The sequence below is a fragment of the Lactuca sativa genome, chromosome 4, assembly GCF_002870075.4.
Source record: "Lactuca sativa cultivar Salinas chromosome 4, Lsat_Salinas_v11, whole genome shotgun sequence".
Taxonomy (NCBI): domain Eukaryota; kingdom Viridiplantae; phylum Streptophyta; class Magnoliopsida; order Asterales; family Asteraceae; genus Lactuca; species Lactuca sativa.
The window spans coordinates 387,101,961-387,174,049 of NC_056626.2; the positions used below are offsets into that span (position 1 = coordinate 387,101,961).

At 39.1% G+C, this 72,089-nt stretch overlaps 2 protein-coding genes and 1 long non-coding RNA gene across 4 annotated transcripts; 1 reads left to right on the forward strand and 2 right to left on the reverse strand.

Moving 5' to 3' along the window:
• Positions 1–10,318: 10,318 nt before the first annotated feature.
• LOC111896867 (proline dehydrogenase 2, mitochondrial) lies at positions 10,319–12,612 on the forward strand. The gene is made up of 4 exons (XM_023892836.3): positions 10,319–11,191; positions 11,293–11,938; positions 12,015–12,255; positions 12,342–12,612. The coding sequence occupies exons 1-4, from the start codon at positions 10,628–10,630 to the stop codon at positions 12,424–12,426; spliced, it is 1,536 nt and encodes a 511-aa protein (XP_023748604.1). The 5' UTR covers positions 10,319–10,627; the 3' UTR covers positions 12,427–12,612.
• A 21,517-nt stretch (positions 12,613–34,129) lies between these two features.
• On the reverse strand, positions 34,130–36,462 carry LOC111896887 (ubiquitin-conjugating enzyme E2 22). Of its 2 annotated transcripts, XM_052770680.1 has the most exons (8): positions 36,334–36,390; positions 36,193–36,258; positions 35,552–35,625; positions 35,310–35,454; positions 35,154–35,231; positions 34,946–35,058; positions 34,731–34,834; positions 34,130–34,617 (listed from the first exon to the last, which is right to left on the reverse strand). In XM_052770680.1, exons 3-8 carry the CDS (start codon positions 35,552–35,554, stop codon positions 34,251–34,253), a joined length of 810 nt encoding a protein of 269 aa, XP_052626640.1. In that variant the 5' UTR covers positions 35,555–35,625; positions 36,193–36,258; positions 36,334–36,390; the 3' UTR covers positions 34,130–34,250. The 2 variants fall into 2 exon arrangements, with proteins under 2 accessions (XP_052626640.1, XP_052626639.1); XM_052770679.1 differs by lacking the exon at positions 36,193–36,258 and having other exon boundaries at positions 36,334–36,462.
• A 4,222-nt stretch (positions 36,463–40,684) lies between these two features.
• Positions 40,685–41,417, reverse strand: LOC111896872 (uncharacterized). The gene is made up of 2 exons (XR_002852045.2): positions 41,290–41,417; positions 40,685–41,129 (listed from the first exon to the last, which is right to left on the reverse strand). It is a non-coding gene; the product is annotated as an uncharacterized LOC111896872 (long non-coding RNA).
• Positions 41,418–72,089: the final 30,672 nt, after the last annotated feature.

Genomic DNA, 72,089 nt, shown 5'->3' on the forward strand with positions numbered 1-72,089 from the left:
ATTTGAGTTGTTTTTGTTGATCAAGTGTCGATTGCCCTTACCTAGATTCGAATGCATTGAAATTGAAATATGCACTAGAAATTTAACAAGTATCGATGATGATTTGAGCGTGTTTAGTTTGAATCGATTTTCAATTTGAGTAGATACGGGGTGGAAATCGAGTTCAAAGGAACGAAGGAATTCTGATTTTGATTTTGGAAATTACTTATTTTGGTTCAGTGTCATATTTGGGTTTCGAATTTAAGATGAGATTGAAGAAACAAACTGTGAAAATGTTTTAGTTGCTCTATGTTTATTCGATGGGTTGAAGATGAACAGAATCGACGGAGATGGTTATGAAGAATGAACTGGAATTGAACGATTTTGAAGAATCGATTTGATCGATTTTTGATTATTGGAGCCGATTTTCGAATATGTGAAGACGATTTTGATTTTAATCGATGCTAGTCTAATTTCGCATATGAGGTCATATTGATTGGGGTTAAAGATGCGAAGGCTTTGATTCTATGATGTTGATTGGGTTTGGAATTGAAAGTTTGATCGAACGCTTGTATTGCGAATAATCGATGGGTATAACGAAGATGCGAAGGTGATTAAGGTTGAAATTCAGTTCGCATTTGGTGAGACAATTTGTTTGTTTGTCAAACAAGATTCGCATATGAGTGAATCAAAATTCGGTTCGCATAATGTGCTTTGGCCAATTCGCACGTAAGGTCAAAATCTGGTTCGCATCCATGTTTCACGTGCGAAGAATATGAGATGTGAAGTATTTCACTGTATAACGTGAATTGGGGAAGAAAACAAATAGTTTCGAATTTGGCCCCTTATATTTTCACGAAATGGCAAAATTAGCCCAGTTTTGCAAGTTTGAAGAAAATGTAGAAATTTTCAAAATGAGAACCTGCAGTTTCGGATTTTTGGCAACAAATACCCAACTTCGCATATGGGTAATAAAAGCTGAGAAATTACAGAATTTTCAGTTCTGGTCCCTACAGTTTGTGCGAATTTATGCTTTATGCTCGGTTTCGCAAATGGGCTAGAGTTTCGCATATGTGGCTGTTTTTGGCGCAACGGGTCCTTGAAAGTTTCAGAAAGTGACAATTTCTACCCGGATTTTGAAAAATCTTGCAACTTTCACCCAAAAAGTCAAAAAATTTCATAAATTGGAAATTTTTTGTGGCTTTTTCGTGATTGTTTTTCCGTGCAAGATTTTTGGTGATTCATTTTTGGTACACATCAAGGGGGAGTATTGTGAAGACTATTCCTCGGGCACTTCTCATCCTTAGTGGGTTTTATAATCATTTTTTGATTATAAAAAGGGGGAGAATGATGGGTATTCGAAGCTTCTCGGGTTTCTCGAATATTCATTTATGGATTTGAAGACCGGTGTTACTTCGAGGGGGAGTTTGGTCTTGATCGCGCTAGCTCGTTGGAGATTGAAGTCGGACATCCAATCCTAACTTTGAGGGGGAGAATGTTAGGGTGCAAAGTCATGCTTGGATGTAGTGTTTTAGGCTTTCCTCTTTGTATGTGTAAATGGGTTGAGTCTTTCCTATAAATAGGAAGTGAGTGACTCCCATTATGTAAGTGAATCCATTTGGAGTGTTAGACTAGAGGGAGAAATTGTATACAAACCCATTTGTATAATCTTTCTAGATCTAATAAGAGCTTACAAAGATTTATTTACTCCTTGTGTTCTTGATTTTCCATGATGATTCACTAGATCTTTCTAATTCCGCACATGCCATCATAATCAACACCACTACACCTTTTCTTAGATAGCTCACATGTGTGTCTAAAAAATTTCAAAACTATGAAAAGGGATATCATAATCATAGTCTCAATTGTTTAGACCTTTTCTATTTCTCATAAGTCCATGTTAGTGTGCTCTAGTAACGACTTTGAGAATGCAAAGATTGCTATCTACTTAAAATCTACTTGGTGGAAGTGTTTCCTCACCATCATTTTCATGAATCGGAGAGAAACCTTATGAACCTTAGATTTTATGGTATGTGTGTTCTTATCCACGTGAATTTTTCAAAACCATAATCATAAGACTAGCTTAGTGACAAATCCTAACTCACATGGATCGAACTTGTGCAATCTTAACTTCTTGCCACATGGCAACACAGGGGCCTACCATTGCTTCCAAGTAGTTATGAAAAAAATTGAGAACATGTAGAACTCAAATGTATAGCCAACTTAACTGGAATGGGCACAGAAATGTCAACACGATAGGTTATAAACCTCTAGTCGTGTGCTAATGATGAACTTCAGGTTTTATTCTTGATTAGTTCTTGAGAATTTCAAGATCTTTAAGACTCCCACTGTCATATTGACATATAAGACCTTTTTCCAGATATTCAAGAGATAGTGTGGATTCTAATCAAGACAAGCACTTCACACAATTGGCCTTAGTTGGTCTTTGTTTTGTCCAAAACATCACAACTTACCAATTTCAAATGTACAAGAGTTGAAAACTTTTACTCTTACATTTCACTAGTATTAATAAACCTTCTTTAAGATGTGTCACTCAAGTTACAATCTTGGAGTATAATTCTAAGATTTGTTTTTGGAATGAAGTATGAATCATCTTCTTGATTTAACCACTTCAAGAATTCATAACTCCTCCTCTTAGCTATCAGAATGCACTTAGAGGATGAATTGTGATAAGGTCTCTTAATCTTTAAGATGATCATATATCATGATACTAAAGTACTCTCCCATCTTTTCAGATTTGAGAAACTTTTATCATTCTGCCTAATTTGATTCTTCTTATTCGCTCTGCCATGCATTGGAACTTTTCCAATGTCTCAAAATTATACTTAAGCTTGTAAGTATAACCATATTTACTAAGCCTTTAGTAAATTATGACGAATAGTCTTATCGATCTTTTGTGGTGGACTTGACCAGTGCACAAGAATGTGCACTCGATCCCTTAGTCCTTTACTTGACTCACTTAAACATGTGAACAATGAATTAGTCTTAATTTTCGAAAGATGAAAATTCTCATTCATCATACAACTTGCATGATTCCAAGTTTCTATCCAACTGAAACTTAGGTGATGAGAATCTTTCCTTATTTGGTAAATTTAGACACTACCACAAATGAAATAATCAAATCCATATTTCCAATATTGCTATCAATGGAATCATAGAAGCAACAAAGTTTTTCACAAATGCCATTGTAAGGATATTTTAAAATAAATAAAATCAAAATTTTTCCTTTTATTTTAAAAACTTTGCGGAAAAATTATCCTTACAGTGCAAAGCACATGAAAACTTTGTTGTTATCTATTCCTAAGCAATATATTATAACTCCTAAGAAGTAGCTCAAGAATCCGATCTTCAAACTATGCGATAGAAATCCATCTACGCGATCAGATTCATCATATTCTTTCTTTAAGTTTCTTCACTTTTCTTTGATTCTTAAAACATCAACATGTGACCCAGTCACATCATGTATCAAGAATCTCAGAATAGAAACGTAACAAAGTTAGATAGTGGACTTTATCTGAAGTAGAGTCAAACTTATTGACTTTAACATTCTTAGGTAAAAATTGGCAGCTTTGCAATTAATGTCCCTTCCTTTGGCAATTTAACATATGGACTCTATGGTAATGGTACATGGGACTATCACAGACTTAGCATTTCTCTTTACCATTTGGTTAACTGAGTTGACTATGGTCGATCCCTTTCCATTGGGAAGAGAATGTTTTTTTTCTGGATTTCCAATGTTATCATTGTCAATGCCCATAAAATTTTGGTAAGTTGATCTTAGCAAATATATAAGATCATTAAGGGTTTTGTCATAGTCTGTTTCATAGGAGTCCCAAAGGAACTCACTATGTGACTTAGAAAGTGATTGGACATCCAACTTTCTCAAGAATTTGATACCCAACTCTCCTGGCTTGTCAATATGTGACTTCATCTCCAAGATGTGTGCACACATAGACCTTGCTTGCCAATAGGGCTAGAGAGACCTTGAACTTGTGGGATAAGGAGAATAATTGGAGGAGGCGGAGGAAGTGAAGTTCCAAGAGATTTGGGAGGATCATAGATGTCTGAACTAGACATCTTTTGGGAGATATTCAAGATAGTTGATCTAAGTCTTTAATATAACACCCAATATGAAATATTAAGGCCAGGACCCTACAAACTATTTTATAACTTGGAAGAGGGATGCCGTAATCCAAGCTATAAAATATTGAAGGTAGGTGAATGACGATTCACCAATTTCCACCAAGATAAACGAAATGTATTATTAGGTTTTAATTGGTTTTTGAAACTCCTAGATTATTTTGAGATTCATTGAACTTTTCAAAGGCATGTTTCAATCTCGAGTGTGCCCTTCAGGTTTTGTGATTGGGATGCCGAGGATCACAAAAAAAGGTGTGAAGTAACCATGCAAATATACTCAGTACCCTTAATATTTACCCCTCAATTGATGTGCCGGTTAACCACACACACTCCACCGATACTATGATAAATATTACGTTACCATTTGCCTACCTTGTTAAATCCAAGTTAGTGTGCCGGTTAGCCACACACGCTCCACTAACAGCTTAAACAAAGTGCAAAGTGTAATTTCATGGATTAGCACCTTATTTACATGTTCCTAAGTAACTAATATTGGGTATTAATAAGAGTTTAGTTATTTAGTATTTATCATTAATACTTTTAATGAAGAGAGAATTCTAGTCCTTGTCCTGCCCGTTCGACTAACGATCATCCACCGGTCAAGGAAGCGGTGGGTGAGAGTGGACACCCATTAAACTGTCATTTTATAGGCAGTAACCTTATACCCCCCCCCCCCTTATAGATTGACTTCATGAATGAGGCCTACTAATGGTAAGACGCCTTTACTCTTATATATATAAATATTATTAACTTATAATATTATAAAGTATAAGAGTTGAATTTTAACTTTTAAAATTCTAAGGGATTAACTTGGAATTAAAGTATTCATGAAAGAAAACTTTTCAAATTCCAAAACTTGAGGGCAAGTTTTGAAACTATTCAAAACTATTTAATTCCACAACTTATGAGTTTGAAGTAGTTTTAATTAAAAAAAACTCTTCAAGTTCCATAACTTGAGGACAAGTTATGGAAGACTTTAAACTATTAAAGAAAGTAACTCTTCTTCTTTTGTAACTTACGGAACTAATTAAAGCTACACATTTTATTTTATTTTTTATTTATTTTTAATGAAGAGACTCTTGAACCTCCATAACTTGAGGACAAGTTATGGAGTCATAAAGCCATTTAATGAGGACAAGACTCTTTATTTTGTAACCTTTGCCAACTTTTATGAGTTTTAAGAAACTTAAATGTGACTTTTCATGTAACTTGAGGACAAGTTACACAAACACATTTTAGAATCATCTCTTAGATTAAAATGGATTGAAAACACATAATCAATTAACTTATCTATTAATCTAAGCAACTCATATGAACAAATATAATTCACATCAAACTTTTTCATGTAATTAGCATAACTTATAAACTAATACAAAACATGAATCTACTGACAATTATCTTTGAAATTGGATTAGCATGAACATTACCACATCAAAAACAAGTTTATAAGTCCAAAAACATCTTAGGGTAATGTTCCTAGTCCAATTCCAGCCAAAACAGTCGAATATATGATGTCAAGGGGTCCAACTTGTCGAGTGCACGAACCAACTCGGCGAGCTGGATGCTTTTTGTCTTGGACTCGGCGAGTCTATCAGTGGAATCGGCGAGTCTGCTGTGCAAACAGCACCAAAATTCGATTTTTAAGCAGTTTAAGCAAGTATAACAAGAAAACAAGCCTAGGCTCTGATACCACTGTTGGGTTATGAGCATTCTAACACTCTTAAGTGTACATGCAACCCTAAGTACCTTGGATCTATGTTTTCTCTATTATACATGCAAATATGAATATTCCAAGGTATTACCCTATCTAGCATACAATCTATTATACTTGGGTAATAAAACAAGTTAGAATACATACCTTGTTGTTGTAACTTGTCTTCATGAAGCTTGAGTGCCTAGTGCCCCAAGTGTGATACCTCAAATAGTTCACACAACACCATGAACACTTGGAATGACCTTGAGAATAAGGATACTTGGTTCTCTCTAGTGAAATCGGCTAGCCCTCTTAGTGTACCTACACTAGTGCCCATTTCACCAACCAAGGACCTCTTTATATAGTGTAGAGATTAGGGTTAAACCCTAATACCCATGACCTTTCATTTCTTATGATCCATGGGTTAAACACTCCATGGACTATCCACGAAAGCTTAGCCTAACTTAAATGAACTTGGCCCATCACACATATATATATGTCTAAGAGTCCATATTTAATTAGTTCCTTTTGATCAATTAATTAATTATAAATTAATTCTTGATCAATACTAATTAAATAATATGATTATATATTGATATATTAGAGCTTATCATATATTAATATAAATCACTAGTATCCTTTTTCCTCATCTTGTCTATCCAATTGTCCTGATGCCATGCAACCCAAATAGACCATGCCGGGTCGGTTCAAGTCTTACCAATTATAGTTATGGACTTAGACATTAATCCAACAATAAGTTGACAAACATGATAAGGATAAAAAAACACAAATGAAACTCGAAGGCTACTCCATAACGAAGGTCTTGGTTAGATTCTCATTGAAGAAGGCATTCTTGATGCTCAAATGATAAAAGATGACATTTGTTAAGAATAACAAGAGGGTGAGAAAGAAAGAAAGAGAGGGAGGGGGTGATTTATACCATGGAGGCGTCTACAAATGAATCAAAGGTAAGTGAATAATACACACCTAGAATTTGAGTAAAACCTTGTGCAACAACACGAGCCCTGAGTGGATCGACACTGTTGTTTGAGAGAATTTTTTTTCCAAAATATCCATTTAAAGCCAACAATATTTGATGATTGGGTGGGGCAAATGAACCTAATTTTTGTTGGCATGTAAAGCTTAGTTGATGCCCATTCTTTATTTTTAGTGGCATTTTTTTTAACATATTTAGGTTTCTTATCTAAAAAAAGAGTATGACGGAGACCATTACTTTTGATCTGAACAAGATCACAAAAATGACATTGTTTAGAAATTCCCAAGAATGCTCGGGTGGCCATTGGATGGATCGAAGCTCTGATAGGAGCTTTTTGTGGTGGAGACAAAACAAAAGGTTTTATCTATGGTATCGTTAGAGCGATTAAAGGAGATGTAGTGGTTGTAACGAGCATCAAATCGGAGGGTATAGTAAGAAAGGGTTAGACTTCAGTGTGGTTTAGGTCGAGGAAAGTAATGCAAAGCTAACATTGGTTTTGGGTCGAAGTTGATAGGCCGTGTGGAATATTACGAGTGTTGTTGCGACTTGATTATGAGGTGGTGGAGGATCTGGATTTTAAGACTCACAAAAGTTGGAGAAGAAGAAGGTTGCCAAGTCAACATTTAGCATATTTCCGATAAATGAAAAATATTTTTCATCAAGCTGTGCACAGACAATAGAGATATGAAAAGTGGTCAAGTCAAGACGACATAGTGGGCGTTGTAGTCAATAAATATGCAATAAATTATTCATGGTGTCACTTTCATGCGAAAGAGGTCATAATTTGGTGCATATAAAAAAGTACTTTAAACGGACTTTCGTGATCGATGACTTTTTATGGCATATAACAATCTGCAGTTTCCTTTCATATCATTTGGAGTTTCCCTTTCTTTGAATGAAAAAATATGAATGTAATTATAGATAACATGGTTATATACGAATGTACAAATCCATAATTCACATTTTGTACATTAACAACCTATACATTCATCGATGGTTGACCTTCTACGATTTCGCTCATCACTTTTTTTTCCGAAAACTAACAAAAGCGACACTGTTAGACGATTATGTAATACCACATAAGAACGAAACCACAAAAAACGATACAAAATCGAAAAAAGAACGAAACTGCGGATGATTATGCCATATGTAGTATTACTAGTCGTTATGCACATAACATGCATATTCAGTTGCGTTTTCGTTGTTTTCTTTTTTAAATTTTCATACAATAAACATACTAAATACTACCAGATTTCAACTTATATAATAAAAAACAAATAAAAAATTGTTAATAGGAGCCTCCATCATAAAGAAATTAAGTAGCTTTGAATCCCAAAAGTTTTTTTAGGGTTTAAATATAATGGACTAATGAGCTACAAAACCCACATGGATCACTAAACCACAACCAATTTGACGAAATCGTAGACGAGTTACCGAGTCAAACGACGAAACCACATACGAGTGACGAAACCGTAGACAAGTTAACTCATCTGCAGTTTCGTTGGCTATATATATATATATATATATATATATATATATATATATATATATATATATATATATATATATATATATATATATATATATATATATATATATATATATAAGAACTTTGAATTTATAAGAAAATAAAAAAATATTGAATTATTATAATGAAAATATTTTTTATCATTTAAATTTAAACAAATAATCTAAATAAATAAAAGAAACTAATAAGCTTTAATTTTATGAATTTTGAAATTAAAATATAAGTTTATTAATTAAATTGATATCCATTTATTACTATATTTATCGTAATTATTATATTAAAATATTATGTGGAATTTAATAAAATAGAAAACTCATAAAATGACATGTGAGAAAAAAAATTCAAAATAACCACAGAATGTCATTTGACAAATTAAATGAGAGTGTGACAAGTGACAAAAAAATATTTATTTATTAGAAATGATATATGCTAATTTATGGCTATTTTTAACTAAAATGTTAAATTTTTTGGCTATGTTAATAAATTTCTCTTTATTTATTTATTTATTTATTTATTTATTTATTTATCTGTGATTAGCCTTTATCTTAAGATTATTTCAAAGTTTGTGAAACTTTTTTCAGTGTTCGATAAATGTAGGATGCACGGTTATACTTACCTTTTCTTTTTCCATATACAACTATCTTATATCTTTTAGTAGCATACGTAACAAATTAAGTTTAGATATAGAACTAAATCTATTTTCTAAACAACAAATGAATATAATTTCCGCTTCTTCATTCCATTTTTCCACATTTATAACATGCATTTGAACTTGATAAAATACCGAACGAGTTTTTAGACTTGGGGGTGTGGTGCGGTAGAAGGAATGCGGTTTCGCCACCTAGGCACGAACACTGTCCCCTAGGTGCGGTTTAGACCGCATTGTGGTAAAAAATGACCGCGTTTTGTGATTGTATGAGAGAATTTAACTTTTTGTGATTAGGTGGGGAGAAAATTAAAGTTTTTATTTAAATTAATTTTTTTTAGATAAAGTATGTCACCACTTCTTGGGTGTGGCAAGAAACCACACTTTTGTGGTAAAAAATGATATGACACTTAGATGATAATAAAAAAAAGTACGGTTTCAGTGGCATCACTCCCTCCGACCTTACATATTAAGACCTACTAGCTAGTCTAATAAATAGAATCCCAAAATGTTAATTAGTTAAGAGGATCTAACCAAGGCAGACTCTTTAAGACGAGGAAAAAACATAAAAGAAACAAAAAAAATCAAAGATTTCTAAATACCATATCAAACAATTTAAATATGGCCGAATTAAGCTTAATCTATCTAAAAGACATTTCAAATAACCCCTAAAAACCACTCAATTCACAAAAGAGTAAATTATACGAATGGTCCCTATGGTTTGGAGTAATTTGCGAGGTTGGTCCCTAACTTATTTTTTTAATTCGGAAAGTCCTTAATATTTGTTTTTGTTACGCGTTTGGTTCCTAATGTTTGTTTTTGTTATGCAATTGGTCCATGTCTTACCTAAAATGACTATTATTTAAATAGAAAAAAATTATGGGATAGGTAAGGTAAGGTGAAGGGGTTGAGTTTGGAGTGTGTTTATTTAAATATTTTAAAAAATCAAGGGCAAAATAGTTTTTTTAGGTAAGACAGGGACCAAGCGTGTAACAAAAACAAACAATAAGAATCTTCCGAGTTAAAAAAATAAGTTAGGGACCAAACACATAAATTACCCTAAACCATAGGAACCATTGTAATTTACTCTTCACAAAATTATGGAAACTAATGCATGGAATTTCCACAAAATTAGTTATTGGATTATAAAGTTGATTCACAATAGAAAAATCCCATAATATTTAGAAATTCCGGTTTTTTATATTAATTTAATACATTCCATAATATCCATTAGTTTTTATTTATGGAAACTTTCCAAAATTGGAAACTTTTTATTAACCTTAGAGATACAACGGGCAACTTTAGTGTTTCTCACGAATTCATTAACCATTTCACCTCACAAATTTCCTACACAACACGAATCTCACGCGGGTCGGGTCATCATATCATCTTCTTTACCCGATAATTTGACCACTATAAATACCTCCAACAACACCTCAATAAAAATCATCGAATAAAACACACACACAGTGGGTTAATAAATCCATATCATTTCTTTCCACAGTGCTTACATAGCTATTTAGCGATCTTGCTTTAGATCTTCTTCAGACCTGAGGCAAGATCACTTCATAGTTATTAAGCGACCTCCGCCGTCCGCTAACTACCACCACCACCTTCGCCACCATGGCGATGATAAAAAAAGATGTCTCCTTCAAATTACTCCGATCTGCTGTCCACCGTGTTAATGCCGCTTCACCTTCAAGATGCCATCAAGCTCAAAGAGCTACAACCAACGCCACCACCACCATTGTTTCACAAGCCCCACAACATCTTACCGCCGCTGTCGCCGGAAAAGATGGTGACAACATATTCAACTTTGACGACACGAAAACTTTGTTTGCCTCGGTTCCAACAGGGAAACTGTTGCATTCTGCGGCGACGTTGAACGTCGCGGCGGTGGAACCCATGGTGGATTTGAGTCTCTGGGTTATGAATTCAAAGTTGATGGATGTTCCATTGTTTAAAAAAGTTGTGATGGGGACGATTAAGTATACGGCGTATGATCATTTCGTGGCCGGCGGCGATACGGTTGAAACCGGTAAGACTGTTCGGAGGTTGTGGAATTCCGGTGTGAGAGGAATGTTGGATTATGGGGTTGAACATGCGGTTGATAACGAATCTTGTGATAAAGCTGCTCAACACTTAATCAAAACCGCTGAATCCACCCAATCTCTTCCTCCTTCGTCTGTAAGTTTCTTTTTGATTCAAAAAGACGAAACTTTTGTCCGATTTTGATATTTTTCTCAAGAACCCAAAATGGATATGAACTAAATTTGGACAAAAAACAGGTTGGATTTGTGGCAGTGAAGGTTACAGCACTCTGCCCAGTGTATCTGCTCAAGAGATTGAGCGATCTTCTTCGATGGGAGCACAAGAACTCATCGTTCAAGCTTCCATGGAAGCAACAAACTTTACCGATATTCTCTGAAACAAGCCCCTTCTACCACACATTACAACAACCAGCGCCATTGAATGGTGAAGAAGAAGATGACCTCGAATTAGCTCAAAAACGATTAATGAGGGTTTGTGAGAAAGCTTTTGAAGGGAACGTTCGCATTGTAATCGACGCTGAAGACACTGCAATTCAGCCTGCAATTGATTACTTAACATACTGGGCTGCGATTAAATACAACGAATCACAACGACCAATGGTTTATGGCACCATTCAAGCTTTCATGAAGGACGCCGGCGAGAGGATCACGATGACGAAGATCGCCGCCGATAAAATGAACTTACCTGCCGGATTTAAGATTGTTCGTGGAGCATATATGTCGAGTGAAAGAGAGTTGGCTAACTCGTTGGGTGTTGAGTCTCCGATTCATGACACCATTGAAAACACACACGAATGTTACAATCGTTGTGCTGCGTTTATGCTTGATCAGATTTCAAAGCGTCCCGGAGGACTCATTCTCGCCACCCATAATCTCAATTCAGGTAAAGATTTCATTTCCCATTTGTGAAAATCATGAAACTAAACGAGATTCTGAACAAAATCGATGAACAATAACAGCAAGTTTAGCTGCAAAAAAGGCTCGTGAATATGCGATCGGAAAAGACAGCGGGAAGCTTGAGTTTGCTTCGTTGTATGGAATGGCGGATGCGATGACTTTTGCTTTGAGGAACGCCGGATTCCCTGTGAGCAAGTATTTGCCGTTCGGACCTGTTGATCAAATCATGCCGTATCTTCTCCGGCGAGCGGAGGAGAACAAAGGGATGTTGTCTTCCTCGGCTCTTGACAGAAAACTCATGATGTAAGAATAAGAAATCATGTATCGGTTTAAAAAGTTGTGTTTTGAATGATTTGATTTTGATGATGATTTGATCGTTGTGTTTACAGGAAGGAGTTGAAGAGGAGGATGAAAGCTTATTTCACCGAAAAAGAGACACAATACAAAGCTCGCGCAAACTCCATGGCTAACTAAAGAAGAATTCGGAAGTTCTTGGATTGATGAAGCCCCTTTTGGCTTATAACAACTCACAAATGTAACTAAGAATGTATAGTTGAAAAAAATGTATAGAGGGTGAATTTATTTTATTTGTTTGCAATTTCTATTTGATGTATATTTACATTTATTTTGTATTTGGAGAAATATATACACATTTATATATATTTAAAATCAAATAATATTGAGAATTTATTTATTAATAATTGGTTTTTTTTATTGAAGCATAAAGTTATAATATATAAATTGCTCTTGTAGTATAAATATGAAATCAAGGGTTGTTTGAATTATTTATTATTGATATATAAGTAAATTAAAATTAATGAATGAGTGCTCAAAAAATGTATTTTATGAAAATAATCTTTGATCAAAATTTGAATGTTAAATAAATATATTTCTTATTCCTATAAAATATATTTTACATGTTAAAAGGAGAGAGAAAATGTCATTGTTGTCTAACGAACTTAAGGGAATGTGTGCGTGTAATGTCTTTCTTTTTCATATGTACCCATAAAGATTTGAACCAAATCGAAGATACGTCTCTCGGTGTGTACACCTAAGTGCCAATGGTGGTGTTTGGGAATGGAAATCTGACTGAACAACCTCAAGAATGTTATCATTATGTGAGGGTGCTAATGGTGCGTACCCTAATCCTATGTGGTACCCTTGTTAAGGAATGTACCTCAATCCTCTATCGGGGAAAATCACCATATACACTTGCTAGGATGTATACCTATGATAGGGGTCTACAAGTATCCCTAACATTGTTGGGGGAATCAAAGGGTTATGGTGGAGGATTCATGATGGATCGCATAAGCTCGTTTTCCGGACTGATATTATGCTCAGGTTGCAAGAAATCCAATATAGAATAATCTAAAAGGACACGTGTGAATCTAAACACATAAATACAAGCCAATTTGCCAGAAGAGTTCTAAGTTTGTTATAGAAGATAGAGAGAGCTCATAAGAGGATCATATAGCTCAAAAGATGAGTCGTGTATATACTTGACAAATTAGGGTTTTCATCTTCTAAATTAATTAATTGTATCACGAATTTAATGGCATAATTAATGATTTCCAAAACTGGTGAGATTCGTCAATCTTACCATAAGCACCTATTCTTCGAACATAATTCGATGCATGCACTCCGCATTCTCCGAGCATATAATACAGACTACAAATAATAAGCTCCTTAGCTCACATATTAGTTTCAATTACATAAAATGTCTGGTGACACTAAAATCACCAACAAACACAACCACAATACGAGACATATGTTTATGTTGTAGTTATGCAATATTATGAACGAATAACAAATGCATCTAACATTTATGAAGTCCCATCTGACACTCCAATATGATTTTTTTCATTGTCTACTTTCTCTTTTGAGTGCAGTAAAGAATATGACGGTCCAGTTTTGTGGTAGTGACCATTAAACCCTTTCTCCACCAAGTATTGTAGACACACTCGGACATTATTCTCATCCGATAAATCATTTAAAGAATTAAATGCGTTATTTATATGTTCCAACTTAACCGGATCATTTGGACAACCATATGAAACAATCGCAATTGAAAGTCGTAACTGGGATTCGTAGCGTCGAAAAAAAACACCAACATGAAACTAGTAATAAGATAAAATTTCTTCCCCCCAAAGGTGAATTTTTACTCAGTGATCTAAGAAACACATTTTGTTTACTACGTTTCGTGGGTTTTTAACAACTTATTTGCAAAACATATAATGCATAAACAAAGGTTTCCCTTCCACGCCTGTAGGAGTATTGTAACACCCAAAATCAGGAAGGCCAAGAAAAGAAAGGAAACCCTAAGTTAAAGGGCCGATTCGTCGAGTCCAAGGAGGAACTCGGCGATTCGGCTAAGGGGACTCGGCAAGTCGGCTAAGGGGACTCGGGGAGTCTGGTCTGAACAAGGAAAACCCTAAACCCGGGAGTTGTATCCTATATAAAGGGTGTTATGTCCCTTCCTCAGCTTCCATATCATCCTAGAGAGCCTGTAAACCCTAGATTCCGTGTGAGCTTCCATCATTTGAGAGAAATAGCTTTGGAGGAAGGAAACTTTGAAGGGAACTTAAAGATCAAGAAGGTTGCTTCAAAGGAGAGGTGTAGATCCGAGATCTACTTCAGTTAGTGTTCATCTTTGAGGTAATAAGCTGCTATCTTCCCTCCTTTGAATCTAGATCTATTTTTGTTATGAGATTTGGGGGTTTTATGGTTGCTTGAGACCCAATTCGGGTTTGGGGCTTAGATATGTGGTTGCCACTTCAAATATAGTGTTGGGATGGTCCAATATGTCGTAAAGCATCAGATATTGAGTAGTTGGTGAAGCCCTTTTGTCCTAAAACCTAGCCCTAGTGTGTTTTGAGCCTAGATCTCTTTAGTTATACATAAAGTTTGCAACTTTACGTAAGGATTGAGCTTTGGAAGTATGGATCTACAGTTTGGAGCCCCTGCATGGCTCGAAAAGCCACTGAATGGATTCAGAACAGGAACGACTCGGCGAGTCACATGGGTGGACTCGGCGAGTTGGTTGAAGTTGGGCAGGAACTCGACAAGTTGGAAGAACAACTCGGTGAGTCTGTTGAAGATTGCCTTGGACTCAGCGAGTCTGCTCTTGGACTCGGCGAGTCAAGTCGCGAAACCCCGAACCCTTCGAGTTAAGACTCGGATCGGTGAGTTGGGTGGGGACTCAGTGAGTTGGACAGGTCAGGACTCGGAAATCGGTAGACTCGGCGAGTCAGGGGCTGACTCGACGAGTCGAGTCACGAATGAAAGGACTCTGAGCGTGTGAACTCGGCGAGTCAGTAGGCAGACTCGGCGAGTAGGGTTGACCTGGAAGGATGACCTTGACCAGGACTTTGACTTTGACCTGAGTTGACTTAGTTGACTTTCGGAGGACATGTAGACTAAGTGTTGCATTGATATTGGTAGCTCGGGGAGCTAGTGGAGCAGGAGTTCAAAGAGTTGTTGGGCAGCAGCTAGAGGGGTTATCAGCAAGATCAGCAAGTGCAGGTGAGTTTCCCTTTGTGTGAATGGGTCTAAGGCCACAATGCCGGCCCATGTAGTTATGAGTAGAAGACCCGAGGGTTAGCCCTAGGCACAGTATGCTAGTATGATATTCAGGACGAGGTCCAATGATAGCGGGCGGGTGCCCATGGAATGGTTTATATGATAGTTATACTTGTTGCCTGTGTGATACATGTATGTGCCTGGTAGGGAGGTGAGAGTGGGCGAGGTCCCGTATCTCACCGATAGCAGAGTGTGGATGGTGTTCCACATCTCATTACCTGCAGATCAGGGGCGAGGCCCAAGTTAGGGAAAGAGTGAGTGTGGGATGGGCCCGTATCTCACTATCAGTAGGAGCGTGGACGGGGTTCCATGACTCATTAGTAAAGGACAAGGGCGAGGCCCAAGATAGGCGAGGCATTAGGGCAGGATCCATTAGTATATGTTTAGCTTATATGTTGTGATATGTTTATGTGCTATTATATGTTAGTGGGCGAGGCCCAGTGATAGGCGAGGCCTAAGTGAAACAGATCTGTATCCGAGCGGGGCTCGAAGCCAGGCGACGCCTGGAGCGGCGAGGCCGTTGTAGCGGGCGAGGCCCGAGGTAGGGGCGAGGCCTAGAATAGCGGGCGTGGCCCAGTATGTGCAGTATGTGATTATGCATGGTATGTGGTAGGTTGGGGAACTCACTAAGCTTCATGCTTACGGTTTTTAGTTTTGGTTTCAAGTACTTCCGGTAGCGGAGGGAAGAGCTTGGGGTGATCGCACGGCACACACCATAGATTAGACAGTTTGGGAATGTTTTACTCTGATAATGAACATATGTCTTGGAAGTTAATACTCTGATTATGTCATGGATTGATAATTATGTTTTAAGTAATGTTTTATAAAAGAAATTTTTAGTCTTGTAATTTTGGGACGTTACAAATATTGAGTGTGACATCCCAAAAATCATAGGTAATAATTTCATTTTTAGGTCAACCAAAAACCATCAAGTATTCATATAAAACCATTCATAAGTATGTCAATATGAAAATATTTACCAGAGTACAATTCCAAAAATCATAAAAATGTTGAACACGGGTGGATGCGCTGCAATCAAGTCAGGCCTTTCCCCTTCAAACCGGAAGTACCTGAAACATAAACTTAAACCGTAAGCACATAGCTCAGTGAAATTCTCCAAAACACCAAATACCCTACATATAATGGGTCTCCCCCGACATCCATCGAGTCTCGCCTGACATTGGGCCCCGCCTAGTACAAATCTTTAAATAACATGAGATGAGCCCCACCCAACCCACTCATCAGGCCTCGCCTGGCATCGAGCCCTGCCCAGTATACATACAAACACATACAATACATGTAAGAGTCACGTAGACATCTACCATCCTAATAACAATAATCAATGGTCCGACATTGGTTCCTTCGACCCGCCAAATACTGTGAGAAGACTCACCTTAATATGATGATAAGCAATCACACGCAAGTTGCTGCTACAATTTCTCCTCACACTAAACACATTTAAACCAACCCTAATCACTATTTAGGCTAATAATCCACAATAAAAAAATCCAAATCATAATCCTTCTCACAAATGGTAAAATACCATTTACCCTTCCTACACTAGGCCCAACAAGCAATGGCCCAAACTAACCCTAATGCCCAATATGGCCCAAACTAACCCCAATGCCCAAAATGGCGCCAATGTATTTCAGGTGAGTATGCCATGCATACCACCTTTACGCCCAGTGTACTAGACTACGTTCGAGAGGGAAATCAGGCCAAGCCTATTACGCCCTGCGTACCTGGAAGGTACACTCGACATACGCCTCAAAAGCCTAAATCGACTTTTAAGCACTTAATCCTTTAAGACCAAATGTCCAACTCATATATCTTGTTCTTAGGAATGTCTTAAATGATAAAGTTGTCAGCTTTATGCCTTTACATGGCTCAAAGAGGCCCAAAACCAATTTCTAACCTTCTAGCACCATATTATGAACATCAACTCTTGCATGGTTGAGTTAAAGCCATCAAGATGCTATTTTTATTCATTAAGGACCTCAAAAATATCAAGATGTAGTATTCTAAGCTTCTGGAGTAACTTATACTCACATGAATCAACTCAAGGGACGAAAATATGCAAAAAAACCTAACAAACTAGATCTAAGAGATGAATCAACAAGGTTGAGACTTTATACCCCCAAGAGGATAATTAATGTGAGCAAGATCTGGATCTATAAGCTTTAAACCACTCAATGCTTCTCCAAAGAGTTCTTCTTCCTTCAAAATGAACCAAACACACACTAACTCACTCAAAAGGCTTAATGCTATTACAAAAGGGGGTAAGGTTTCTAAGGAAACTTCTTAGAGGATGGAGGTTGAGGATAAGGCCAACCTCGAGGGAGTTACTTAGGTTTTACAGGGTCGAAAACCCAAAAATTAGGGTATTCCCCTGAATCGAGTACGCCCTGCGTACTCTAGGTACGCCCAACGTACTAAGTGGAAAACCCTATGTCCAAGTCTTGACATGGTACGCCCCACATACCTTAATTACGCCTAACGTAATGGCCACATATGCCAAAATAATTAATATAACACCCGAATTCCTAGAAGTATTTAAATTAAATGTATTTTGGATTTTGGACGGATCATGTCGTGGTGAAGGCATACCACAACGTGGAGATGGTCATTGTATCGTGGGTTTTAAATGACCACCTCGACGTGGCGTCCTATAGCCACAACGTGGTGGCGGTTTAATGAGAAACCCTAGTCTTTGGGGTTTGCGCCCATATTTAAGAGAATGTGATGGCCAGGGTTACTCACCCTCAACCTCCATCACACTCTCTCAGCCTCTAAGCAAACCCTAACCTGAAAATTGCTTTCTAAGCCTTTAGTGTTGATTTTTGGATATTAGAAGAAGAAGAAGGTGACATTTTGGCTGGGGGCCTGAGCAGTAGATTGTATTTGAGAACTTGAGGCAGAAGTTATGTGAGGCCACAGTGTTGATCCTCCCTGAGGGTGTTGAGGATTTTGTGGTATTTTGTGATGCATCCATCACCGGTATGGGGCGGTTCTTATGCAGCGAGGGAAGGTTATTTCTTATGCTTCATGGCAGATGAAGCCGCATGAGGTCTATTATCCGACTCATGATTTGGAGTTGGGAGCAGTGGTGTTTGCCCTCAAGATTTGATTGCATTATTTGTATGCGGTCCGGTGTACCATCTACACAAATCACAAGAGTTTGAGGTACCTCACAGATCAGCTGAATCTAAACATGAGGCAACATAGGTGGATTGACGTGGTCAAGGAAGGAAAATAAAATGTGGTCGCGGATGCTTTAAGACGCAAGACGGTTAGTTATGTTGGTGGGAACCTATGTATGAGGATTTCGATTGAATCACGATTATTGGGTATGATTAGGGAGGCTCGGGCTGAGGGAGTCAAGGAAGAGAACTGGAAGCAAGAGTGACTCATAAGCGAGATCAACCGATTTTCTACCGACACGTGGATTATTGACCCTATATGGTCGTGTATGGGTACCGGATTTTGGTGGAGTAAGACAGGTTGTGTTGGAGGAGGGACACAAGTCCAGATTTTCAATACACCCTAGAGCCAGCAAGATGTATCGGCATTTGAGACTTAGTTTCTGGTGGTGGTTCACGAAGAGAGATATAACATGATATGTCGAGAGATGCTTCGCATGTCGGATGACCAAGGCCAAGCACTAAAGGCCACATGGCAAGCTGTAGCCATTTGAGGTTCGTATGTGGAAATGGTAACATATTTCGATGAATTTCATCACCAAGTTACCTCGTTCGGCTAAGGGATTCGATGCGATTTGGGTTATAGTGGACCGGCTAATCAAGAGCGCCGACTTTCTAGCCATTTGAGAGGCTTCTTCGGAAGAGATATTGGCCGATTTATATGTGTGCGGGATTTTTTCTCAGCATGGTATTCTGGTCTCCATTGTATCTGATCGGGATGCTCGGTTCATATCTTGTTTTTGGCAGAAGTTCCACGAGGAATTGGGTACGAGATTGCATCTCAACACTGCTTATCATCCACAGATGGATGGTTAGAGCAAGCGGACCATTTAGACGATAGAGGATATGTTGCGAGCCTATGTGATTTATTTCGGTGGGAGTTAGGACTCCTACCTTCCCCTAGCTGAGTTTTCATATAACAACAACTACCACTCGAGTATCGGTGCACCGCCATTTGAGCTCCTTTATAGTAGGGGGTGTCATACTCTAGTTTTTTGGGGAAAGATTGGTCATAGAGTCATGAGAAGAACTGAGGTAGTCCTTCAGACGACATAACTTATACATTAGATTAGACAGAGGCTAAAGACAGCTTAGAGTCGGCAGAAGAGTTACGCCGACAAGCGTCGATCTGAGCTGGAGTTCCTGGTTGGCGACATGGTTTTGCTGAAGGTATCACCCTGGAAGGGTGTAATATGCTTCAAGAAGAGGGGTAAGTTGGGGCCCTGATATATTTAGCCATTTCAATTGATTGAAAAGGTTGGCAAGGTGGCTTTCATTTTGGATTTGCCTGAGGAGCTCAATCAGATTCGTAATACTTTCCATGTTCTCAGCTTTGGAAGTGTATGGCCGATGATTTGGAGGTGGTTCCCTTGGAGGATATTCAGGTTGATGATTGCCTGAATTATATGTAGAGGGCAATTACAATTTTGGATTGGAAGATGAAGGCCTTGCACAACAAGATGGTGTCTTTAGTCAAGGTTCAGTGGAAACATTGAAAGGGTTCAGATGGACTTGGGAACCCGAGGCAGAGATACGAGAGCATTACCCTGAGTTGTTTTCGTCTACGGACTTTGAGAACGAAGTCTAATTCAAGCGGGGGAGAATTGTAACATCTAGATACCTGGAGGTATTTAAATTAAATGTATTTTGGATTTTGGATGAACCACGTCGTGGTGAAGGCATCCCACGACATGACGATGGTCGTTGTATCGTCGTTTTTAAACGACCACCATGACGAGGCAACCTATATCCACGATGTGGTGGCAGTTTAATGAAAAACCCTAGTCTCCGGGGTTTTTGTCCCTATTTAAGGGAATGTGATGGCTATGGTTGCTCACCCTCCGCCTCCATCACACTCTCTCAGGCTCCAAGCAAACCCTAACCTCCAACATGCTTTATAAGCCTTTCGTGTTGACTTTTTAGATATTAGAATAAGAAGAAGTTGACATTTCGGCTTGGATTCAGCAAGAAACTCTTCTCATCTTCTTGTTATGCATCTTATGTACTTTTATAAGTCCTCAAGTTCCATGCTTTTTTAGTTTATTGTGCATAAATCTAGGTTTCTATGCCTTTTTATTCATGTCAGAATATATTGGAGTGTTGGGATTCCATAAAGTTGTCAACTTTATGGATCCCTAGAATCCCTTTGGGGTTAGGAGTGTTGGATATGAAATTTATTAGAGTTTTGGTGTAACACCCAAAATTTTCAAATAATTTTTCACATTTTAAAAACACACTTCCATTCATAATTGTTATAAAAATATCATTGTATCACATAATAATCCATAACATCACATCCCAAGATCAAAATATATAAAAACTCCTCGTGTGTGTACTGATCAAGCCGGCGCCTTCCCGCGATCCTCACTGGTACCTGAAACACATAACACAACACTGTAAGCATAAATTCTTAGTGAGTTCCCCAAAATACCCCACTCAACACATACCAGCCACTCGAGGCTATAACTTTGTTTGACCCTCTGGTCAATGTGTCTCAGTGGGACCCTCCAGTCCCATAACTCTGTGGGCCCTCTGGCCCTAACTCTATGGACCTTTCGGTCCTAACTCTGTAAACTCTGTAACATACATAGCATAAATCACATAGAAATCACATCATGCAAAAGCATACAAAATACTCTGTCACATAACTCTAATTACCACTCTAGGTAAAGTATAGTGAGAAGACTCACCTCGGGTAACTCGGTAATCTCGAACTCTGTAAATAATCTGATCTAGCCTCCGCCTAACCATACGAAATAAACACTCTTAATTAATACATCTCTCAAGGCTAGACTATCCCCTCTCTTAGCACTCTTAGAAGGGTAAAAGACCATTTTACCCTTCTCATGGCTCAAAGACCCTAAAGTTGACCAAACCCTAAAAGTCAACAAAAGTCAACTTTTCGGGCTATGCTGCGCGTACCAAACATGTACGTTGGGCGTACCCGGCGTCCTCACAGAAACGGGGTGCGCGACCCCTTACGCCGCGCGTACTGGGATTACGCCCCGCGTAACTCCTAGTTCCAGACTCTAAGCTCTTGAGGTCTTAAAAAGTTAAGACCCACGTCCAACTTCTTGATCTGACCATTTCTAAGCCTCTTAATCCATAAAGTTGGTGACTTTAAGCCTTTGCATGGCTGGACAAGTCACTAACACCCATAACATCCATTTCCCAACTCTAGAAAGCTCATAACTCCAGCATGACCTCATAACAACGACCAAGATGGAAACTTTATGGATCTATAACACAAATATCACTGACTATCTGGTCTTGCCTCCGCCTAACCATACGAAATAAACACTCTTAATTAATACATCTCTCAAGGCTAGACTATCCCCTCTCTTAGCACTCTCAGTAGGGTAAAAGACCATTTTACCCTTCTCATGGCTCAAAGACCCTAAAGTTGACCAAACCCTAAAAGTCAACAAAAGTTAACTCTCCGGGCTACATTGGGCGTACCCGACATCCTCATAGAAACGGGGTGCGCGACCCCTTACGCCGCGCGTACTGGGATTACGCCCCGCATAACTCCCAGTTCCAGACTCTAAGCTCTTGAGGTCTTAAACAGTTAAGACCCACATCCAACTTCTAGATCTAACCATTTCTAAGCCTCTTAATCCATAAAGTTGGTGACTTTAAGCCTTTGCATGGCTGGACAATTCACTAACACCCATAACATTCCATTTCCCAACTCTAGAAACCTCATAACTCAAGCATGACCTCATAACAACGACCAAGATGGAAACTTTATGGATCGATAACACAAATATCATTGAAATGGGACAGATCTAGGTCCATGTAGTACATTACACTCATAAAGTATCAACCTTTGGGACTTTTAACCCTAGAAATGGTCCATGCACTCTTCAAAACAAATAAAGAGGAAAGTTTTGAACTTTATACCTCTAGATGAAGCTCCTTTCTCTGTAGATCTCATATCTAAACTTGCAATTCAAACCCTAGCCTCCACAAGCTCTTCTCCTTCTTCTTCACTTACACACCAAAACACTTTTAGCTCCAAACACACACACTCAAGCTAATGACGATGGAAGGCTCTCTTATAGGGTTTCACTTACTGATATGGAGGCTGGGAAATGAGCCTTAGCATCCTTTAAATAGTGCACAACCCAAACATTTAGGGTTTGCATCTGGACCCGTTACGCCCAGCATAACCCTGGGTACGCAGGAGAGTCCGCGTCCAAATTAAGCGCATGAGTACGCGCAGCGTACTCCCCAGTACGCCCAACGTACTCATTTGCTTACAAGAACTCTCTTAAGGGACTACTCTTGACAACTTGACAAAATGGAAGGGTTAAATAGCTTACCTGAATTTCGGGATGTTACAATTCTCCCCCACTAGAACCAGACTTCGCCCTTGAAGTCTCATGCCGAAAACAACTCCGGATGTTGCTCCCGCATCTCCGACTCCGGCTCCTAAGTCAACTCGGATCCCCTCCGATGCTGCCACTGGACCTGAACCAGAGGCACCTCCTTGTTCCTCAGAACCTTGACCTTCCGGTCCAAGATCACAATCGGTCTCTTAACATAGTTCAGACTTGCGTCCACCTGGATATCTTCCAATGGTACCACTGTCGACTCGTCGGCTACACACTTCCTCAACTGAGACACATGGAAGGTATCATGGATCTGGATCAACTCCGCTGGTAGCTCCAATCGATATGCTACCTTGTGCACCCTCATGATCACCCTGAACGGTCTAATGTACCGGGGCCCCAACTTGCCCCTTTTCCTGAATCGGATCACTCCTTTCTAAGGAGACACTTTCAGGAGTACAAAATCTCCAGCCTGAAACTCGAGCTCGGATCGACGCCTATCCGTGTAACTCTTCTGGCGACTCTGGGCCGTCAGCAACCTCTGTCTAACCTGATGTATCTGCTCTGTCGTTTGAAGCACTATCTATGTGTTGCCCATCACTCACTGCCCTACCTCTCCCCAACAGATGGGAGTCCGACACCTCCTCCCATACAACAACTCAAAGGAAGGCATACCAATGCTCGAATGGTGGCTGTTGTTATAGGAAAACTCAGCCAAAGGCAGATATGTGTCCCAACTCCCTCCGAAGTCCAACACACATGCCCGAAGCATGTCCTCGAGCGTCTGAATCGTCCGATCACTCTGTCCGTCCGTCTGTGGGTGGTAAGCGGTACTAAAATGCAGCCTAGTACCCAACTCCTCATGGAACTTCTTCCAGAACCTGGAAGTGAAATGCACATCTAGATCTGACACAATCGAGATCGGTACACCATGCCGCAATACCACCTCTCTCACATACACCTTTGCCAGCCTCTCTGCGGAAGAGCTCTCACTGATAACAAGAAAATGAGCGCTCTTAGTCAGTCGGTCGACGATCACCCAAATTGCATCGACGCCTCTCGCTCCTCGGCAATTTGGTGATAAAATCCATAGAAATCTGTTCCTACTTCCACTTGGGAACCTCCAGCGGCTGCAACTTGGTATGTGGACGTTGGTTCTCGGCCTTCACTCTGCGACAGGTCAAGCACCTCTCTACGAACCACGCAACATCCCTCTTCATACAGTGCCACCAATAGTCTCTTTTCAGGTCCAAATACATCTTAGTGGCCTCGGGATGGATCGAAAACTTCGACCGGTGCGCCTCCTCCATCAAAATGACGCGTTTCCTCTGATGCATGTTCAAGTTGGGCTGATCCATCAGATACTTCAAGCTCTTGTGGTCCGTGTATATGGTACACCGAACCCCATACAAATAGTGACGCCAGATCTTGAGGGCGAACACCACAGCCCCCAATTCTAGATCGTAAGTAGGGTACCTCGTCTCATGAGGCTTCAGCTGCCTCGATACGTATGCTATCACATGACCCCTCTGCATCAACACTGCACCCAGTCCCGATATCAACACATCACAGTATACCACAAAATCCTCCATTCCCTTCGGAAGGGCTAACACTGGTGCTTCACGCAATCTATGGCGAAGTGTCTCGAATGAGGCTTGCTACTCCGGACCCCAATTGAAAGCCATGCCCTTCCGGGTCAGCTTGGTAAGAGGAACAACAATCCTGGAGAAATCCTGGATGAATCTCTGATAATAACCGGCCAACCCCAGGAAACTCCTGGTCTCCGAAGGGGATCTCGGCACCTCCCAACTCATCACCGCCTCAATCTTGGCCAAATCGACCAATATCCCATTTTGATTGACGAGGTGTCCTAGAAACTGGACCTCTCGCAACCAGAAATCGCACTTGGAGAATTTGGCGTAAAGCCTCTCCGATCTCAGAACTCCGAGGATCTCCCTCAAATGCTCCTCATGTTGCTCCCTGGACCTCGAATACAACAAAATGTCATCAATGAACACGATCACCGAGGGCGTGGAGGATTTTGTGGTATATTGTGATGCGTCGATCTCAGGCTTAGGCGCGATATTGATGCAGAGGGGGCATGTCATTGCTTACGCCTCGAGGTAGCTGAAGCCTCATGAAGCGAACTAGCCGACGTATGATTTAGAGTTGGGAGCGGTAGTGTTCGCCCTCAAGATTTGGCAGCATTACCTTTACGAGGTTCGTTATACCATTTACACGGACCACAAGAGTTTGAGGTACCTCATGGATCAGCCGAATCTGAACATGAGGAAGCGTCGATGGTTGGACGTGGTGAAGGATTATGATTGCGAGATCCTTTACCACCCGGGAAAGACCAACGTGGTGGCCGATGCGCTTAGCCGTAAGGCGGCACCGATCAGGGATGTGTGTATGAGGATGACGGTGGTGACACCACTGTTAGAGCAGATCCGGGAAGCCCAGCAGGAGGCTATGAAGGAGGAACATCGGAAGAGCGAGCGAATTGTGGGTCAAGTCACCTCCTTTGATTATGATAGCCGAGGATTATTGACACTACACCGTAGGGTGTGGGTGCCGTATCACGGAGGCGTGCACCAGATATTGGTGGCCCTGCATGAAGCGGGATGTGGCATGGTATGTCGAGCGGTGCTTGACCTGCAGGAAGGTCAAGGTCGAGCATCAGAGACCGCACGGCAAGATGCAGCCGTTGGATATCCCGTTATGGAAATGGGAGGATATTACGATGGATTTTATCACAAAGCTTCCACGGACGGTGCGAGGAGTAGATTCGATTTGGGTCATCGTGGATCGATTGACCAAGAGCGCCCATTTTATTCCGATTCAGGAGAGTATCTCGGCCGAAAAGTTGGCCGATATCTATATCAGGGAGATAGTGGTGCGGCACGGGGTGCCAGTGTCAGTGATATCAGATCGAGATATGCGGTTCACTTCTAGGTTTTGGAAGAGGTTTCATGATGATTTGGCACTCGTCTGCATTTTAGCACCACCTTTCACCCGCAGACGGATGGTTAGAGTGAGCGGACCATCCAGACCTTGGAGGATATGTTGCGGGCATGCGTGCTAGACTTCGGTGGTAGTTGGGATAGCTATCTTCCCTTGGCTGAGTTCTCGTACAACAACAGCTACCACGCGAGTATTGACCGTCCCCCATTCGAGATGTTGTATGGACGGAGGTGCAGGACCCCGATATGTTGGGGTGAAGTTGGCCAGAGGGTCATGGGGAGCACCGAGGTGGTGCTCAAGACGACCGAGAGGATCCAGCAGGTTCGAAGCAGGCTTCAGACTGCGCATAGTCGGCAGAAAAGTTACGCCGACAAGCTTCGATCAGACCTGGAATTCCAGGTTGGGGATATGGTTCTCCTGAAAGTGTCGCCTTGGAAAGGCGTCATTCAATTTAGGAAGTGGGGAAAGTTGGGCCCGAGATACATTGGTCCGTTCAAGGTTGTAGCTCGGGTGGGCAAGGTGGCATATAGGCTGGATCTGCCAGCCAAGCTCAATCAGATCCACAACACCTTCCATGTTTCCCAGCTGCGGAAGTGCCTCGTGGATGATTCAGCGGTGGTGCCGTTAGAGGATATACAGGTTGATGACAGCCTGAACTACATTGAGCGCCCAGTCGCGATCCTCGACCGGAAGTCGAAGGATCTAAGGAACAAGAGGGTGGAATTAGTGAAGGTGCAATGGCAGCACCGAAAGGGTTCGGAATAGACTTAGGAGCCGGTGGAAGAAATGATGGAGCATTACCCCGAGCTGTTTCAGGACTGAGCGGCAGACTTCGAAGACGAAGTCTAAAATAAGTAGGGGAGATTTGTAGCACCTGATTCCTGGTACGTAAAATTTATCTTAGTGTTTTTCATTTTTAGCCTTGGACTCGGCGAGTTGTAGGTCCGACTCGCCGAGTAGAGACGGGATCCGGAACACGTTTAAGTTGGCGACTCGGCGAGTCCATATTCTGGACTCAGCGAGTCCCCGCTGTCTGATGAAACCCTAAATTTCAAGGTTTTGCACCCTACTTAAACCCTCTTATCCGCCCCCAAGCTCGCCCCCTTCACCCTCAGAGCTCTATACTTCGTTCAAGCCTTGTTCCTTGTGAGATTGAAGCATTTTGGTGTGTTTTCTTGAAGATTTGAGGAGGGAAGGAGAGTAGATCAAGAAGAGAAGAAGGAGGCCAGGCATATTTGGGTTATCTCAGTGATTTCCTTGAGCCGGAGGACTTCCGGGTCAGCAGCAGCAGCAGAAGATCGTCAGTTCCCACGCAGATCAGCAGTTACTTTGAGGTGAGTTACCTTCCAGTAGCGGTGGGTCTAAGGCCACAATGCCGGCCCACCAGTAGGAGACGTATGATAGATGATTGTCTCTGTGATATCATCTAGGTTTTCTACTACCTGATATGTTATATGCTAGCATGATATGTATATGTGATAGTAGTAGAGTTCGGTTGTTAGGACCGAAGGGTAGGTCAGACACCCCAAATATGTCTGACAGTATGCGATGATATGTTTATATGCTGGCATGATATGTTATATGTGATAGTGGTAGTAGGAGGGGAATGGTCCCCAAGTTCGGTCGTTAGGACCTAAGGGTAGATCGGACACCCCAGATATGTCTGATAATATATTATGTTATGATATATGTGATATTAGCAGTAGGGGTGAAATAGTCCCCGATGATCGGTTGTTAGGACCGATGGGTAGTCAGCACCCCAGAATGGCTTGACATGGGTAGTCAGCACCCCAGAACGGCTTGACACGGGTAAGTCGGCACCCCAGAATGGTCGTACCGGGTAGGTCGGGCACCCCATAATTGTCCGGCAGTATGTATGATATGTGATTGTATGGTATGTGGTAAGATGGGGGAACTCACTAAGCTTCGTGCTTACAGTTTTCAGTTTTGATTTCAGGTACCTCTTCTTCGAAGGGGAAGGAGCTGGCGCGGTAGCGGTACATCACACACATGCTTTATATTCCGCATTATGATATCACCTGGGGATTTGTACTCTGACACTGTTATGTTTTATATTCCGCATTATGATATCACCTTGGCGATAGGCGCTGCCCCCGAAACCAAATCGATACAGAACTCCACCTACCTCTCAGGAGGCACACCCGGCAACTCCTCGGGGAAAACATCTGGGAACCCACGCACTATCAGGACCTCAATTGACCGACCTCGGTCTCTATGCACCTACCCTCGTATCCACCACATAAGCCACAAACCCACTACAGCCCTGCTGTAGACTCTGCCTTGCTCTCGCGGCTGAACAAAATTCCGACCCAAAACGGGTACCCTCGGCATAAACCGTAAGAACTCCCCCACTAGGGTCTCGTATGGTAACCAGCTTCCGCTCGCAGTCGATAACCGCTCCAAATCTACTTAACCAGTCCATGCCCACAATGACACAGACATCTCCCATGGCAATCGGGACCAAATCAATCGGAAACTCAACGCCAAAGATCTCGAGTACACATCCTCGAATCACTTCAGTGGCATGCACCGCTCTCTCATCAGCTATGGAAACTCGCAAAGGTCGACTCAACACCTCTCGACGAATATTGATGTGCTGACTAAAGGCTAACGACACAAAAGACCGACTCGCAACCGAGTCAAATAACACCAAAGCAGGTACAAAACTCATAAGAAATGTACCTACGCATATCATAATATAAGCATAACACCACAAACTCAAAATAAACAGATGAAAGAATACATACCAGCCACAATATCGGGTGCTGAGCGGACCTCCTCCGCTGTCAACTGGAAGGCTCTCCCGCGATCCTTCAGCGCCTCGGCCTTCACCGTCCGACTCTCCGTAGCTCGTACAGCAGCAGGGACAGATCCCTGAGAAGCTCCCTGAGCTGACCCTCGTAACTGCGGACACTTGGCCTTCCGGTGTTCGATCTGGTTGCAGTGATCAACTGGAAGGCTCTCCCGCGATCCTTCAGCCCCTCCTTTCCACACTTGTAGCAAGACCCTGCTCTGCACACCCCTTCATGACTCTTGCCGCACTTGCCACAAGTGCGTCCCTTCTGGTTCCCTGGTCTCGAATCGGCGGGCTTGGCCCGCTTGGCATCTGGCTAGGATTGTGCCGGTCGTCGATCCCTCCCCTGAGACTCCGCCTCCTCCCTGTCCTGAGTCTTTAGCTCAATCTCCCTCTTCTGGGCATTTTCCTGAAGCTCGGCGAATGTCCGGTATGTCGAGTTCACCATGAACTTGCGGATGTCTCTCCTCAAAATACTCAAATACCGACTCATACGTGCCTGCTCGGAAGACACGTGCTCAGGGCAGAACATCGCCCTCTCATGAAACATCTTGGTAATCACAGTAACAGACTCAATACCCTGCTTGAGGGTCAAGAACTCCTAGGCCAAACACTCCCTTTCCACCGGGGGAACGTACTCATCACGAAACATAGCGGTGAACCTCTCCCAGGTCACCGCAGCAAGCTCTGCAGAAGAATAGTGCGCTGTCACAAACTTCCACCAGTCCTTCGCCCCCAAGCGAAGCTGGTTCAGCGCGAACCGAACTCTCAGATGCTCCGTACATGAACATGTGTAGAAGCACCCCTCAATGTTAGAGATCCACCTCATTACGGCTATCGGATCCTGAGTCCCATCAAACTCTGGTGGCTTCGTGTTGCTGAACTCCCGGTACAGCAACGCGTCACCCCCTTGCGGCCTGGCAGCAACAGCGGCTGCAGTGGCTACAGCAACAACAACATCAATAAGAGAAGCATACCGCTCGTCAAAAGTCTCAATCAGTGTGGTCTTGATAGACCCGAACATCTCTGGAATCTCAGTGCGGATGGCCGCAACCACCTCATCATGAATCATCTGGCGGAGCTCCTCATCGCTCACACCCCCTCGCTAGTCCCTGGCCTGTGGCGTGTCCCAACCATGATTTCTCTCTGAAATACAATACAAGATATCAGAGACTCGCTCGAGTTTACACACTCAATATCTCATTCCTACTTGATCCCTGGTACCCTAAGGATTTTTACTTGGGCTGCGCATTGATCCGGTGTCTTCGGTAGTACGGGCCCAATACTACCGTCAAAATTGCATCAATATTCACCTCAACTCCTCCTCCTAGGATCCTAAGTCCCAAGTACACTACTCTCTCTATGCATAGTCTACTCTCTAGCATATCTCTCATAAGCTCCTTGCTGCTATCTATTCACTCTCAAGCATCTCCTAGCAGCAAAACCCCTAGGCTAAGGCATCACAAATCAGGCTACTCTACTCCTAATAAGCATACCTAGCCTACTCTAGCATGCATAACATATCTCTTAACTCATAATGTAAGGGTATTTTAGGAAATCACCGTTCGGGCGCTGGCTGATCGTACACACTGCTCTGATCTGCTCTTTCAAAAACTCTTTACTCTTGAGAAAAATTTGTGAATTTTATTTTAAAAATCTCTCAAATCCTTAGTTTTAGTTCAGATACGCTCGTAGGTGCACCTGAATCCCTCAAACCAAGGCTCTGATACCAACTTGTAACACCCAAAATTTTCAAATAATTTTTCACATTTCAAAAACACACTTCCATTCATAATTGTTATAAAAATATCATTGTATCACATAATAATCCATAACATCACATCCCAAGATCAAAATATATAAAAACTCCACGTGTGTGTAATGATCAAGCCAACGTCGTTCCGTGATCCTCATTGGTACCTGAAACACATAACACAACACTGTAAGCATAAGTGTTTAGTGAGTTCCCCAAAATACCACACTCAACACATATCATCCACTCGAGGCTATAACTTTGTTTGACCCTCTGGTCAATGTGTCTCAGTGGGACCCTCCAATCCCATAACTCTGTGGGCCCTCTGGCCCTAACTCTGTGGACCTTCTGGTCCTAACTCTGTAAACTCTGTAACATACATAGCATAAAATCACATCATGCAAAAGCATACAAAATACTCTGTCACATAACTCTAATTACCACTCTAGGTAAAGTATAGTGAGAAGACTCACCTCGGGTAACTCGGTAATCTCGAACTCTGTAAATAATTTGATCTAGCCTCCGCCTAACCATACGAAATAAACACTCTTAATTAATACATCTCTCAAGGCTAGACTATCTCCTCTCTTAGCACTCTTAGAAGGGTAAAAGACCATTTTACCCTTCTCATGGCTCAAAGACCCTAAAGTTGACCAAACCCTAAAAGTCAACAAAAGTCAACTTTTCGGGCTATGCTGCGCGTACCAAACATGTACGTTGGGCGTACCCGGCGTCCTCACAGAAACGGGGTGCGCGACCCCTTACGCCGCGCGTACTGGGATTACGCCCCGCGTAACTCCTAGTTCCAGACTCTAAGCTCTTGAGGTCTTAAAAAGTTAAGACCCACGTCCAACTTCTTGATCTGACCATTTCTAAGCCTCTTAATCCATAAAGTTGGTGACTTTAAGCCTTTGCATGGCTGGACAAGTCACTAACACCCATAACATTCCATTTCCCAACTCTAGAAAGCTCATAACTCCAGCATGACCTCATAACAACGACCAAGATGGAAACTTTATGGATCTATAACACAAATATCACTGAAATGGGACAGATCTAGCTCTATGGAGTACATTACACTCTTAAAGTCTCCACCTTTGGGACTTTTAACCCTAGAAATGGTTCATGCACTCTTCAAACCAGATAAAGAGGAAAGTTTTGAACTTTATACCTGTAGAAATGGTCCTTCTTCTTCACTAACACACCAAAAAACTTTTAGCTCCAAACACACACACACACACTCAAGCTAATAATGATGGAAGGCTCTCTCTTAGGGTTTCAATCACTGATATGGAGGCTGGGAAATGAGCCTTAGCATCCTTTAAATAGTGCACAAGCCAAACATTTAGGGTTTACATCTGGACCCGTTATCCCCAGCGTAACCCCAGCGTACCCAGGCGAGTCCACGTCCAAATTAAGCGCATGAGTACGCGCAGCGTACTCCCCAGTACGCCCAGCATACTCATTTGCTTACAAGAACTCTCTCAAGGGACTACTCTTGACAACTTGACAAAATGGAAGGGTTAAATAGCTTACCTGAATTTCGAGATGTTACATTTGAACTCTTGCATGTGATCTTGGCCCTTTTTACTCTATTTTGACCTAGTTTGAATTCAAGATGTGGATTTGACATGCATGTCTATAAAGCAATGATTTGTATGGTTCATTAGATAAGAGAATGCCTTATGGTATGTTTGAGTGGTTGGTTTGATGGATTAAGAGCTTATTAGATTAAGCTGGTAACAGTCACCACAACGTGGTGAATGGATCACCGCGACGTGGTGTATGGCTGCCATGTGACTATTTTGTCCTATAGTCCCTACGACGTGGCTAGAGCTAGCCATGACGTGGCAACTGACTGAGTTGACTTGTTGACTTTTACCTTTGCCTAGGGTTTTGACCAAGTTCAACCTGAGGGTATTTTGGGTATTTTAGGAAATATTTTGAGATAATGTCACTATTTGTTGTATAGGTGACCCGTAGAGTTGGTATGCGGAGTTCCGGTGTGATAAGCTATCTTTTCAGATTGAGAGGTGAGTTTTCCTCACCATACTCGTGGGTCGAAGACATCAATTCAGACCCTCTAGATTGTGTATCCTGGTTTATATGATGTTTTTATGATGTAGTGATTTGTTAGATCTCTATCCTGGTATATAGGATGTTGCTATGCGGTAGTGATCTGTAGGTTTGCCTATGTGTATGTTGAACTTGTTATATGTATATATGTTGCTAGTTATTTATGTTATTGGTTATGTATATGTCGACATGACATGGTGGGGTTGAGACTGTGCTACTTTGTGTTGCCAGTCAACGACTCAACAAACTGGGGCATTCCAACCGAATGGTTGCGGGCCGTGGGTAATCCAACCAAGGGGTTGTGGACTCAATATGTATTGGCAATCCAACCAAAAGGTTGTGGGCTGGAGCATTCCAACCGAAAGGTTGTGGGCTGGGGGTAATCCAACCGAAAAGTTGTGGACCTGATATCTGTCTGGTTATATGTTTGTGTGGTGGTACTTTGGGTGAACTCACTAAGCTTTGACTTACAGTTTCAATTTATTGTTTCAGGTACTTCAGATGACTGTGACAAGACGAATGCGTGATCATGCACATCCTTGAAATTTATGTTATTTGGATATCTGGAACACTCTGATTATTGAATAACACTTTTGAAACAATGGTTTTGTAAACATTTATGGTTATTAGGATGTTTTGAAAAATTTAAATTTACTCTAATTTTCTGAACGTTACCTAGGAACCAAGCATTTCATTGAGCTTCCTACCAAAACATGAATGTTGGAAAAGAGTATTTCATGTCGTTCGATGTTGTAGTTTACCAAGAATATCGACACCAATGACAAGTTTGCATGACATAGTGAGAGTCGTGTCTAATCCCGAATATCCAGCCAAGTTAGTAAAAAAAAAACAGAGTTTGTTCCGGATTATTACGGGCATTTTTGGACTATTGTTCTTTGCAATCCATATTGTTTTCGGCTTTACTAAATATAGCAGTTCATTTTAAAGCAGTCGAAAGACTAGCTAAAGGCAATGAACAAGACGCTATAGTAGTTTTTAAGTTATAAGAGTGTCAACGGGTGAAAAATAAGTAGCTTTGTAACGTTTTGGATACGAAATAAAATTCCATTACAAACATGTTCTTCGCATTCTGGACACAAATGAAAACATTTCAGACTATTTTTTTTAATTTGTTACTCCATAAAAAAACGCACAAATAATAATAAGTAAAGGAAGCATTAAGTATGGGTCCACTGACTCCATGACCCATTTCTTAATGGGCCGGGCCAAACTCAAATGCAGAATGACACATTCCGAAATAGTTGATTCTTTTGCCAATTTACCAAAAAAACGAATTAATTACATTTCACTTAAACGGGTTTGCATCTTATATTATGTAAAAACAATTTTGTAATAATCAGAAGGTGATAAAATGATAACTTTTTAGATAGCAAAACTTAAGTACGTTGATATTATTATGTGTAAAAAAAAGTACATTCCTATCTTTGGTAAAAAGTAAAAAAGTAAAAACCCAATTCAGAATCACTAAGTCACATTGTTAGATAAGACATTCCAACAACACTAAAGGAAATAAAACCACATTACTATCATATAAACTTGCTTTAAAGTTTAAACAATTACAATCTTTTCAAGCTTTTCTTCCTAGCATCAATCTTTTTTTTATCAGTTTGCACTTTCACCATTTCCTTCTTTAGTGTCGCCAATCCCGGTGGCGGCAGTGCACCAGATCCGCTACTAACTCCGATCTCCACCACCGGATTCACGGCGGCACTTGGCGGCACCTCCTGACCTCCTCCTCCCCCTTTCATTGTATTCGAAGACAGACCCAACGGAGTTGCGACCACCACACCTGATCCCATGTTTTTCTGGTCAACATTTTGACCAGGTGTTGACTGGTCAACCTTTTGACCAGGAGTTGACTCGGACACCACCACTGTCTTCAACTTTGGCTTTGGCTTCAACGCATGGATTCCAGTATACAGCCTTTAAAAAATTTATTCAAAAAAATTATTTTCTTAAATCTTAAAAATAAATTTTTAAAAATAAAAGTTCATTGCTATAATAGGAAGAAACAATGGTGATGCTAAGTTGCTGACCTGGCATGTCTAGCGTACTCTTGGTAATCTTCTAGAAGCATTTTCCCAGCCTGTTCATTTAATGCTGATTCTGGAAATGGCTCAATGAGTAAACATCGAACTACCTATAACAATATAAAAACATAATTATTATTTGTGTAAAAATATAATTATTATTTATGTGTAAAAAGATAAAATAAAAATGCTATAATTAGTAAAGAAATGTGAGTACTTACAACTAAAACATGGCGTAAGCCAAGACTTGGGTTCCAATCCTTTTTCAATGTGTTTACACAGATCTCACCATTTGATGAAATATTCGGATGAAAAATTTTGGTCAAGAAATAACCTAAAAATATAACACAATATATATATTTTTTAATATTTTAATTAAAAGTTATATGTATAATTGTATATAGTAAAACTCGAGTAGAATTGACAAACCTTTAGGAGGTGAATGAGGGAAGTCGCGAGAAAGTATCAACTTCATGCGAAAAACGCCACTTTCATATGGAGTCCCAGCTGTATATGACGAGGAAGGGTATTTTAGTCAATTCAAAGAGATAAAACACAAAATAAGAATCATGTATATATATATACCTGGGCCTTCGATATCTGCATATATTGTTGAAAAATCATCATCATTTACACCAACTTTAATTCCTTCGGGTGGTGTTTCATCAAGATTTCTCAATTCTCTAGCTAATTGTTTTATTACATTTGGAGGTAGATTCTCATTGGTAGCCTGTAAAATGTAAAAAGTGAGTTAAATTTATTGAAAGAAAATGGATGAGGTGTGTGTGTGTAGGGGGTGGGGTGGGGGGGGGGGGGGGGGGGGTTACCATTGGCTACAGAAGAGATGTAGGATTAGAACACAATCTTGGATCTAATGCTAATGGCTACAAGTCAACTCTTCCTGCAATAAAAAGATGGGACACATCAATTATTAAGTATATGTGTTGAATTATTAATATTTATTAATTCTTGATTATTTACATGTTGGTGTTTGCAGTTGAAGATGCTTCTTTTTGTGATTTTTATATGCTAGAAATGGTAGGTGAAGACATACCTAATCGGATTTTTGTAATAAAAAAGAGAGGTAAAATATGGAGTGAATCATCTTTTTAACATTCTGGTTTCTTTTCAGAATTATTATGCATGATTATCAGTTTTAAATATATATGTATGAATCCTAAAGTTCATGATAACTAGAGAAAGCATGAACAATAAGGTTGGCATATTAACAAACACTTGGTGGGCATATGTACAAAAGTTCAGGTTAGTGTTTCCAATATCGGAAAACCTAATTTGAAGCAAATATGGCAAGAATGATGATTTCACCTGATCTGATCTTTTATGGACTAAAAGGGATACAATAACTTTATACGAAGAGGGGAAAAGGTTATTCCGTTTCAATCAAGACAAATGACACCAAAAGAGGAACCCTAATTGAATCATCAAATACCCAACACAGATTAATTACCTCTTGAATTCGCAAACAACAATGCTTCGAGTTCACAAAAGAAACAGCAATCTCATCAAAAATTAACTGATAATCACGAAAGATCATAAAAATTCTACTTGCGAAATCACATTAATTCATGAAATTCATGACGCAAATTACCTGAAAATGAGAGCCGTTAGTGGGTCTGTACACTGTGGAAACAGAATCAGTCGTATACTTCTGACGAAAATTTATGTTGTGTTGACGTGTATGTTGGGTACATGGGCTGGATCCAGATAGATATACCACAATCTTCTGAAGATTGGACCGTTGAGGGTTCATACATGGCTTTCTGGAGTTTAATGTAGACCCCTTATACTATGGACTATATGCATATATTACCCCTTCATCTAGGATATGGTTGAATTATGTAACTATCTATAATATGGGGTAGTTTCTGCAATTTAATTCAAATTAGGGGCTCAAATTTAGATTTTTTTTTTCATGCCACTTTTATCTTAAAGTGGCAAGGACACGATCATCCAATCAATGGATATCAAAAGGTTGGGTGAAAATAAAAAGAACACGAACCAACTCTTAAACACCATAAAAATCAATAGTAGTTGTCTAATGGCTACCAAAATATTGAGCATTTTCAAACTCAGAGCTCAATTGAGTTGGACGCTTGAGTACAAAAACAAACTCAAAAGATATGAGTAGGAGTTCAATTTTACAAGAACTTGACTAGAACACCTATAAAGCTTTTCAATCTATATGTATGTATAATAGTAATATTCTTGGGTTGAACTCAATAAGATAAGGTAACGGAACATTGTTTTTATATATATTTTCGAACTACATGAGCTTTCAACTTGAGCTTTGACTTTATTGAATGTAAGAAATCGATGACACACTTTTCTTGTTCTTAATCACATATTCTTACTAAGTGTAACTATTAATCTCACCGATGATTTAAAATATATGAAAAAGTTCGATTGTTTTCCTAACGCAGTTATTACATATATGTTTTGTTGACTATTTAAGTAACAGTGACGTTTGTAGAAAAAAATTTCTTAAAACAAAAGTTGTTAAAGTCCTACTTACGCAAACTCTTAGGTCTTGTAGACCACCTGCCTCAACCAACATACCACTCCACCGTGACCTTAGCCCTTAGGACTAGGCTATAAAATCCATGTGGCAGTTCTCCTTTTCAAGTTGATTTGTTTTGAAAATTTTGGCTAAGGCACCCTCATTTTTTGCTATATATTGGGAACTAACACAAAGGATCAGAAACATGAATTTTAGAATAAAGGAGACTTACATAGGTTTTTATTAAAAAGAAAACAACGAAACATAATGCAACATACTTTTTCTCAGAATATTCTAACCATAAAAAATTCCTAAACGAAGTTTGATGAAAAGTACGCATACAACCGTCAGGACTCATATAACTGAAATTATACTTTGAATTATGAAGTTGATATGGTCTACATTTAATATAAAATCGTCTAATTTCATCATATTGGTTATCGGATAGCTTAAAATCGATGGTTGCAGTCTAGGATCATGAATCAATGAATCTAGATTTACCTCTTTTAAAGTTGACATACAAGTTTTTAAAGTTCAAAGTTAATTGGCTCTTTGATAACTATTCGTTTCATATATGGGATTGTATTATGGAGCATTTCCCTAATAGGATGCAATTGTTAGTCATGAACATATTCTTTTTGTTTAAAAAAAATCGATGGTTTTTCTTTTTATTATTTACCGTATGATTTAAGAAGCAAATCTCAATATTAATTAAAAATTATGCTCTTAAAACCATGTTAAATATAAATTACAGGAAAATTACAAATATGAACTACACAAAAGTTAATATAAATTTATTAATGTGTAATGTTTTGTTGTGTAATTATCGTTTACCATTAAATGGAATGCCAATTAAAAGATATCGGCCTTGTGGGCGTGGGCTATAGATGGATTACCAATTGAGTCAAAAACTTGAACATGGATTAGTGGACTTTTAGATCATTAGATGTCTGTGTTTGTAAAACGGACTATTTGTATCTATATGCATGTGGTCATGTGGATTCCGATTCATTGATTTTTTTGGTTCAAGAAAAAAAAAAGGATCAAACCATTTGTTCTGATTTTTTTTTTCAAATTCAATTAAATGTTGGTTCGATCATATATTTTATTAGTATTCTATTATTCAGAGCATCCTTTCCTATTTGAGTACTTTGAATTCGATATTCGAAGCTGTGATCATATTTTTAGTCTTCATTGTGTGCTTAATTTATGTACTATACTTTTACTTGGAGTTTTGATTCATATTTCGGTTTCTCCAAATAATAATATCTTGCTCTCTCATTAAATCACTTATACCGGAGTAACGTTAAGTTATTGGTGTTCTATTTGGCAATTGATAGATTATGTTATCGATCAAACTTGTTTATTTTCTATATACATCATTACATTGTTGGTTTGTTATATATATTATCTCAAGAATTCTATTAGCCTTATCCCTAAACAATAAGTCCAAGAATCAAATAGATTAGAGAAACGTCATCCGACATGAATTGGTTGTCTTCTTCCAATCATAGAGTTACAGTGTCACACTATGATTAAAATTGGGCCCATCGATCCATGGGCTCGAACAAGAAAACACGGATTCTTCATTTCAGCTGATCTTGTCGTGGGCCACCATACCTGTTTTTTTATTTTGGAAAAATGGATTCATGATTTTGAAATTAGGTCCATTAAATAGGGTAAATAACTTTACTATTATTTATATAACTATATTCGAAAATTTGAACCAAACATTTTTTTTAAATCAATATGACCTATAACAAAATTAGCAATAGAAAACAAGGTTTGAATAAGGATTTTTTTTTTCCAATTGTTTGTTAATTTGTTTACGCTATCTATTTAATTAATCTAATACTCATTCAGTTATTTGTAAAAATAGAAGTTAATATATAATAATGGGTATTCTTTATATGATAGGAAAAAAATTTAATGACACAAATCCATGAAGCAAAAATTAGAAAAAAAAATAAACTAAATTAGTCACGAACTACGAGGATAGTAATAGATTACTAGTTGTGAGACCCATGTATTACATGAGTTAATTAATTTTAACAAAAAGAAACTAAATATAAATCTCAAAATATTTAAAAGCTTTGAATTTATAAGAAAATAAAAAAATAATGAATTATTATAATGGAAATATTTTTTTTATCTTTTAAATTTAAACAAATAATTTAAATAAATAAAAGAAACTAATGAGCATTAATTTTGGGAATTTTGAAATTAAAAAGTAAATTAATTAATTAAATTGATATCCATTTATTATCATATTTATTATAATAATTATATTAAAATATTATGTGGAATTTGATAAAATAGAAAAACTATTAAAATGACATGTGCAAAAAAAATAATTCAAAATAACCACAAAATGATATTTGACAAATTAAAAGAGAGTGTAACAAGTGACAAAAAAACCCTTCATTTATTAGAAATGATAGTCTATAGATGTGGCCATCTTTTTAGTTCTAGAAGGTTATTTATTGGAGTTCTCCAAATGTTTCATGGAGACTATCAAAGTAAAAATGATTAGGAAGATCATACAATTTTTGAATTAATGTCACCAAAAATATAAAATAACCATTACACTTTTTTTTTTCATACAATTAAAAATGATAAATAAAATAATATAACGTTGATTTTTTTTTTTATTATTCTTATTTGCAACACTTTGACAACTTAAATTGGTTTTAAAACTTTGGAAGAAAACAAGTAATCAACAACTCACATGCCCTAACAGCCATACCCACCCTTAACCCTAACCTATGGTTCTTTTTCTACAACCAAACAACCATCTTTTTTTCTTTCTGGTCGAATCCTCCCTAATAAATAAAAAACATTTTGCTACATGTCTTCTTCTCCTTCATTTGGACACATGACATTTTCTACAAATTTTGAATTTTTTTATTTTCCACTCGTCATTCTATTGTATTTTTTATTTTTATTAAATTATAATTCCACATTTAATATGTAAGGTAATATATATATATATATATATATATAATATTTATTAGAAAATATGTATATATGTAATGTATTCAATATATTAAAGTCTCATTAATTTTACGAATTCAAAATTTTTCTCATTTTTTTTTATAAATTCAAACTCATCAAATTGTTAAAATTTTATATATATTTTTTTAAATAAACCCATATAATATATGAGTCTCACACCTAGTTGATAATATATATTACGAAACACTTTCATTTTTTGATATATTTTTTTTACTACATCGATTTTTAATTTCAATGCACATGTAGAAGAGATAATACACGTGATTTGCACAAAACAAACTCTTTTTATGGTCTGCTTTAGCCTTTATGCTCACCACACATTCCTGATAAAAGAGAGGAAATATTCTGACCACATGTGGCGTCACTAAAAGTTGAAAAGCAGTCACTAACTCAATCATAACGACAGTAACTAATTAACTACCAAAAATAACACACTATAAATCTCCCATGATTTATAAAATAATCATGACATCTGACATATTTAACATGAAAAATCCACATGCAAATCACACAAAACGAACTTTAGTTTATTTTAAAGGTTGGTGTTTGGTTCAAGAACTCGATAACACCTCCAGTAACTAAACATCTATACAGAAACACAAGTATGGAATAATTGAAATTATTGTTACTTCTAATATTAATTACTACTAATAGTTTAGAAAGAGTAGGCTTTAGTACACTTGGGAGAATCAGCGACTCTAAGAGTTTCTTCAATAAGTTTACGTGCTTTCCTGCTTCGTATCTCAACCCTCATGCTATCACTCTTTTCAATCTTGTTGTATGAATCATCATTCGGTTTCCATATCTTCAGAGACCTAAATCTTATCTTCAGTGACACCTTCAATCTCTCGAAAACCATCTTTGTTGTAAACCTAAAAGAAGACAAACAAGAACAAAACAATCAGAATTACACATCTACTTATATTTCAGATGTGCATATGTGTACTAGAATCATGCTATCTCTTATGTATCTAATGTAATAAAAGTTATATTTTTAACTAGAGAGAAAAGAAAGAGAGAAGAGATACGTACCTAAAAAGTAGGTTAGATTGTTCAAATGGTGGAGGGGGAGGGAGAGAGGGAGCGAAGAGACAGCCTTTTATATTTGTATCTCATCTTCTATTTGTCTGTTTTTATCATTCATTTTGTTCCTATTTAATACTGTATTGATATTATATACTATTATTTTATTTTATATTTTATATAAGATTTAAAGGTACTTGTTTTGACTAAATGGACCCGTAAAACACTAAAAAACATAATTTCTATATATTTTATATACTAGCTAGAAAAATAATGGTATGACAACATAGTTTGCACTCAACCAATCCAATTCATCATATTTTTTCTACTCTAATTTTAAAAAATAAGAGGATCATACAACCTTGTAAAAAATATCAGGCTTTCTAGACTTAGTCGTTGCAGAGACAACATTGTTTCAATAAATCTATATGACCCAAACAAAAACAACAATGACCGCATCAAAAACTTTCCTTTGAAAAACATTAAGCTTAATTATTTTCAGCCATAAGATCACCTCCACCAACGAAGTAAACATAGGTAGGGGTGACAATTGTTGACACGACACGATAAAAATACACGACACGAAACGAAATTGGAACGAAAATAAAATTCGAATTCGTGTTCGTGTTAAATGTAAAAAACACGATGTCATGTCGTGTCGTGTTCGTGTTTAAAATTCGACACGAAATTGACACGATTTAGCATTTATTTGTCGTATTTTTCGTGTTTGTCGTGTTATGTATGATTAAATATTAATTAAATAAACTATTTTTTTTATTATGTTATCTTTGTCGTGTCGTGTCGTGTTTGTCATTTTTAATCGGTTCGTTTTTGTGTTAGTTAAAAAAAAACACGACATCGTGTCGTGTCGTGTTCGTGTTACATAAAACCTTGTCGTGTCGTGTCGTGTCAGACAAAAACACGACACGATGACCCGATTCGCCACCCCTAAACATAGGCAATCAAAGTCCCACCATTTGGCGACCATGTGCCAAAATGACTTTGCAAAATCACAAGTTGTAAAAATATGGTCACCATCTTGATAACCAAATCGCAAACAAGACAAAGTGTAGACTCAACATCAATACCTTTGTTAGCCAAATTAACTCGCGGTTGCACTCGATTTAACCTTAACCTCCGAAGAAGAACACTAAGCGTAATAGGGATTAATGAATTCCATTTCGTCAGATTAGAAATCGCTCCCAAGAAACCAAAGGCGGATCTTTATTAAGGCGAAAGGGGGGGGGGGGGGGGGGGTTTGTGGTCCCACCTAATTTTTTTGTTAAAAGTAGCCTCTATACTTTAATTATATATATATATATATATATATATATATATATATATATATATATATATATATATATATATATATATATGTTTGGCCTAAAAATGTAGAATTTTAGTTGTGGCCCTCATGCTCATCGATTTTTATACATATTATATCCCCCCCCCCCCCCCACCACCACCACCAAAAAAAAGTCAGTTTTCAAAGCTCCACCCCTGCAAGAAGCTATTGTCTAACAATCATTTAGCAGAAGCTATTAATATCCTTATATTTATATATTAATTTCAAGTGATATCTTTGTATTTAGAGATCTAATGGCATATTTTGTATCCTAGATGGCTGCAAAAATTAATGTGATCAAGATATGGTTTTTGAGTAAAACCATATGACACAATGTGGTAAATGGATGACCATGATGTGGCATGACATGTAATGGGAGCTTGTTTGGATGGACACCACAATGTGGCATGAAGGATGTCATGACGTGGTGGCTGTTGCTGCCCAAACCTATGATTTTTAGAGTTTCTCCCATATTTAAACACCTTAATTCCTGGATTGGGTCACCTCGACCAGCCTCTATCTCTTCATTTCGAAACCCTAGCTTCTCTTCCGTGTTTATGAGCTTGGTGGCTTGATCTTGAAGTTGTTTCCTTGATTTGGTGAAGCTTGTGAATAAAGGAACTCTTTCTTGTTGCAAGGAAGCAAAGAGCAAGTCTAGATCCATTTTCTTCTTCAAGTTTTTGAGACTTTGGAGGTATAAATCTTGCACCTTAACCTTGTTCTTTTGAGATTCATGTTTATGATCCTTGTTGGTTGGTTTTGGTCCCATTTTTGGATGCTCTTGGAGTTTGAGGAACTCCAGAGCTTGATATGACATTCTTATGGTATTAGACTTCTGTTAAGTGAGAAAAATGTCTTACTTTGAGTGTTCTTGATCTCAAGCCCAAGTTTTGGATATATTAAGGACTTAATGGACTTAGGGTTGTAGACCTTGCTTTGGGTAAGGTCCTCATGGATAAAGTTGGAAACTTTATCTATTAAGTCAATGAGAAGGATTAGATCTGAAGTTTTGAACCTTGATCTATAAGGATTACTCTCTTAATGAAGAATTTAGGGATTTACCAGTAGCCACGACGTGGCCAAGGAATGACATGATGTAGTAGATTCCAACTTCACGATTGTTTTGTCCCGTCATGCCCACGACATTGCGAAAGAGGGTCAACGACGTGGTGATGCACTACATGTCGACTATCTTGTCTGAACACGTCCACGACGTTGTCAAGAGGTCACCATGTCGTGGTGGCTGTTGACATAGTTGACCGTTGACCATTGACTTTTGACCGCTTGACCTTGGGTCAAACTTGGATGTTGTGGATTGTAGATTAAGGATTTATCTTCATTTGGTCTTATTCGGTTTGCAGGATTGATCAGTGCAAGAAGTGAGAGTGTGGTTGTGCTTCTCCGATCCTTTAGTTCAGGTGAGTCTTCTTACTATGTCGTATATCCCATTATATATCCTTTGTATGTTAGGATAGTGGTACTGTTAGTCTACAAGTATGATAGTTGACTAGGATCACTACTTGCTATGAATATATGATAAGGGACACTTGATGTCATGGTATGTTAGACAGGTAAGGTCTTGCATGTTGACTGTATGATACTGTTAGGAGTTAATTTTGGTTAGGGTAACTGGGGAAGGCCAGTTATCAGGATTATGTATGATTGACCAGCGAAGGACTTAATTGAGAAATGGTGTAACTAGGGAAGGCTAATCACCAAGGGTATGTAATATGGCAGGCTATGTTATGAGTAAGTTATATGATTGTTTGATAAGGATATTATGTAAGTACAAGATTCAGTGCGCGAACAAGGTTTGAAAACTCAAACCTTGAATTAACTTTTAAGATCAATGCCCGCTGCTACATATTGGTCCAGTCAAGTCTGGTAAACCAGTCAAGACTTAAAGATGATATCCAGCAAAGTGTTCAACAAAATATTTAAGAGAGTAAAATGAGTATGAGGAAAGTAAAGCTAATTTAAGAACAAGTAGAATAATAGTGAAAGATATTTGACTTGCAAGAGAATTTGTAATTGATGTGAAGAGAATAATTCTATTTCTTACTTGCAATCCATGAAGCATTATCTCCTTAAATAGTAAAGAAGAGACATAGTACAAATCGATAACATTCTATGGACTAGGTAAAACTAAGTGTTTGGCAAATCGAACATATAAAAGATTTACTTGATTTGTTCCTAAGAACCGTTCAATAAAAAAAAGACAAAAAGCATTTAATGCTTGTATAGACTCTATCATATCAAAAGATTAACTTTGTATATGTCGTCATCTTAGAAAAAGACCGACTTCTAAACTCTTTATATCTCGGAATGAGGTTGAATTCAGATCTGGTTTGGCTCAGATTGCTAGAGGTTCACTTTTTATGCATCAACAATCTCCCACTAAGTGAACTTAGCAATCAATCAACTCAGTGGGCTTCATCAGACACAAAAAGATATGCACTTTGTAGCCAACTTCGGATTTCCAAGTACCATTTCACGTGTTCAATGAACTTCTTTTTCACATGCTCAGGAGCTTCACTTTTAGCAGCCTTTGAGATGAACTTATGAAGGATCTTTGAAGGAACTAAGTGTTTGTCAAGAAATCTAAAAAATCCTTTTCGATTAGTCTTCTTTTTGAGATAGACGTATCTGAGTTCCGGTTCTTCAATAGGTCCTTCTGCCAAGATTTGAGCTTCAAGTAGTAATACATTTTTGTTATCAGCAAGAAAGACACCTCCATCCCCATCTAGATTCTCTCGTTCTAACTCTTCTCGTCATTCTACTCCCACTCATTCATCTCGCTCTAACGCTAATCCTACTTTTCCTCAAAAACCTTATTCGTCAGCTGAACAGAAGGGAAAGCAAAAGGTCGATGAATCCAAGCCTGAGCCCAAAGGAAACCAACCTAATCTTAACAAAATAAAAGTATTCACCATTAAAAAGAAAGATGAAACAACTTTAATTAAAAGAACATATCTTGTTGATATCTCTCTAACTATTCCTGTTCCCATGAAATCCTCACATGGACCCAAGAAACTTTGGGTTCCTAAATCTGCTTAATCTTTGCAGGTTATAAGTGACGAGCAGTTTGACGAAGAATGGTACATTGACAGTGGCTGCTCGCGTCACATGACAGGGAGGAAGGAGGAACTCAGGGAATACAGATCTCTTGCAAATGGTGGCAACGTTAAGTTTGGAAATAACTCTTTCGGCACCATAAAAGGATATGGGATGATAACGAATGGTGATTTTACCATAAGAAAAGTGGCTTATGTGGAAGGACTTCAGCACAACCTCATCAGTGTATCTCAGCTTGTTGGAGGTACAGGTCTCAAAGTTTCATTCGATGATGAAGGTTCTGAAATCATAGAGAAAACAACAAAGAAAGTGATTCTGAAGTCAGATCGAAAGGGTGAAATGTTTCCTTTAAACATGAAACCCATCAAAGGAAACCCAGCTATATGTCTGCTATCAAAAGCTCAATCCGACGAAAGCTGGTTGTGGCACAGAAGACTCTCTCATCTCAATTTCAAAGATATCAACCGACTTGTCACTGGAGGTCATGTTAGGGGTCTTCCATTGCTCAAGTTCGACAGAGAACATTTATGTGCTGCATGCGAAATGGGAAAGCAGAGTCGTCAAAGTCACCCATCTATAATCAACACAAAAGTTGTTGAACCACTCGAATTGCTTCATATCGATTTGTGTGGTCCTTCATCTATAGAAAGCATCGGTGGTAGCAAGTATATTCTTGTTATCGTTGATGACTTTTCACGATTTACATGGGTGTTCTTTCTAAAGCTCAAATCTGAAGCGACTCAAAAGCTGAAAGTATTTATCAAGCAAATTGAAGTCCAGCTCAAGAAGGTCGTTCGGAACATCAGAAGCGATAATGGTCTCGAATTCAAGAACAAGGAGTTTGAAGAGTTTCTTGCAGAAAAGGGAATAAGTCATAATTTCTCAGCTCCCTATACACCACAGCAGAACGGAATAGTCGAAAGACGAAACCGATCTCTGTGTGAAGCTGCCCGAACTATGTTAAGTTTCGCTTCCTTACCTCTTTATTTTTGGGCTGACGCTATTTCTACTGCTTGTTATACACAGAACAGATCCTATCTCAATAAGCGATTCGAGCTCACACCATATGAGATAATAAATAACAGAAAACCCAACGTGAAATTTTTCCATGTGTTTGGCTCAAGGTGTTTCATCTTTAATTCTAAAGAACACCGCAACAAGTTTGATGTCAAAGCTGACGAGGGAATCTTTCTGGGTTACTCACTCACATCCAAGGCGTACAGGGTCCTGAACAAACGCTCAAGAAGGATTGAAGAGACATACTATGTGACCTTCGACGATAACTATGTCAAGAAGATACAGGCCATAGATGACACTTCCGTGGAAATATTTCCTCAAACTGGCCAAGTCACAGTCTCCATCGCCAATTTGTACGAGAATTTTCTGGAACTCTTTGATGAACCGGAAAAAGCTTCTCTCTCAGAAGCAGGGGCAGCCGACAACAAAATAGATCATATGAAGCAGATTGTCGAAGATGCTGCAAGAAGAATGCATGAAGGAGAATCTCCAACCAACAATGCTTCAGTCGAGGGGGAGCCAAATTCTCTTGTCGAGGGGGAGCCTAGCTCACAAGTCCAGGGGGAGCCAAGCTCTACTACTTCAACCGAAGGTGCCCCTCCAAACGAAGGTGCTTCAATACCTGAAAGTCCAGCACCGCAAGAAACCCCTGAACCTCATGTTTCTCAAGACTCATCAATTGAGGGGGAGCATGATGATATGACGCTTGATTTTGATAGCCAATCTGAACCTGAAGAGATGATCAACGCTGAACTAGATCCATCCTTTGATCCAAATTACCCTCCTCTTACAAAATGGACCAGAGATCATCCTATCTCTCAAGTAGTTGGTGATGTATCTGAAAAGGTTTTGACCCGATCTCAACTGAAGGCAAAACAGACATCCCTATTCTCAAAAGTTGAGTTCTGTATGTTTAACTCATTTGTATCAAAAGTTGAACCGAAGACAGTGAACACTGCCCTCGATCACTCTGATTGGGTTCAAGCGATGCAAGACGAACTGAATGAGTTTGAAAGGAACAAAGTCTGGCGCCTCATTCCAACTCCTCCAGATGCTTCGGTTGTTGGTCTTAAATGGGTCTTCAGAAACAAAATGGACAAGGAAGGTAATGTCGTAAGGAACAAGGCTCGCCTGGTTGTCAAGGGATACTGTCAGGAGGAAGGGATAGATTACGAAGAGACGTTCGCTCCAGTAGCTAGGCTAGAATCGGTTAGAATATTTCTGGCCTATGCTGCTCACAAAAACTTTGAGGTCTTCCAAATGGACGTCAAGTGCGCATTTCTCAATGGAGAACTTGAAGAAACGGTGTATGTGGAGCAACCTCCTGGGTTCGTGAATGAAAAATATCCAAATCATTGCTACATTCTGGATAAAGCTGTGTACGGCCTCAAACAAGCTCCGAGAGCCTGGTATGAAACGCTTACAAAATTTTTAAAGATGTCCAAATTCAAACAAGGTTCGGTTGACCCAACCTTCTTTCGCAAAAAGGAAGGTAACCACCTTATGATCGTTCAAATTTATGTCGATGACATCATCTTTGGATCTACGAATCCCAGCTTAACAGCTGAATTCAGAAAGTTGATGGAGACTAAGTTTGAAATGAGCTCAATGGGTCCTATTAATTTTTTCCTTGGTTTAAATATAAGACAGGGACCCGAAGGCATTTTTATCAATCAGGAAGCTTACACGAAGACTCTCCTAGCAAAGTTTGGCATGATGGGAGACTCCAAAGTCAAAGTCCCTATGGCATTCGGCACCAAACTTACCCCTTCACTGGATAAACCGGCTGTCGACATCACGCTCTATCGTCAAATGATAGGCTCACTGATGTATCTAACTGCTAGCAGGCCTGATATCATGTTTTCAGTATGTTATTGTGCTCGATTTCAGGCTAACCCACGCGAACCTCACATGCTGGCAGTGAAGAACATCCTACGCTATCTCAAGCGAACCGCCTCCTTGGGTCTATGGTATCCATCCAACTCTGGCTTCTTCGTTCAAGCCTATTCTGATGCAGACCTTGGAGGATGTGGACTCGACCGCAAAAGTACAACCGGTGGCTGTCAATTTCTTGATGGGAAGTTGGTCAGTTGGCAATCCAAGAAACAAACATGTGTGTCGCTGTCTACTGCTGAAGCGGAATACATTGCCGCTGCATCCTGCACATCACAAGTGATTTGGATCCAGAGTCAACTTCGAGACTATGGACTCAATATGAAGAAGATCCCTCTATATTGCGACTCTGAAAGTGCAATTAGGATCTGTCATAACCCGGTGCAACACTCTAAAACCAAACACATAGCACTGAGGTATCACTTCATCAAAGATCATGTGGAAGATGGAAATGTTGAAGTTCACTTCGTAAGAACCACTGATCAACTGGCTGACGTCTTCACCAAAGCTCTTCCAGAAGCCTCATTCAATAAAATCTTGCAAGGACTAGGTATGATGGAATCAGAGTCAGTACCTCACACTACCTCTCAATCTCAAACGTAAGAAGCGAAACCAACCGAACGTTTGGGTTCGGTTCAACCATTTCACTCGCTCATTAATTCAAAGGTAGTTTTTCTAAGTTGTAAATTTCTTGTGCAAAATTTGTTTTCTTAAATTTTTTTTTTTCCCAAAACCGAAACCTCCAGAAGGTTCGGGTTCGGTTTTTCAAAATTTTCAAGAACCGAAACCAACCGAAGGTTCGGGTTCGGTTTTTCAAAATTTTCAAGAACCGAAACCAACAGAAGGTTCGGGTTCGGTTTTTCAAAATTTTCAAGAACCGAAACCAACCGAAGGTTCGGGTTCGGTTTTTCAAAATTTTCAAGAACCGAAGCCAACCGAAGGTTCGGGTTCGGTTTTTCAAAATTTTCAAGAACCGAAACCAAACGAAGGTTCGGGTTCGGTTTTTCAAAATTTTCAAGAACCGAAACCAAACGAAGGTTCGGGTTCGGTTTTCTTATCAAAAGTTTTTTTTAGTTTTTTTTTCTTGTCTTATTTTAAATCTTTTCTATTTTATTTTCTTATATAAATTTCAAACACTCCAAAAATATGTTTTTTTATTTCGTTTACTTATGGGGATATATTTGCTGAATTACTTAAGTGTCCCTAGAAGCATGCTGCTGTATGTGTCCCAAGCCTCATAAGATTTTGAATAATTGCCTTCACGACTTGGTATACACAAACCCTGTCTTCCCAATAAGGCTAACTTATTTATTCTAATCGTGAGCTACCTCACACTCTTCTCACATGAGTTAAGAGTCTCCTGCTTGGTCCTTTCTTTCACAGCAGAGGTACTATGTCTTCTTTCACCATCCCCATTACTCTTCTACATAACATTCGTTTCAACACTGTAACCCTAGAGACTCTCAGAAACTACCACTGAGGTTTATGGTTACGCAACCTCTGTGTTTATGATCTTAGTTTCGTGCCACTACGAGCTGAGTGAAACCCCAAATTCAATACCAAAGAATTGACGGTGACAAATTAATTTGGTCAAGCTTTTACCAATGAATTGACGAATGTACCTTCATGAAATCTCAGTTTCTTTTCTTTTTTACGTGGTTCCAATGAAATTGTTACACACCATAACATTTCTTCCCAAGGGATCCAATTTTTAATTGTTTATCTGAGATTTTATACTTATCCAAGTCACTTAATAATCAATTCCAACCTACTTGTTCAGCAGGCTACACTGGTCTCACAAGTACTTTGTTCCCATTCGTTCTTATATCAAGAATTGAATTGTTGACTCAAAGCGAAACCACCCTTATTTTATCTTATTAAAAGAAGCCTTTCAACATTTATTAATAAATGTTTGATCGTAATTCAACGGGATTCCACACTAACACTTTAAGGTCTCTCTTGATCTTGAAGGAAGAGATTCGTGCCCGGGATCATCAGTTTCGTGTCATAATTGACATCACAGACTATTCCAAAAAGAGTTGCTTTATTTCCTTATCTTTTACACTCTTAGCACGAAAATCCTTGATTTTCAAAAATTCCGTTACTAATCCTTTTACAGGCTGGATACATAATGGATGGTTCATAATGATGTTGTGGTTACCAATAATCCACGTGGGCGTTCTATTCAAATGACAGCAGGTTAAAAAGGGGAAAAGACAAAAGATGCTGACGCGGCGGAAGTTCAAAGGATAGAAATTCAAACGACGGTAAAAAGGCGGGCGCGTGAATTTGAAGAGGCCGCGCTTTTTTCTGACACTATTGGACGCGTGTACAATACTGAAGCGTCATCCATCAAGCATTAATGGCGCGTGTGGAAATGGAAACGGTTCATCTCTCTAAACCGGCGCTTATTGGGTGGCGTGATCCTAGGAAACTGACACTCTCTCTCCTACGTGATCATCGCACGTCCCAACTGTCACTAATCAGTCACTCAAATACCCGTCCATATTCCCATAAAAGATTTGAATCGATCTTTCTCTCTCCTATCACCTACTATAAAAACCCATCCAGACCACCTTTTACCTCTTTACTGCCCCCATAATTTCCAAAGCAAAAAAAAAAAAAAAAAACATTCCAATCTCTCTCCCGGTCATCTTCTTCTCCACACCTGCAACAATGGCTGAATCCTCTTCCGTCCATGCTACTTCTCAGATTCTCCCCATCAGACCTCAACAATGCCTTGTCATTGATCTGAACCCACAAGCCTATGATCCCTACATGTCGCCGATTATTGAATGCCTCAAGTACTCCCAACTTGCTCCGGCATTGTCCAAGATTGAAACGGTGCCAATGGTGGCTCTTTCTCAGGTCTATGCCACGGCCTACTACGACAAGGGCGTCGACAGGATCTTTTTCGAAGTGGCGGAACACAAGACGTCAATTTCTCGTTCCCGATTCTGCAACATGCTTGGGTTTGCTGCTGACCCATCGCGTGTTCACCCGGAAACAATTCCGGTTGGTATGCTCTACAGCATGTTCTACAACATGGGCTACACGGAAGTTCTCACCTCCGTTGCCAGATTCAAGAAGTCAGGCCTACCGCCCCAATGGAATGGATTATTCACAGTTCTCTTCAAGGGACTGTCAGAACGAAGCTCAGGATCAGACGGGGCCAGTCGTCTTTTCCTGTCAATCATGTATGGGGTCTACAACGGAATCAACCTCGACTATGGGTTTGTCCTTTGGCAACAGCTGATTCAGAGCCTCTCTTCCACTTCTCGACACTCTGAAGTGTCGCTGGCCCGGTTCTGGATCTTGATCACAAGATGGGCCATGGACAGGTTTGACGTCCAAACTGCTGACGGTGCACCGATGTCTTCGGTTGGTACGTTCCACACCACCAAGATCATCGTATCTGCTGCATCAAAATTCTCCTTCATTGGCTCTATCCCGGAGTCGATGTATGGTAGTGTGCCATCAGAGAGCAGTTTCATCAAGGAAATCAAGGAGTTAGGGCCATCTGGTCCGAGGGAACTGACACCGGACATGCTGCGATCAATTCATGATGCTGACAAACCGGTGGCAAGGGGAAAGAAAGCAGACACGGGGAAGAAACCATCAAAAGCCCCAAAACCCACTCCCAAGAAACGCAAACAACCGAAGGCTGCTTCCTCTCCAAAACCGAAAAGGAGGAAAACCCAACCGAAACGGAAGCTCGTCGTTTCGTCATCATCAAGTGAATCCGAAGGTGGGAGTTCGGGCTCTGAGGAGTCACAAGGAGACGAATCTCCACAACGAGGCAACACACCTCCTCGTTCCCCAACCCCGGAGATGGAACTTCACCAATCCCCAGTTCCTTCCCCTCCACCCACAATTCCTATTTCCATTCCCACCATAACCCCTACTATACCACCAACCTCCTTCCCTATACCACCACCCATATTCACCACCTCAACCGAAACACCTCCTGTAACCGAAACCCCTCCCGTAACCGAACCTCCACAAACCGAAACCCATACACAACCACCACCCGAAACTAACCCCCCACCTACTCAACCTGAACCAACCAAACCCGTAACACCCCCATTTTCACCACCACCTCCATCTCCAGAAGCCGCCTCCGATGGCGATGATCAATATCTTGGTGGTGACCACCTGAACTTTGATTCGGTCTACTATAGTCCGTTTCAAGTTCAAAGTGACGAGGAGGATGATGCCCCAGTAACCATAAAGCATCTCCGCGAGCTGAACGAGAAGGTTGATCAACTTCTCGCCTCCTCTTCCAATCAGCAGTCATCCTTATCTGAAGCTGCCCTTCAAAGGATAGTTGATGCCTTCTCTAGGGCTCAACATGACTCAGTGGCCTCTGCTACTGCTGCAATAGACGCCTCGACCCGAGCTTGTGAGGCAGCGACCGAAAAAGTCGATAAACTATTCCATGACGCTACTATCCTGCTGCAGTCCATGCAGGAAAGCGCCAACGCCACCAAAACAACACTGGAACCACTTGTTAATCAATTGGCCCAGTTTGTGAAGACGGAGTTATCCTCGTTCGCTACCCTCAGACAAAACATTAGCGACGACAACTCGGCACTCCGTGCCTCCATTGAAGCCCGCTTGGCAAAGCTACAAGAGGATCTTGCGGCTGAAAATAAATTGATGGACGTCCTGGCGAGTAAGACTACTGCCCTCAAGGTCAAGAGCACCCAACTTTCCAACTCCGAACAACAATTGGAGGCTCTTCGATCCGAAAGGGAAATAATCAAGACATGTGTTTCGGATGTCCACGCTGCTCTGTCAAACATCCTGGAAGCACATGATCCCATTCTGAACCACTCGGTAAGACGTACCCTTGCTGAGAAACTCTCTCCAGCTATGGCTCTATTGAGTAAAATTGAAGGCCTACCCAGTTTCGTGTCCATTCCGAAACAAGGGGGAGATGAGAAGAAAGGATCGAAACCACCTCCTTCCTCAAATGCAACTCACACAACCGAACCAACCCCAACTGGTCATGCCTCGGGTTCGGGTGTGAAGGACAAGGGCAAAAATATTGCAGAGGGAGGAGATGAAGATGAAGATGAAGACAAGGAGACTATTGCGGACATGTTGAAAAGAAAGAACAGTCGCAATACTCATGACGATGTCAATCGTGTGGCACGTGAAGCTGAAGAAGCCGAACGTAAACAGAAAGAAGCCAACGATCTCCTTGAGAGCCGAAAGCTGCTCTTCCCTTCCTGGACCAGGGATCGACTGATAAAGGAGGCCATAGAGACCCCAAGTATACTATGGCTCGAGCCGGTGATATCATTCGACTGCATCAACTCGGTCGATTCGCAATTTGATATGCCGCTGACTCGAAAGGCGTTCATCTTCCACGCCTTCTCCAACATTTACGAAGTCCCGCATCCAAACGATGAGCTTGACAGGGAGCTCATTGACTTTTATCTGGAGGCCGCTCGCCCTCAATTCCTTACATGGAGCGCCCAGAAGATTGTCAGTGTTCGGGTGATGAAGCCGTATGCTGTGGGGAGATTCACCAATGTCAAGTTCAAGCTTATCCGAGGATCTGCAAGAACTACTCACATGATCTCTCTGGCGGATCTGCCCAATCTGAACCCTCACGATTGGATAGTCTTGTACAACATCCTGCTGACAAACGAAGCTGAATACAGTCCAATCTTGGACCATGTCAAAAGGATGCTGGCATGCTATATCATGGAGGTGGCCCTAATGGATCAGGAGGTTGCCACAGTGTTTAAGAAGAAACCGAAAGTCAAGCCTGTGGGATCGGCAAGTGATCTAAACACGATGAAAATGGGCAAGATAGATTCGAGGCGAAACTCTGTGATGTTCACCAGAGCCGAAGGACAGAAATGTCTGTTCGCGTTAGCAGACAAGCACCTCTACACCACTCCCTGCTTGGAACACGTTCTATCTATCATCAAGCGGTGTAAGGACAATTCGGCCGATGACATCAAATATTTTGAAGACATGATCAATTGGTACATCCGGTTTAGACAGACCATCCTTTCAATAACCAAGTGTCTGTTTAGTACCGTGAAGAAGAAGGTACCAGCTTCAGCTGCCGGCCCAAGTACGAAGTAATGGTCTCACTCCAAATTGACGCAAAGGGGGAGATTGTTGGGCTGAAGTTCTATTTTGTATTGCGTCTTTTGGGCTCGCAGATTAGCCTTGTATTCTCCGGTTTGGGCCTGTCCAACCGAGAGCCTTTTATGTACAGTATATATGTTATCGCTTGCATGCATATTAGGTTAAGATTTCAGATTCAAGATTTCTGTTTGAGCGTTTCAGAGTTAACGATTTTGTTCTCTTGTAATCTTCCAATCCTTTACAGTTGATGTTCTTAATCGAGCTCTTCTAAGGATTTTGTTTAATCATTCAACTCGTTTGATTCAAGCTGTTTGTTCGTTTTATTGTGTTCTGCATTGTTATTTATATTGTGTTCTTGCAGTTTTATATTCATATACCTGTTCACGATCTAATCGATCTTTATAGATTAAAAGTTAGCATTTTAAAATTCAACATTTTCGGTTAGTTATATGAGGTTGAGAGACGTACCAAAATCTACCGGATTCCTTGATGCTTCTTCCTAGGCATTAGAGTTAGGCCCCTCCTGCGCCCTTGTCGTTTCTTCTGCAACAATGATCCTTAGTATCTTCCCGTCTACGCCGAAGTTCTTTATTATTGGACAGTCCCTTTCGAGGTGTCCTATTTCACGGCACTGATGACATGACTGGTTCGTACTAGCATTGGTGGTGGGAGTGAGGTGCTTAGTCAGAGTTACGTGAACACGGGTGCCCTCCTCGTTCCTCCACTTTGAAAATTTCCCTTTAAAGAGTCCGAATTTATCACCACCTTTGTGTGTAGGGTTGGTCCCGATGCCAGGGACTTGTGAAATGGGTCGTGCTGGCGCTGGAGGGGTGGGGGTTGCCGCTTGCTGCTGCTGTGCGGCAAGTCTGTGGAGTCGTTGGCGCTCCTTTCGAGCTTGACGATTTCGTTTCCTTCTCTCTATTTTACAACTTTGCATGTCCGTGATTGTCGCCATTCGTTGGCTTCCTAGGTATGGTCTTGTAGGTATCCGGATGGAAGGGTTGGCGGGGGTACTGACTGTCTCAGCTCATTGCCCTTCAGAAGGTCCTTGAGCCGAGGTGCTTCCTTCCTCGTTCTGGAACTTTCTCTTCGGTGGAGTTGGTTGAGGTTCTTGGGTGGCTGGGTATGCAGGATTTGGTTGTTGCCGTCCATTGCTAGAATCGAGAATCCCGATAGGGCTCTTGCTAACATTGGCGTTGTTAGCATTCAGTTGAGCCATGACAGCTGCTACGGATGCTGAGACTGCAGCTTGGAACGTAGCTTCATCGAATGGGGGAGTAGGTTTCTTGCCAGTGGATTGGTTACGCTTCTTCGGAGGCATGGTTTTCCTATACGGAAAGGGACACAAGCTGATGAGAGACGATGATTAACTCTAGACGTATCTATCCTTACTATATTAGGCATAAATTTTTCCCATGCCTCGGATATTGGTTGTCTGAGTGTCGACCTACATCCCTATGATGTAGTCCGGGTATTCAAAGTAGGAGTAAGGGTATCGGAAAGCCATAAAATGGGAATCGTTCCTACTAAGTTATCTTTATGCTGGAAAGGTTCACTCTCTGGCTTTGGAAAGATTTGAGGGAAGTTCGGAACGAAATCACAGAAGAAAAGGCTCATGAAGGCTTATGGCTAAACATTCTCAATCGAGGTTTTGAGATCCGATCTAATTGTATTACTTGCGACGGGAAAAGGCGATTTACCTAACACATAATGTGAGTAGTGTAATCACTAACTCACTAAATTGTATTATTTTATGGGTGTATTAACGCGACAATAACGAGGAAAAGACACATCTCAGGTTCCATGTACTAGCTCCCTCTGTCTACCTCATATCCTTGACTGGGATCGGCGTTGGTTTTCTTCGGGTAGTTACCTAGGGTTCTTCTCTCATATAGACGTATTGAATTTCTACTCCGTCTTACTTCCGATTCTGACTCTGGGTGTCATCACTTCATGATGGATGACTGGAAATCTTGGGTGTTCATGCAGATTTCAAACCAATGTCCCTAAAAGGTGTAGGCACTTGGTGGTTTCAATAATCTCGTCCTAGTTCATTTATTTCCGAATTGGAAATCTTCTCAATGAACCTCTTCTGAGTCTGAATCAACTCTTTGGTCGAACACTGAAGCGGATAAGGTTTTCTACAGGGCTCGTGTGAGAATGGAAATGTCTAAAGAATCCTAAGAGATTATTAACATTTCACTGGGTGATCCACATTGAGTCCTGCTACAATTACATAGGGTACACAAATTATATATAGCTTAAATCCGATAGGCCTTCGAATATGTGATACTACTCTATATCCACATCCCAACGGAGAAAAGGAAGTAGAGTGCATGAACCTACTCGGTGAGTAGGATGATTTTACTCATGGACTCGACGAGTTCATCAATGGACTCGGCGAGTCCAGTGCCCAGAAAGCCAGAAAATCGAGTTTTTCAGCATTTTTCAGTAATTTACATCAAGTATAATAGAAAACAAGCCTAGGCTCTAATACCACTGTTGGGTTATGAGCATTCTAACACTCCTAAGTGTACATGCAACCCTAAATACCTTGGATCTATGTTTTCTCTATTATACATGCAAATATGAACATCCAAGGTATTATCCTAATCTAGCATATAAAACTATCGATATAACAAGATAAAATACATACCTCTTTGATGTAGAAAGTCTTCATGAAGCTTGAGTGCCTAGTGCCCCAAGTGTGACACCTCAAATGGTTCACACAACACCAAATACACCTGGAATAACTTGAGAGAATTCTACACTTCATGAAAATCGGCTAGCCCTCTTTAGATGATACTAGTGGCCAATTTTGTCAAGAATAAGATCTTTATATAGTGTTACAATTAGGGTAAACCCTAATTATCATGAATTTCCATTTCCTTGGATCCATGGGTTCAAATATACCATGGAGCATCCATGGACCATCCTATGGGTTTTAGCCCAACTTGATTATCCATGGAGCATTAGCCCACTATACATGTATGGATGATTTACACAATCAACCCATATATTTAATTAGTCTTCTTTTGATCACTTAATTAATCCTAGATTAATTCTTGATCAATACTAATTAAATAATCTTATTATTCTTATTATTAATATACTAGAACTTATAATATATTAATAACCATAAGTGTCTTATTTCTCTCATTATAGTCTATCCAAATGCATGATGCCATGCAACCCAAATGGACCATGTCGGGTCGGGTCAAGTCTTACCAATTATAGTTATGGACTTAGACATTAATCCAATAGTCTCCCACTTGGATAAGTCTAAAACTAATATTGCGTATGACTTCAGGAACCAACTGGCAATCGTAGCTCTCAAAAGCTTCTTTCGAACGCTGACCTTGTCGATGAACTCTGACCTTTGTCAATGACTTGTCCATTAGATAAGGGATCATATATTCCTCCATTCTAGATATCATATGGACTGAGACATGGATTATAATCATTCTCTCTATCCATTTGTTGTTTCCCGATTTCCAATTTATGATGACTGACTAATTGAACAAATCAAATCAGTCCTGGCCCGGCCGAGCACTTCCATTTGTCATCATCAAATCATCGAAGGGCCCACAGATATCGCTTTTATCCCAAAGGTAAAAGGAATGGATAAACTTCGACTCATATGGCTTGTTCTACTACTTGTTGAATCATACACAAAGGCACGTTTTATAGCACCGAGTTACCAAATGCGTTTTCGTGCAATCAATGTACAACCAACTCATAGTAACTACTCATATCTCTAGGTTTGAAGAATATAAGATATTATCTTCTCATGATCACTCATGATAAAATCCATGAAGTGATTCCAATGAGCGCGGGTTGAATCCAATACTCAGAACTTATGAGCACTCATGAGTGTTGTAGCCCTTTGTCCAACACCTTAGACCTCTACAAGCCAACCCATGACAGTCTTAATTCATATCTACTTCCAACATATGACCGACTGTGGATGGTTTGAATAACTTAGTCATTCTGGAAGAATAACCTAGTGTATTCTGGAAGTCAAAACATGCAAAATGAAACACAATAATAATTGAATCCAATATGGTATCAAAACCTATGAACATAAATAAAACACCTTTTATTTATCACCACATGATTACATATTATTCATTGTATACTGTTTCAGCTATCAAGTTTATTCTTGAATTTAAAACAATAGTTGTCCCATGCTCCAAGCATGTACACTATGTTTTCTAAATACTAGTCATGCCATACACCAAGTATGCATACTATGTTTGTCTATGATCTTTACTTTGTGAACTAGATCCATTAAACATAACTTCAATGATTCTCTTTTCACACTCCCAAATCCTTACTGCAAGTACAAGAATTCCAAATTCATGTCATTTACTGAAATCTGTTAGATTCTAAACTTATATGCATTGATCCTCTTGTAATGATTATGCACAAAATCAGAAAGACTTGACAACAATCATTACAGAGTATTTCAAAGGAGATCAGCTCCTTGGAAACATCCTTCTTGCATTAAGTTTCCTAATCTTACATAGATTGAATAATTTCTAACTTTGAATCATTTCCATATTCGATTTTGACTATCACTTTTGAACAAGAGTTGCCTCCTTACAGATTATGTCAATATGGTCCTTCCAAAATTATCACTATACTTCCAACTGTCCTTGAGCACCCAATCTTTGGTAAACCTTAGATTGTCCTCAACAATTGTTTAATCCTTTTAGTCATATCCAGTTCTAAACCTTTTACCTTCTTAATGCCCCAGGCATTTGGAAAATTTTAGAAAGGATGAATATAGCACATGTAATCGATCCTATATCCGAAGCATATGAGACACGATTCATGATGTCTCACATAAAGACTAAACCAGTCTTTTGCTATAACATTTTCGTTTCTATTTGCCAAGTTCTCATAATTCAGATTATGAAAAGGGATGCCGTAATCATAATCGAATTTTACAACGCAAATAATGGACCCATATACAGAATTTCCTTATGTTGAGCCATTCCAACATGAAATTCATATATATATATATATATATATATATATATATATATATATATATATATATATATATATATATATATATATATATATATATATATATATATATCCTTGACTAAATGATTAAAACCTCACAATCTAAGCTTATAAATTTGAGATGAAGTATAATTTCCTCTCCCTTAATTATAGCAAAACAACTTTTTTCCAATTGAAACCTTTTGTTTTCTATAATTAACATTTCTAATTTGCAATACTTATCATAATTATCATGCTCCCACTAGCATGATGATTATTGGCATAACACTTATGCTCCCACTAGCTTTGACATGTACTCAGAAATCAGTGACTTTCTGACAAAAGTTCAGATTTCTGATACTAGATTGTTTTGATAAGACTTTATCAAAATCATACACCTTCCCTTAGATAGCACACTTGTGTGTCTAAACAATTATGAAGAGGGATGCCGTAATCATAATGGTTAGACATTTTTGCCACTTCTCACAAGTCCAGTTTAGTGTGCCGGTAAACCACACACGCTCCACTAACGACTTTGAGAATGTAAATATCACAATTGCTATCTAGCTAAAATCTACTTAGTGAAAGTGTTTCCTCACCATCATTTTCATGGCTCGGAGAGAAACCTTATGACACTTAGATTTGCTGGTGTATGTGTTCTTATCCATGTGAATTGTCAAAACCATAGTCACAAGACAAGGATAATGGCAAATCCAAACTCATATGGATTGAACTCAATCTTAACTTCTTGCCACCTGGCAGCTCAAGGGCCTGCCATTGCTTCCAAGTTGTTGTGCAACACATTGAGAACTCTAAGAACTCATATGCAAAGCCAACTTTAACTGGAATGGGCATAGAATATGTCAACACGATAGGTTATAAACCTCAAGTCGTGTGCTAGTGAAGAACTTCAGGTTTTATTCTTGTTTAGTTCTTGAGACTTTCAAGACCTTTAAGACTCCCACTGTCCTCTTGACATATAGGACTTCCTTGTCAAATATTCAAGGGATAGTGTGGATTCTAATCAAGACAAACACTTCACACAATTGGCCTAAGCTGGTCTTTGTTTTATCCAAAACATCACAACTTACCAATTTCAAATGTACAAGGGTAGAAATCTTTTTACTCTTACATTTGACAAGTGTTTTAAACCTTCTTTAAGACATGTCACTTAAATTACAATCTTGGAGTATGACTCTAAGACTTGTATTGGAACGAAGTATGACTCATCTTCTTGATTTAGCCACTTCACCAATTCATAGCTCCTCTTCTTAGCTATAAGAAAGCACTTAAAGGATGAATTGTGATAAGGTCTCTAAATCATTAAGATGATCATAAAAACTGATACTAAAGTACTCTCCCATCTTTTCAGATTTGAGAAACTTTTATCTTTCTGCCTAATTTGATTCTTCTTATTCGCTCTGTCATACATTGGAACCTTTTCCAATGTCTCAGAATTACACTTAAGCCTGTAAGTATAACCATATTTACTAAGCTATAGTAAATTATGACGAATAGTCTTATCTATCTTTTTGTGGTGGACTTAGCTAGTGCACAAGAATGAGTACTCGATCCCTTAGTCCTTTACATGACTCACACATCCATGTGAACAAGTAATTAGTCTTAATTTTTCCAATACTTGAAAGTTCTCATTCATCATGCTTTACACCTTGCATGATTCCAAGTCCCGGTCCAATTGAAACTTGGGTGATGAGAATCTTTCCTTATTTGGTAAATTTAGACATTACCACAAATGAAAGAATCAATTTCATACTTCCACTCTTGCTATTAATGGAATCTTATAAGCAACAAAAAATTCCATAGATGCCATTGTAAGGATATTTTAAAATAAATAAAATCAAAACCTTCCTTTTATTTTAAACTTTGCGGAAAAACTTATCCTTACAATCCATATGAAAACTTGTTGTTATCTATTCCTAAGCAATATCTCATAACTCCTAAGAAGTAGCTCAAGAATCCAATCTTCAAACTATGCGATAGAAATCCATCTACGCGATCAGATTCAGCATATTCTTTCTTTAAGTTTCTTCACTTTTCTTTGATTCTTAAAACATCAACATGTGACCCAGTCACATCATGTATCAAGAATCTTAGAATAGAAACTTAACAGAATTAGATAGTGGACTTTACCTGAAATAGAGTCAAACTTATTGACTTTAACATCCTTAGGTAAATTTGGCAGCTTCGCAACCAATGCCCCTTTCTTTGGCAATATAAACATATGGACACTTTGATAATGGTACACGGGACTATCACAGACTTAGCTTTTCTCTTTACCATTTGGTCAACCGAGTTGACTATGGTCGATCCCTTTCCATTGGGAAGAGAATGCTTTACTAGATATCTAATGTCATCATTGTCAATGTCCATATAGTTTTAGGAAGTTGATCTTATCAAAAAACATTAAGGGTCTTGTCATAGTCTGTTTCATAGGTGTTCGAAAAGAACTCACTATGTGACTTAGAAAGTAGTTGAACCACCAACTTTCTCAAGACTTTGACACCCAACTCTCCCGGCTTGTCAATATGTGACTACATCTCCAAGATGTGACCACACATAGACCTTTACTTGCCAATAGGGCTTGAGTGACCTTAAAATTTTCAAGAACTTGTGGGTTAGGGAGAATAATTGGAGGAGGTGAAACAAGTATGATTTCCATGGGACATCATCTTCATTTAGGAAAGCTTGTTTCAAGAGATTTGGGAAGATCATAGATGTCTAAACCAGACATCTTTTGGGAGATATTCAAGATAGTTGATTTAAAGTCCTTAATATGACACCCAATATGAAATATTAAGGCTAGGACCCAGCAAACTATTTTATAACATAGAAGAGGTATGCCGTAATCCAAGCTATAAAATATTTGAAGGTAGGTGAATGACGATTCACCAATTTCCACCAAGATAAACGAAATGTATTATTAGGTTTTAATTGGTTTTGAAACTCCTAGATCTTTTAAGATTCATTGAACTGTTCAACGGCATGTTTCAATCTCGAGTGTGCCCTTCAGGTTTTGTGACTAGGATGCCGAGGATCACAAAACAAGGTGTGAAGTAACCATGCAAATTACTTGGTACCCTTAAGTGTTTACCCCTCAATCGATGTGCCGGTTAACCACACACGCTCCATCGATACTATGATAAACATTAAGTTACCCTTTGCCTACCTTATTAAATACGAGTTAGTGTGCCGGTTAACCACACACGCTCAACTAACCGACTTAAACAAAGTGCAAAGTGTAATTTCATGGATTAGCACCTTATTCACATTTTCCTAAGTAACTAAGATTGGGTATTATTAAGAGTTTAGTTACTTAGTATTTATCATTAATACTTTTAATGAAGGGAGAATTATAGTCCTGTCAAACCCGTTCGGCTAACGACCCTCCACCAGTCAAGCAAGCGGTGGGTGAGAGTGGACACCCATTAAGTTGCCATTTTATAGGCAACAACCTTATACCCACCTTATAGACCGGCTTCGTGAATGAGGCGTACTAGCGGTAAGATTGACTTTACTCTTATACATACATATATACATATATATATATATATATATATATATATATATATATATATATTATTAACTTATAATATTATAAAGTATAAGGGTTGAATTTTAACTTTTAAAATTCTAAGGGCTAACTTGGAATTAAAGTATTCATAAGTGAAAACTTTTCAAATTCCAAAACTTGAGGGCAAGTTTTGAAACTATTCAAAACTAATTAATTCCATAACTTATGTGTTTAAAGTAATTTTAATCCAAAAACTCTTCAAGTTCCATAACTTGAGGACAAGTTATGGAAGACTTTAAACTAATAAAAGAATTAACTTTTCTTTATTTTATAACTAATGGAATTAATTTAGGTTACATATTTTATTACTTAATGAAGTGACTCTTGAACCTCCATAACTTAAGGACAAGACTCTTCATCTTTGTAACCATTGCCAACTTTTATGAGTTTTATGAAACTTAAAGGTGACTTTTCATATAACTTGAGGACAAGTTACAAAAACACATTTTAGAATCAACTCTTAGATTAATTTGGATTGAAAACAACTATTTCACTCAACTTTTTTATTAATCTAAGCAACTCATAAGAACAAGATAATTCAAATCAATCTTTTTCATGTAATTAGTCTAAACCTTAAACTAATACAAAACATGAATCTAGTGACAATTATCTTTGAAATTGGATTAGCATGAACATTACCACATCAAAAACAAGTTTATAAGTTCAAAAACAACTTAGGGTAATGTTCCTAGTCCATTTCTAGCCAAAAACCTCGAAAATATGCTGTCTGGGGATCCTACTCGTCGAGTGCATGAACTTACTCGGTGAGTAGGATGATTTTACTCATGGACTCGGCGAGTTCATCAGTGGACTCGGCGAGTTCATCAGTGGACTCGGCGAGTCCAATGCCCAGAAAGCCAGAAAATCGAGTTTTTCAGCATTTTTCAGTAATTTGCATCAAGTATAATAGAAAACAAGCCTAGGCTCTAATACCACTGTTGGGTTATGAGCATTCTAACACTCCTAAGTGTACATGCAACCCTAAATACCTTGGATCTATGTTTTCTCTATTATACATGCAAATATGAACATCCAAGGTATTATCCTAATCTAGCATATAAAACTATCGATATAACAAGATAGAATACATACCTCTTTGATGTAGAAAGTCTTCATGAAGCTTGAGTGCCTAGTGCCCCAAGTGTGACACCTCAAATGGTTCACACAACACCAAATACACCTGGAATAACTTGAGAGAATTCTACACTTCATGAAAATCGGCTAGCCCTCTTTAGATGATACTAGTGGCCAATTTTGTCAAGAATAAGATCTTTATATAGTGTTACAATTAGGGTAAACCCTAATTATCATGAATTTCCATTTCCTTGGATCCATGGGTTCAAATATACCATGGAGCATCCATGGACCATCCTATGGGTTTTAGCCCAACTTGATTATCCATGGAGCATTAGCCCACTATACAAGTATGGATGATTTACACAATCAACCCATATATTTAATTAGTATTCTTTTGATCACTTAATTAATCCTAGATTAATTCTTGATCAATACTAATTAAATAATCTTATTATTCTTATTATTAATATACTAGAACTTATAATATATTAATAACCATAAGTGTCTTATTTCTCTCATTATAGTCTGTCCAAATGCATGATGCCATGCAACCCAAATGGACCATGCCGGGTCGGGTCAAGTCTTACCAATTATAGTTATGGACTTAGACATTAATCCAACAAGTATACCCTCTGTAATAATAGGTATATCAATAAGTATCTTTTTGGTTTTTCACACAAGGTTATCTATGGATCCTAAAATACCCCTATGGTATTTTAATTTCTTGTTTGTTTCTTAACTTCTGAATATGATTCTGGGATTAATGTGAGTCTTTTAGTATTCCAGAATACTCCCATAGTATTTTAAACTTTATGTTTGGCTCTAGCATTCCTATTTGGTAAGTTTCAGACATGTTGCAACACCACTATCACTCCCAAGCACACGTTCATCGCATCTCGAATAAATGTAGTTGATCAGGTTAAATTTATTCCAGCTTACGATTACATAACTGCCCAGGTTTGACGGTAATGCTCAACATCCGAAGACTTTTATTCTTGTTCTTCTTGTGATACTTTGTTCAAGTGTTTAGATTCTGGATATTCTTATACTTTGGTAAAATATGGTTATATTTTAAAGTATAATTCTTGGTCAGAGTGTTTTTATCCCTATGTATTTATAGGCTGTATATCTTTTATGAATTGATATACTGAGCTCACTATAAATAATGCTCTGATACCAATCTGTCACACCCCAAAACCGGAACGGCGGAAACGTTCTGGGGTGGATGATGTCATGTCAAGTATCACAACATATGCAGTATAGTAATCAAAGTACAACAACCATTGCATTAATAGTAATAATTTTACATAAGTTACATTTTACAGAGACATCAAAGTAATACAAAAACTAGTATAGATGCAGCTCGGTTCTAGGCTCGCTTCACAAAAGCTCCCGGATGTACCTGTCCGTTGCTGACCTGAGAATACAAGTTATTTTGAAAGCGAGTATCAGCATTTTTATAAATGCTGGTGAGTTCATAAGTATTTAGTGTCATTTGTGTAAGTAAGCATTTTATTCAAAATAACTTTATGAAAAGTAGTAGTTTAGAATCTACGGTGTATTACTGTCCTTTACAGAAAATCCTATATTTTCTAAATAAAAACAGTCTTCTACCAAGACTCGACAGAGTTATGTTTTAAAGAGTAATTTTCCCTTAAATACTATCATTACCAAATACAGAATTGACTTTAAAAGAGTAATGAAAAAATCAAAAGTGAAGATACTAAGGGAAAAATAACATATGCCTCAGCAGTAATACTGCTGACTAAGGCAAAGGAAATCATAGACTCCAGGAGAGTATCAAATGAATGATACGCCTGGCTCAGTCTAACAAAAGGAAACACAGACCCCAGACAGTATCAAATGAACGATACAACTAGCAAGGTATAAAACAAAGAAATACAGACTCCAGACAGTATCGAGTGAACAATACATCTAGCAAAGTCTAAAACAAAGAATGAATGTGAACCCATATGTAACCATGCTGATCGACGATAGAGTATCTGATGACCCTCCAGGTCACGCGTAGAGGTAGTGGTATTATGTCACCCATGGGCCTTACCGGCACGGACTGTAGCTAGTAGTCTGGGTGTGGGAGTGTCAGTCCCGTATAGATCTATACACATGATATTCGCTCTCCTTCCCGGAGACTCTGGTTACAAGGAATTGGCGCAATGAAGCGTCGTAGAGGGAAATAGTGTGTCACATTCTAAAGTAAAAGAGAGAGGTAGAGATAGAGATAGAGATAGAGACTCCTAACTATTCCTATAATAGTTACTAGGGTTCCAGAAACATGAATAATAGGCGGACGCCTTTACTACCCAAGGCGATGAACTGGCTGAGAGAGAGAGAGAGAGAGAGAGAGAGAGAGAGAGATTTTATGTCCATATATGTATACATGATATATAATTAATGTTTAAACGACCTTCGGACGGATAACCGATACCCATAGACCACATCCCAACGAGGAAAAGGAAATAGGGCGAACTAGCATTCCTAAGTCTTTTAAACACTATTTATATAACTATACAAATACAGGCATGCATTTAACAAAATAAAAGCATAGAATAAAACTTTGATGAAAACGTTAGAAAACCTTTACACCTAAGAAAATTTATGACTTGATGTCAGTTTGTAAAACAAGTTTGAAAATCTTTGGAATCCTTTGAAAAGCCTTTCATAACAACTTTAGAAATGATTTGTATAAAACAGATTAAGTGAAGAAAACCTTTAATAAGAGTTGAAAGCGAGATTAGAACATCTTAAGCTGGATAAAATAGTTATCATGCAAAAATGTATTTGGCTACACAGATATTAATCACATGTGATTTATATAATAACTGTATAGGTCAACTTGTATTCCGCCCCTATAAAAGCAATTAAAATCATTTAAAAGGTTAATTCAGGGGTATGAACTCACCTGTTGTAAGTGGATCGGATGGAGGTGCCGGTTGGGTGCTCGGTGTCAAGTGAAGACTTGAACACAATTAGTGACCTATTAACAAATGGTGACATATGTTTACATATAATTAGTGATTATAATACTAATTAAGCATGTATAAGCATCCTAATGTGTGGGAAACACTTTGGTCAAGTGCTAGGAGGCTATTAGGTTGCAATAAGGGAGTGTATGGCCTAGTTAGGGAGTTTACTCTTCAAGAGTAAACTCTTTATGGAGTTTTTGGCCCTAAGACCATATCCCCATGAGTTTACGGCTGTAAACTCATGGGTGGTGTGTTCTTGGGTGTTTTAAGGTCTTATCTTACTCGTGGAATTAGGCTAGGTTCAAATCTAGGGCTTATGAAGGGTTTAATCATCAAATGGACAAGTTTACGGAGTTTTACTGTTGTAAACAAGGAGTTTACGGCCGTAAACTCTTACATGCCCTTTCTTTTTGTGTATTAAGGTCTTAAATGGAAGGGTATAAAGTTCTATGCATTTTTCCAAGCCATATAGGGAAGTTAGGGCATCATTTGGCTTCTTTTTGGGAGTTTACGGCCCATGGACCAATCCTAGGGGGGTTTACGGCCGTAAACTCCTAGATCCTTGGTTTCTTTGATGTTTAAATCGCCTACTTCAATTGTGGTTGATTCTAGACATTTACCCAAGCCATAGGAGGTGTTTGAGGGAAATTCTAACACCTTAAAAGGTGTTCACGGCCCTTGAAGAGGGGTTTACGGTCCAAGAGTGTTCTTGGGCTGTAAACTCATGTTTACTCACCATATGATAAGGTTTTGGTGTTCTAAGCTCGTACATGCAAGTCTACAAGTCATATCTAAGCCCTAGGAGTGATTTGGAAGGGTTTTTGGGCTTCAAAACCCCACTTATGGGTGTTTATGGTCCAAGAGTGTTCTTGGGCTGTAAACACATGATTTGGCCCCTATTGGATGTCTTAAACACGAATTTTCATGTTAAATGAGCTAAACAACAAGTTAGGGTATACCACTTACTAGTTTGGGGCTTGAAATGGGCGGTTTTTGGATCGAAAGCAACTTGTAGAGAGAGAGAGAGAGTAGAGAGAGAGTGAAAAGGGTGTAAATGAGGTTTACTCACCCTTATATAGGGGTTTGAGTTTGTGGCTCGGTGGAAATCTACCCGATACTGACGTTAAACGGGGCTTTTGGTCGCACCCGATTAAATGGTCGTAATTTGACTTGGTTGTAACTAAAATTTTTCAAGGGAATATTGAGGGTGTTCCTAATTTGTTCCAACCCTTATGAAGTCATAATCAAGTCCCTATTTAATTAACCTAGTCCAAAAGGTTAACGGACGATGAGGTTAAAAATGATGGGATAAATTTCGGGTTGTCACACTAGATATCAGCCGGACAAATACATGGAACAATGTCGTACTTATTGTCCAACAGTTTGTTTTTTGATTTCCAATTTGTTTGACATAGAACTAAACTAAACACATTAATTTGGTTCTGATCAGCCCTGACACATAGGTCAAAACAAAATCATCGAGGGGCCTAGATATCACTTTTAATCATTTAAGGATTAAAAGGAACATATAAACTTTGACTCATATGCTTGTAGTAACTACTTGTTGAATCATACACAAAAGCACGTTTTTATAACATCGAGTTACTGATGCGTTTTCATACAATCAATGCACAACCAACTCATAATCAACAACTCATATCTCTAGGTTTGAAGACTTATATGATATTACCGTCTCACGATCACTCGAGATAAATTCCATGAAGTGATACAAGTGAGCGTGGGTTGAGTCTAATAGTCAGAACTTATAAGCACTCATGAATGTTGTAGCAACTTTTGCTATGTCTAACATCTTAGACATCTACAAACCAAATTCATGACAGTCTTGATTCATACCTACTTCCAACATATGACTAACTATGGAGAGTTTGAATAAAGTAATTATTCTGGAAGTCAAAACATGCAAAATTGAAACAATAGCAAACAATTGACACATGATAGAAACACTTTACTTATAAATAAACAACAATTTTTATTTCATCATCAAATGTCAATTACATTTTACAAGTTTCAGAAATAGCTATCTAATCTATAAAACTAATATCATCCTTCAGCCCGATGCGCCTCGCATGCTGCAAATGTTTAACCCTACACAGTCCCTTCGTGAGGGGATCTGTTGGGTTCTCATCTGATGATACCCTCTTTACCACGAGGAGTCCTTTTTCTATTCGATGTCTAATGAAGTGGTATTTTCTGTCGGCATGCCTGGATCTGCCGTGATCCCTTGGTTCCTAAGCTAAGGCAACTGTACCCTCATTATCAAAGAAAATCTCCATAGGCTCCTTAATACCTGGTACAACTCCAAGATCTCCAATGAAGTTCTTTAGCCATATAGCCTCCTTTTCCGCTTCGCTTGCTGCTATGTACTCTGATTCGCAAGTTAAATCAACTACTATTTCCTGCTTGGAACTTTTCCAAGTAATTGCTCCTCCATTTAGGGTAAAGACCCAGCCCGATTGAGAGCGGAAATTATCCTTATCAGTCTGGAAGCTAGCATCACTATACCCCACTACTCTCAAGTCATCACTCCCACCAAGGGTAAGGACCCAGTCCTTATTCCTCCATAGGTACTTGAGAATACTCTTCACTGCAGTCCTGTGAGCCTTGCCCGGATTCCCTTGATCTTTGCTGACCATGCTCAAAGCAAAGGCCACATCAGGGCGAGTACAAGTCATAGAATACATGATCGAGCCTACAGCGGAAGCATAAAGTACTCGACTCATCTTAGCTATCTCAGCCTTTGTACTCGGGATCCGAGTCTTACTCTGTGACATCCCCAAAATCTCGGCCAGAAAAGACCGATTTCATTTATGCTTTTTAAACATTTTCAGAGTAAATCCGTTTGATTTTAAAAGAGATGCGGAATTTGTTCCCAAAAACAAAACATGATATAATAGATATTTATCAAAACATTTCATATAGAAATATGATTTCATTTCATAATCAAAAGCCGGGATGTCATGTTCCGATATAGATCATAAAGCATAAACGATAACATTACAAGTCGTTCAACAAATATACACATATACAGACTTGTAAACAAAACAACTTGATGATTCGCCCATCTTAAGCTCTTGCGCCACTTCCTGTAATACAAATCAACTGAGTGGGTCAGGCTTGGGAGCCTGGTGAGCATATAGGGTTTTCAAACCCACAATAATTATATTTAATTACAACAATCAACAATAAACCCGATTACCCATTCCCGTTATCCTCACCTTACGTTCCTAAAAATAACGTCTATTATAAGGAACTTATTTCAGGATTTTCATCGGGACGGACATTACTGCAGAGGGGCTTCCTCAACAATAAGTGTCCTAAAGGCAACCATGTGGGGGATAGAGTACACCGGTGAACACGTCGTTCACAACACCTACAGGTAATGAGCCTGCTAGTGTTCCACAGGACAGTCTAGAATAGTCCGTGGTCGTCATCCATACTCTGCTGAATGACTAGAATAACACCAATAACACCCAGGCCTCTCATCTGTTTATTACACACCAATTATCTACCCATGTTCTACCCAACATATTAGTAGATAAAAATATACATTTTTACACACTGTTTAAAAACCTATATGGCATGCTTTAATCAATACATATTCCACATAACAGATGAGGCATACACACATAACACGTATTTCATAGAGAATATATCAGATCTATGAGATAGAAGAGAGTGAATATACATTCACACATATAACCATAAAATATATACACGTAGCACGTATTTTATATTAAATACTTCATAATATTGCGTTGGAAAGAAAATAACTACACATTCACATCCCGTATTCTTAAATACGTTTAAAAATTACTTGTATAATATCGCGTATTGAAAAGGGACTATACACTCACTTGATCAGAAGATGATCCGACAGCACTACGGCTTATAGAAGTAGTATACTTCGATAGATCTGGAAGATCTTCACCAAAGCCGAACTCCTCGCGGGCAGAGCTTCGGCTCGAGAATAACGCTCTTCGGGATCCTCGGGGCTTCGGATCTTGCTTCGGGGCTCGGGAATGATACCGGGGCTTCGGGATATGATTGGCATGCAAATCGAGGCAAAACTTAGAGAGAGGGAATAGTTTGAACAAGAGAAAATGGCTGATTTCGAGTTCTATTTATAGGCTGAGGGTCTGGGATTACGCGGGGTGTAATCTCAAATTTCGCAGGGCGTACTCAGTACGCGGGGCGTACTCGGTTACGCGGGGCGTACTTTGACGTCACTGCGTGCGTCGACTGGTGGCACTCGAGTATTGATCAGACAAGTTGCATCCGACTGAGTACGCGGGGCGTACTCAATTACGCAGGGCGTAATTGACTCATCAAACTTCTAAATTGCGTAACTTTCGCATACGAGCTCCGTTTTCGACGTTCTTTATATCCACGCGAAGGTCAGACCATACTCTACAACTTTCATTTAGACTCCATCGGCTAATTTTGACTTTTATTTTTATTATTTATTTTTAGAAGGCCGGGACAGAAAAACTTCGTTATAAATTCATAACTTCTTTGTCTGACGTCCGTTCTCGCCTAACTTTTCATCGTTTCGCTACTAACAACGAGATCTTCGATTCTCATTTAGATTGTTTCGGCTAAAAACCGCTCGATCTCAAATCGAGTATTTGGGCTGCATACCGCTAAGTCGAAACTTAGAAAAATCATAACTTCCTCATACGAA

Excerpts from the sequence above, each read along its gene's own strand:
- LOC111896867 (XM_023892836.3), top strand. The coding sequence starts at position 10,628 with ATGGCGATGATAAAAAAAGATGTCTCCTTCAAATTACTCCGATCTGCT. Across the intron at positions 11,192-11,292 it reads AATCTCTTCCTCCTTCGTCT|GTTGGATTTGTGGCAGTGAA; the intron begins GTAAGTTTCTTT and ends GACAAAAAACAG. Across the intron at positions 11,939-12,014 it reads CACCCATAATCTCAATTCAG|CAAGTTTAGCTGCAAAAAAG; the intron begins GTAAAGATTTCA and ends GAACAATAACAG.
- LOC111896887 (XM_052770679.1), bottom strand. Across the intron at positions 35,232-35,309 it reads TGCAGATATCGAAGGCCCAG|CTGGGACTCCATATGAAAGT; the intron begins GTATATATATAT and ends CGTCATATACAG. Across the intron at positions 34,618-34,730 it reads GAGTACGCTAGACATGCCAG|GCTGTATACTGGAATCCATG; the intron begins GTCAGCAACTTA and ends AATTTTTTAAAG.